At 37.4% G+C, this 72,089-nt stretch overlaps 1 protein-coding gene, 1 long non-coding RNA gene and 2 pseudogenes across 3 annotated transcripts in view; 3 read left to right on the forward strand and 1 right to left on the reverse strand.

Annotated features, from left to right (window-relative positions):
* The first annotated feature begins 22,623 nt into the window (after nt 1–22,623).
* On the forward strand, nt 22,624–39,230 carry LOC116557555. Its single transcript, XR_004271573.1, has 3 exons — nt 22,624–22,636; nt 34,528–34,538; nt 39,131–39,230. It is a non-coding gene; the product is annotated as an uncharacterized LOC116557555 (long non-coding RNA).
* A 4,005-nt stretch (nt 39,231–43,235) lies between these two features.
* Nucleotides 43,236–47,534, reverse strand: LOC116557556 (annotated as a pseudogene).
* Nucleotides 47,535–54,817: 7,283 nt separating this feature from the next.
* Nucleotides 54,818–72,089, forward strand: part of AGR3 (anterior gradient 3, protein disulphide isomerase family member) — a 23,720-nt gene continuing 6,448 nt past the window's right edge. Inside the window, exons 1-4 of one of the 2 annotated variants that reach the window (XM_032287053.1) lie at nt 54,818–54,924; nt 57,955–58,090; nt 62,402–62,465; nt 63,602–63,649. In XM_032287053.1, coding sequence (XP_032142944.1) covers nt 57,982–58,090; nt 62,402–62,465; nt 63,602–63,649 — 221 coding nt within the window. In that variant the 5' untranslated portion in view covers nt 54,818–54,924; nt 57,955–57,981. The remainder of the gene's footprint in view (nt 54,925–57,954; nt 58,091–62,401; nt 62,466–63,601; nt 63,650–72,089) is intronic. The other variant, XM_032287054.1, reaches the window with a different exon arrangement.
* LOC116557276 lies at nt 69,008–71,383 on the forward strand (annotated as a pseudogene).

The following is a 72,089-nucleotide window of genomic DNA, read 5'->3' on the forward strand; positions in this document are numbered from 1 at the left end:
CTCAGGCTGGGTGCAGTGGCTCACACTTGTAATCCCAGCACTTTGGGAGAGTGAGGCAGGAGGATTGCCTGAGCCTAAGAGTTCAAAACCAGCCTGGGCAATATAGAGAAGCCCTGTCTCTACCAAAAAAAAATTTTTTTTAATTAGCTGGGCGTGGTGGCATGCACTTGTGGTCCCAGTCACTTGGGAGGCTAAGGTGGGAAGATCACTTGAACCCAGGAGATTAAGGCTGCAATGAGCCATGATTACACTACTACACTCCAGTCTGGGAGACACAGGGGAAGAAGAAAAAATGTTCATTCAGCTCAGCCTGAAGATACCCTCTCACTAGTAAGAATGAAGCAGCTGCAAAAAAATACCAGGAGAAATGCAAAGCTCTCTTTAAAAGCAAACATGCCTAAACCACTCAAAGCACTCTGCACTGAATAGTACTCCTTAAATAAAATATAAAGTATATTCTTCGTATTATTGCAAGCATTTATAAACATAGCCAACTTATAAACCCAGAAATGCTGATCGTTTCTAGTGCTGAAAAGTAAACACAACTAAAAAACAAAACTAATGCATTTGCTATCTCAACCTATGCCTAAACATGTTAATACTGCTATTTAAATCTTAAGTATATATAACAAAGTGAATTTTAGAAAATGTTTTAATTTTATGCAAAAAATGTTTGCTTCTCTCATGTTACTGACTAGTTCTATATTTTATTTTATTTTATTTTGAGATGGAGTCTCGCTCTTGTTGCCCGGGCTGGAGTGCAATGGCACAATCTTGGCTCACTTCAACTTCCGCCTCCCAGTCAAGCGATTCTCCTGCCTCAGCCTCCCCAGTAGCTGGAATTACAGGCACTCACCACCACACCCAGCTAACTTTTGTATTTTTAGTAGAAACAGGGTTTCGCCATGTTGGCCAAGCTGGTCTCAAACTCCTGACCTCAGGTGATGCACCCACCTTGGCCTCCCAACGTGCTGAGATTACAGGCATGAGCCACTGCGCTGGGCCAACTAGCTCTTTAAAAAATAAAATTCTAAATCTTGTGCATGGTAAATATCAAGCATCTGGAAAATGCTGTCACAATCAGAAAGCAAAGATTATTAAAACTGAGATTTGAGATTCCTAGAGGAATCCAAGGGGTTTTCTTGAAGAATAAAAATCAACACCAAAAACTTTTCTTCTCCTTCAAGCATCGACTTCCATGAGGGATCAATTTTTGGAAGAAAATACTCAAATCAGGAAAGGAGAAGTAAATGCACCTTTAGGACTACAACAGTAGGCTTGGAATGAAGGTAAAAGAGAAGGTAAAAGCGAGAAAATCACTGGCAAGAGGTTTTCTATGCCATTTTCAGCATGTCTGACAACGAGAATCAAATAGGAACACCAGCCAGGTGCGGTGGCTCCCTCCTGTAATCCCAGCACTTTGGGAGGCCTAGGTGGCAGATCATCTGAGGCGGGGAATTCGAGACCAACCTGATCAACATGGCCTACTAAAAATACAAAAATTAGCCAGGCATAGTGGCTCACACCTGTAATCTCAACCACTCAGAAGGCTGAGGCATGAGAATTGCTTGAACATGGGAGGTGAAGGTTGCATTGAGCCGAGATCGTGCCACTGAACTCCAGCTTGGGTGACAGAGCAAGACTCTGTCTCAAAAAAACAAAAAAACAAAACAAAAAAAACAAACCAGTAACACCACGCTGCGAAAGAATATTCAGAAGAGAGGATAGAGTTCGGGAGAAAGATGTCAAGCTAGCCTGAAGAATCAAAATGCCATAAGCAACAAATACAGTAAAAGCATTAATTCTTCAAAGAATTTAAAGAGCAAGTTAAGAAAGTAATACTACAGGTATACCTTGTTTCATTGCATTTTGTTTTTCTGTGCTCTGCAGATACTATATTTTCTTATAAATTTAAGATCTGTGGCAACTCTCCACTGAACAAGTATATCAGTGCCATTTTTCCAACAGCGTGTGTTCACTTTGTGTCTCTGTGTTACATTTTAGTAATTCTCACAATATTTCAAATTTTATTGTTATTATTAACTGTGATGGTGACCTGTGATTGGTGATCTTCCATGTTACTATTGAATTGTTTTAGGACACCACAAACTATATCCATATAAGACATCAAACTTAATAAATGGTGCTTGTGTTCTGACTGTTCTACTGAACAGCCATTTCCCTGCCTTTTTCCCCTCCTTGGACCTCCCTATCCCCCAAGCCACCACAGTACTGAAATTAGGCCAATTAATAACAATGGCCTCTGAGTGTTCAAATGAAGGAAGAGTCCCACATCTCTCACTTTAAACCAAAAGTTAGAAATGATTAAGCTTAGTGAGGAAGGCATGTCAGAAGCCAAGACAGGCCGAAAGGTAGGCCTTTTGCATCAACCAGTTAGGCAGGTTGTGAATGCAAAGGGAAAGTTCTTCAAGGAGACTAAAAGTGCTACTTCAGCCAATCTACAAGTGATAACACAGTGTGTAGAAAATTTGAGTTGTGCGGATAGAAGATCAAACCAGCCACAATATTATCTTAAGCCAAAACCTAATCTAGAGCAAGGCCCTAACACCCTTCAATTCTGTGAGGGCGAAGAGAGATGAGGCAGCTGCAGAAGGAAGGTTTGAAGCTAGCAGATGCTAGTTCATGAGATTAAGGAAAGGAAAGGAGCCATTTCCAAAACATAAAAAAGCAAGGTCAAACAGCAAGTGCTGATGGAGAAGCTGCAGCAAGTTATCTATACCTAGCTAGGTTAACTGAAGGTGGCTACACCAAACAGCAGTTTTTCAGTGCAAACAAAACAGCCATCTACTGGAAAAAGATGTCATCTAGGACTTTCATAGCTACAGAGAAGAGAAGGCATGGGTTCAAACCTTCAAAAAACAGGTCAACTCTCTTATTAGGAGTGAAAGCAGCTGATGACTTGAAGTCAATACTCATTTGCCCTACTGAAAATCCTGGAGTCCTTAGGAATTACACGGAATCTACTCTGCCTGTGCCCTACAGATGGAAAAATAAAGCCTACATATGTTTACAACATGGTTTACTGAATATTTTAAATCCACTGTTGAGAGCTACCACTCAGAAAAAAAAAAAAAAAGATTCTTTTAAAAATATTACTGCTTATTGACAGTGCCTGTGATTATCCAAGAGCTCTAACGGAGATATACATGGAGGTTAATGTTGTTTTCATGTCTGCTAACACAACATCCAGTCTGTAGCCCATACATCAGCAAATCATTTTGATTTTCAAATTTTATTTAAGAAATACATTTTGTAAGCCTGTAGCTCAATAGATAGTGAGTTCTCTGAGGATCTGGTCAAAGTAAACTGAACACCTTCTGGAAAGGATTCAGCATGCTAGATGGCTTTGTAAAACAAACTGTCTGAGGTAGATCCCAATTAATTTAGAAGTTTATTTGGCTAAGGTTGAGGACATACCTGACAGAAGACACAAATCACAAATAAGATCTGTGGTTCACACTTTTTACAAAGAGGATTTTGAGGATTTCAACATTTAAAGGGGAAAGAGAAGGCAGGAGGGGAAGGGGAAAAGAAAAGGACAGGTATAAAGTGAGGTAAGAGGTCACATTCTCCTGAGGCTTTAATAAGCGTTTCCTGAATCCACATGTTACAAGTGAAAGGAGGAGGGAGAGGAACAGCCAATTAAGCCTTTGTCTCATGCAACCAGTAAGTCCACACTTTATGCAAGATACAAACAAACAGACTAGATGGAAGCCAAGCCATCAAATAAAAGGAAAAGGAGTTTTTTGGTGACTCTGCTTCTAAACTTAACTTTTCCTTCGGCATAGTGAGTATAGGGGTCCCAAGATTTTATTTTATTTTCATACCTTTAAGAACATTCATGCTTCAAAGGAGAAGGTCAAAATATCAGTATTAAAAGAGTTTGAAAGAAGTTGATTTCAGCTTTCATGGATGACCTTTGAGGGGTTCAAGATTTCAGTGGAGGAAGTCACTACAGATGTGGTAGAGAGAGGCCGGAGAACTAGAATTAGAAGTGGAGTCTGAAGATGTCACCGAACTGCTGCAATCTTATGATCAAATTTGAACATATAGAAGTTGCTTTCTTACAGATGAGCAAAGAAAATGGTTTCTTGAAATGGAATCTACCCCTGGTGAAGAGTAGATTCAGCTGAATGACAACACGGGCTTTAGAATGTTACATTAACCTCAGTCGATAAAGCAGCAGCAGGGTCGGAGAGGATTGACTCCAATTTTAAAAGAAGTTCTATTGTGAGTAGAATGCTATCACACAGCATCACATGCTACAGAGAAATCTTTCCCAAAAGGCAGAGTCAATCAGTATGGCAAACTACCATCTTAAGAAATCACTACAGCCACCCAAACCTTCAGCAACCACTGCCCTGATCTGTCAACAGCTATTAACATTGAGGCAAGACCCCTTCAGCAGCAAAAAGCTTATGACCTGAAGGCTCAGATGATCTTTAGCATTTTTTAGCAATGAAGTATAGGGTTTTTTAGACAGAATGTTATAGCATGATTAACAGACTACAGTATAGTATATACAATATGCACTGGGAAACCAAAACATTCATGTGAATGACTTTTTATAGTTCCTTATTGCACTGGACTGGACCGGAAGCTTCAATATCTCCAAGGTATGCCCATACATCTTTTATAAAAGAAGTTCTCGAACTTGTAAAGTCAGACCACAAGCTACAAATCCTAGACATTGGCAACCCTGTTTGAGAAAGGCAACCTGTGGTCAATAGAACCGGTGAACTGCTTCCCTTTCTGAACTATTCAGCACCTACTTCCTCTTTTGACTCTTCAGTTCCTTCAAAGTGTTCCACTTAACATGTTTAACTCTCTTTGTGTGGGTATCTAAACACCCCTCAATAGATCTGAAGGTTCTAGGGGGTAAAGAATTTGTCTTCTTTTTCTCCCATCAGTCTTTGCAGCATAAAAGGAAGTGGCATCTGTTTTGTGCTAGTCGTATACCTTAAAATGTTGATGGAGAAAAGTAAGTTTTATTTGCCAAGATATCTTTAAAATGAAAAGGAAAATGCTTGATGTTCAGCAGATGTCTTGTGACCAAACTTATTACTTACATCAAATCAATTTGAGAGATTTAAAAACTAAGGGGAAAAAAATAAGGAAAGATGGAGGTATGGGCATTGCACCAAGTCCTTGGCAATCATAATCTGATTGGATCCTGATATAAGTACCACATGCCAAGTATCGTCTCTCATTCCAAGTATGTAAGAAAGAAAGGGAATGCCTTCATATGTATACAGATTGGACCGAAAGGTTAAGCAACCAAATAAAATTTAAGTAACAGGATTTCAAAAATCAATGTAATCTTTTATAAAATTGATTTAACCATAAAATATTATATTTGCCATCAATAAAGAGTGATAATCACTAATGTGTTTATTGCTAAGATTTCCTGTGTCTATGATTTTTGGCAAAGTCTCAAAACACATTTTTTTTCCATATTTAAAAAATTCATTCCTTTAACAAACATTGACAGAGCCGTTTTTGCTGAGAACTATGATTCATGTTAAGAACATACACATAAGTTAGACAGGTACAATCCATGCTACTTTTTAGAAAGGGAAAATGATGATGATGTTGATGATGATGATGATAATTTCTCAATTATTTGCTCATGCCGCAGATATTCATTGAGTGTGTAATATCTGCCTCTACTGGACCCTTGAAATAGAGGGTCTTCCATGAAGCTTAAATTATAGTGGGAAAGAGATATCATCAATAAAGAAAGATAAATATATATTTAAAAAGTTTAAGTGCTGTGGAGATAGATTAAGCAGGACAATGGGACAGGGAATGAATTACTAGGGGGGCTGGCCTGAGTTTATGAAGCATGGTCAGGGAAGCCCTCCCTAAAGGAAGGAAAAGAGAGAAAGGTGCAATTAGCAAGGGAGGAATGTTCCACCACCCAGAGGCAGTGATTAAAATCGCACTAATAATAGTTAATAGGTACTGATATTTTGTTATATACCTGGGCAGGTTCTACACACTGCTTGTTTTCATATATTAATTCTTTAAGACAACCCTATCAGGTAAATAGTAAGCTCACTTTCTAGATGTGGAAACTAAGTTTTAGGGAAGTCACATTATTATGCAGGGTCCCTAATTCATATTTAGAGTCACAATTTGAATGTAAGCAGATAAAATTCTCCTTAAAAATAAGTAAATAACATCAAATGACAAACTTTAATGAGTGGATAAATACTGCAAATAAAACAAGTAAAGATCCAGAAATAATGAGGGAACCACCTAAGATAACGTCAACAGGAAAGACTTCCACGAGAAGACCACATTTCACCTGAAAACCGAAGAATAAAGAGGACAGTTCAGAGACAGACCTGGGCAAGGCATACCATGAAGAGTGAGGAGTGTGTGTTCACATCCTGCAGCCAGAAGAAGCCAGGCAGATTGCAGGAGCTTGAGGAAATCAGAATCCTGGAGCCCAGAAAATGAGAGAAGCATCCTAAGGGATGAGGGGAGAGAAACGAGCAAGAGACATGTTATGTCAGCCTAATGGAGTTTAGACTTTATCATAAACCACTGTGAAGCCATTTTTAAGGCTGTTACCTGGTTTTCCTTTTAAAGAATATCACTTTTGCTTCTATGTGGTAAAGAAATTTGATTTTCCTGGATAGTTGATAGAAAATGTGTTATTGGGACATTTTTATGGTTCCCTTTTTTATTTAACTAACAACATAAAGAGACACACGATACAGGAAACAGCCCTCAAGGTATGTAAAGGCCATATATAATATATAAATCTTGGTGTCCAATATTTACTTATAAATAAAAAGTTTCAGAAAAGCTTCCCTGCTGTGCTCATTTCATTTTGTTAAATAGACGTTATGCAAGAGGTGTATTTGACTTGTGTTCCCTAGGGTTTCTGGATCCTTGCTGTCATAAATTTACTGAGTGAGGAAGGGAATATGTTCCTTTTCCCTTGGGAACTTCATTCTATAATGTTATCATTTATCTAACAACTGAAGGTGATTAGAATGCTAGTTATGGTTTGCTTGGACTTGACATGTTCCAATGCCTTTTAGCCACACATTGGATGTGTGATTCTCTGTTTCTGAGAAGCTGTTGACAGAAGACTATTCTGGATCTGTGCAAACAAACCCCACCTCTGTCTGTTTCCACAGGAATGTTCGATGTTTTATAGCACACTGTAGTTTTGCATTTAGGACCAAATCTGGAACGGAACCGCTTTCTGTTCAGTAAAGCAGAACTAAAATGTCACAGCTGTAAAGATCTGTAACCTTTGGAAGAGAGCTGCCCTGTCACGAGCACCACCAAGTGGCCTGCACAGCTCCTACAAGTCTCCCAAGATTTGCAAGGTTCTAATCCAAAAATTCAACCAGCTGTTTATACAGAGTACCCGTTTTTAAGCATACTTTTCAATGACTCAGAGAATCCGTTTGTTAGACTTCCACAAAATTTAACCAAAAATTAAGAACTGCTGCCATGTGAAATTCCAAATGTGGAACCTAAAAAGTACTGTTGGATGCACTACACTATATTATCACAAGTGCATAAGTTGATAGAGGGAACTAAAAATCAGCCAAAAACTTGAGGCCATTTCTGCCTCCATGGGTGCAGGCTGGCCCCAACTCACACAGCTGTAGAAATAAATTTCTCTCTGTTCCTGAGATGCAACCCAACTTTACTGAGCAGCTGTAACCTAGAAACAGGAAGGAGATGAATTGCCACTATCCTTAGTTCCACATGAAAACATCTCTCATCTTGTGTGTATACAAACATAAGGCTGAAAGATTTTTCACACTGACAACTCACCTGATTTTTTTTTAACTATACAAAAACTAGGTTATGTATGAGACTAGAAAATATGGCCTCTTCCCTTGAGATGAGACTCAAAGGACAGTGCTATCACATCAGCAGTCCTTCCCTGGTTACAAATGCAAAATGTGTGCTGTGGGGAAGAGGAGAGGGCTTCTGGGTGGCCTCTGGCAAAAGAATGAGCGGAAAGTGATACGTCAGAGAATGGCCTTCCAGAGCCTCCATCCACAGCCCCGTCCATCCAAGTCGTGGCTTGTTCCCATTGTAACAAACAAAGAGCAAATTACAATTGGTCAAGATTTGTTAAATATTTTAGGAATTTTAACTTATTTTAGGTCAAAGAATGTTGTCTGGAAATCATTTCTATAAGTAATAAACAAAGGATTAAGATTTCATGAGGCAATTAGTAACAAATGCCATTAGAATAGAAGAAAGCCTGCCGTAATCCACTTGCAAGGTATTTAAGAGTCAGAAGTATTACTATGATTTTCAAATATGCACTTGAAAAGCCTTAAAATTTTTTTAAAAGAAAAATATATATACATAGTCTATTTAAACAGATTTCTAAATGGACAGTGATTAAAAGTTGCATAAGCCCTCAGGTAGAGAACTAGGGACCCAACAAGTGCCCAGTTTGCCTGAGGACACACAGAGCAAGGAAGTAGTCAAGTCCTGTGATGCCACCTTTGCATTCATATGGTATTTTGCAGTTTACAAAATGCTTTCAGCTCCTTTTGTCCTTTTCATCTGAACCTCACAAAAATGCTATAATGTAGAGTGCACACCATCCCTTTCAAATTAAAGAGACTGTGATTATTCTCTCAGAAAAAGTAAAGATTTGGTAGTGGCTGAGGGTTAGAACCAGGCCAGGGTTACCTCACTCTGCAATAATTTGCATTGACTTTATAGTTTTCAAAACACTGTAGTGTTTTATTTATTTCTCCCATATGGGTAAAGCAAACATCATTCCTAATTAACAAGTAAGGAAGTTGGCAATACAGGGAGAATGCAATTTGCCCAAGTTCCAGAAAAGCTGGAGCTAGGAGTAGAACCATATCTCCTGAATTCTAACCCGCTTTCTTCCTACTATTCTCTACTGCCACCTTCAAGATCCTAAGCCATCTACTGTAAGATCAAAGCTAAAGTCAGACTTTAGGCGGGGCATGGTGGCTTATGCCTATAATGCCAGCACTTTGGGAAGCCAAGGCAGGTAGATCACCTGAGGCCAAGAGTTCCAGACCAGCCTGGCCAACACGGTGAAACCCCACCTCTATTAAAACTACAAAAAATTAGCTGGGCGTGGTGGCGGGCACCTATAATGCCAGCTACTCAGGAGGATGAAGCAGGAGAATCACTTGAACCCAGGAGACAGAGGTTACAGCGAGCAGAGATTGCGCCATTGCATTCCAGCCTGGGCAACAAGAGCAAAACTCCATGTCAAAAAAAAACAAAAAAATTAGCAAGTCATGGTGGCATGCAACTATACTTCCAGTTACTCAGGAGGCTGAGGCAGAAGAATCACTTGAACCCAAGAGGCAGAGGTTGCAGTGAGCTTAGATCATGCCACTGCACTCCAGTCTGGGTGACAGAATAAGACTCCATCTTTAAAAAAAAAAAAAAAAAAAAGTCAGACTTTAAACAAAAAATGTCTGTAAAGATTAGTTAGAAAGCAATAAGAAAGAGAGAGGTGGGGATTTCTAAAACTGTGTCTGTGAATTTAGACAATTATCACAAACCGTTTTAGTCACAAACACTGAACTAATTTATCAGAAGATTTTATATCTTCTAGCCAAATGATTTAAGAGAGATAAAAATTTAGAACTACTTCTTCCCAACTGGTCAATGTTCAGTTCTGAAGGGGAGATTCGTACTTTCATAGAAGGCAAAGTGTGATGGGTAATCTCAGGCAGCTCTGGACAGTGGAAAGAACCTTCAGTGTGAAGCAAACTGCTGAGATCCATGATCACAAAGCTCCTGTAGAAACGCATGTCAGAAAACCTGGTTCCACCTCAGCTCTGCTACCTGAGAGTCAATCAATTGTACATCATCATTATATTGTAAAATGATATACATGATCATAACAGTGACCTCCTTTGTGCCAAGCAAACAACTTGCTTACATTCTGTCGATCGTTCTTCACACAACCCCATAACGTAGGCATTATACTCCTTCCCATTTGACTAAACCAATTCCCAGAGAAGTTGTTATACTCAGTGCCTCCATGGTCTGATTCTAAAGGTCATTCCTTTAACCTGCCTTATTGGAGACTAATTTTTTTTTTTTGGTAAAGTAATAAACTAGTGTTCTGGTTTTACATATTTGTCTTTCATGAGTTTTGTTTGTGCATCTGTCCCCTCAAGTCCAGCTTCAAGAATAATGCCATATTTCTGACATTTCAGAGGGAAGACTAAATCCCACAGCACAGTGACAGTGAAACTTACGCTAAGTGGCCAGGAAGCCGGTCACTGCAGACATTCCTCTAGGCCTGCTTCCAGTACAGATGTTGGCAACTATCATGACACTGTCATGACCTCTTATCAATTTTCATGGTTGGGAAGATGAGGTGGGGTTCAAGCTCACTGTCAGGCTGGGTGTTCAAACCATGTTTATCACACAAAGACTGAACAAGTGAAGAAAGTCAGTGCTTTGAACTTATACTCTGACTGAATATCTTCGTGATCTCAGAAAAGATAGTAGCAAAAACAGAAACTGAAAGACTTCTTCACCAGAAGTGGAAATTTGAACTGAAATGTGAGACAGACCCCTAATACCAAACTGTATACTGTGAAAAAATAGCTAAGACAGCTTTGAGCTGAAGTGAGGGATGGGCTGAGAGTTTCTAAAAGGGTGATCTGTGCTGATTAGGGAGAAATAGATAACAGCCAAAAAAAGGATTTTAAAATGCTGATTTTACAACAAGGCATGCTCAAACTGTCTGCAGGCTGAGGCCACCAGGCCTCATTTGCTTTCATGACAGAGATTAGGAACCCAACCAAGTCCCCAACCACTTCTTTTATTAAAGCAGCTAAAAAGGAGATTTCTACGTGTACAGGTTTGGGGCTAGGTAGGGGGAGGTGTGACGAGAAGAAATGTGACCAATCACAAAAGAAAGTAAGAGGTGTGTGTGTGTGTGTGTGTGTGTCTGTGTGTGTGTCTGTGTGTGTGTGTGTTTAAAAAATAACAATAATAATAATAAAGCATTTCCATTGGGTTAGAAGTCCTATAATTCCTGGGAATGGGAATGGGGTCATACACAAGCAGAAATAAAAATTAATGCTTCACTAGAGAAACACTAGTGTTTCATGTAAAAGACATTTCCTGCTTACTCCCTAGGCAAATATTTCAAACAAACAGAAAAAAAAAGATGTGTTTTAATCTCCCTTGTAGAGGCAACACCCCACCCCATTTCTCTAAGACAGCTTGGCTCTAGAAAAGGTCTAACCAGTCTAACACCTTGGGCCACTGTACAGTGTGACCCCATCTCTTCATGGCCTGGGGACTTGGCCTATCTGTTGAAGACAGAAAACCATGTGGGAAATGAATTGCTTAAGAAATGAACTCTCTATATTGAAGGTAATTTCTAAGACTAAATATCGCATAGCTCTTTCAGAAAGAGAGGGCCTTCTACTTGTTTGCTGCTCCGGAGGAATACCTCCTGCAGCAGATTTGTTAAATATTAACAAATCCGCAAGCTGTAAAGAACCCCTGGAGTGGCCTAATTGCTTTTAGAACTGCTTACTTCCTGTGAGCAATCCACTTCATTAATTTTGCCAAGCAATACTTATTCTGCGTTCGACCTGTCATGGCTCATTTCCAAAAGGCAACAACACTGTTTGCAAACCACAGTGTGGTAAATAAAATGCTAAAAGAAACAGCAGAAACTTTCAATGACATTCACTTTTGTGAATTGTTCAACTTAGTGCTTTAAAGACAAACCCCTTGACCTAAGCTATTTAGCTTTTTGTCTGTTTGCTTTTTACTATGACCCTATGGCAGACCAAATAATAACTCCCTGAAAGATGTCCACATCCTAATCCTGAGAACTAGATGCGGCCTTACATGGCAATAGGGATTTTGCTGATGTGGATAAGTGAAGGATCTGGTGATAGGGAGACCGTCATGGATTACCCAGATGGGGCCCTGTAATCTCAAGGGTGTTTATAAAAGGAACACAGGAAGGTCAGGCAGAGGGGAAGGCAATGTGACAATGGAGGCAGAGACTGCGGTGATGAAAACACAATCCGGGGAACACAGCAGCCTCTAGAAGCTGGAAGGGCCAGAAACAGATGCTGCTGCCCTGGAGCCTCCAGAAGAAACCAGACCCCCCACCACCCTACAAGAGTCATTTCAAGCTTCTCACCTCCAGAACCTTGAGACAAGGCATTTGTATTGTTCTAGCCACTAAGTATGGGGCAAACACTTGTTGCAGCAGCTACTTTCTTGTAAATTTAGTAAGCTTGGAATATCACGGTAGACATCCCACGAAACACCCTCAACATCTGCCTTGCTTTCCACTGCTGTTTGAGCACAGTGGTGAGTCCGTTCCTCATGGATAAGCTGTCGATCGGCCTGGCTACATCTGATTGGACCGCCTATAGCTACACACACAGGAGGCCTATCACTGTAAAGAAACCTGGTGCAAAAAGTCCACCCTGGAAGACACTCCGGGAAGGAAAGTGACAAACCAAAGGAATCAGATTCTCTTGAGTGCAGAGACTTTTGAGTGCAAGACATTGACAAGACAACAAAACTATAAGGAGATGAACAGGAAGTACAAAAAAGACAGGAAGGGGAGATGGAAAAACATGCTAAGGGCCCAATAGGACAGAGTTGGGAGAAGAGGGAGTAAGGGACACCAATTTCTGGAGACCAGGCCGCCGTACTTCTCCATGGCGCTAGTGCCATGACGATACTGCCTGTCACAAACCTGCACAGGGGCCCTCAAATGACTGTTGAACGTTTGAACAATAGAAAAGTGCATTCCAGTTCTTCAGGAGACACCACTGCATCACTGCTCAGATTGACTCTTATGCTTCCATATTTCCCCATGCAGCCTTACAATAACCACTCCCCACCTAAGATGACCAGAGTGGGGTTGTTTTGTTTTGCTGTTTTGTTTGGCTTTGCTTTGTTTTTGAGATGGAGTCTTGCTCTGTTGCCCAGGCTCGAATGTAGTGGCACAATCTTGGCTCACTGCAACCTCCACCTACTGGGTTCAAGTGATTCTCTTGCTTCAGCCTCCTGAGTAGCTGCGACTACAGGCGCCGGCCACCACGCCTGGCTATTTTTTTTATTTTTAGTAGAGACAAGGTTTCACGACGTTGGCCAGGTTGGTCTCAAACTCCTGACCTCAGGTAATCCAACAGCCTCAGCCTCTAAAAGTGATGGGATTACAGGCATGAGCCACTGTGCCCAGCCGTAGGTTTTGTTTTTTACAACTCTATTTTATTTTTGAGACAGAAGTTGTGCTCTGTCACCCAGGCTTGAATGCAGTGGCGTGATCTCAGCTCACTGCAACCTCAGCCTCCCGGGTTCAAGCTATTCTCTTGCCTCAGTGTCCCAATCAGTTGGGACTACAGATGTGTGCCACCATGCCCAGCTAATTTTTTTGTATTTTTAGTAGAGTTGGGATTTCACCATGTTGGCCAGGCTGGTCTCAAACTCCTGGCATCAAGTGATCCACCCGCCTCAGCCTCCCAAAGTGCTGGGATTACAGGTGTGAGCCACCATGTGCAGCCTGTTTTTATAACTTTAAAGGGCATAATCACAATTCTGTCCTCTCTAGTCTTATCCTTTTAGTGCTGTTTTAAGAAATCATTGAGGGCAAAACACTTGAATAGACATTTCTCCAATGATCTACAAATGGCCAACGAGCTCATGCAAAGATGCTCAAGGTCACTGGGAAAAGCAAATCAAAACTACATAGAGAGACCACTTTATGCCCATGTGGATGGTTATCCTCAAAAGAGCTTTGGGGAAAATGTAACAATATTGGAACCCTCATACATTGCTGCTGGGAATGCAAAATAGTGCAGCCACCGCAGAAAACAGTTTGGTGGTTCCTTAGTAAGTTAAACATAGAATTACCACATGACCTAGTAATTTCTCACTCCTGCATATACACCCCCCAAATTAATTAACAGGTGTTCAAACAAAAGCTTGTACGCGGAAGTTCACAGTGGCGCTATTTACAACAGCCAAAAGATGGAAACAACTAAAACAGCTGTAGGTGGATGAACAGATAAACAAATTTTAGCATATATATATATATATATATATATATAAAATGGAATATTATTTTCCCATAAAAAGCAAGAATACATGCTACAACATGAATGAACCTAGAAAGCATTATTCTTTGTGAAAGAAAACACAAAAGGCTACATAATACATGATTCTATTTGTATGAAAAATCCATAATAGGCAAATTCACCAAGACATAACGCAGATTAGTAGCTTCCAGGGGTTGAGGCGGAAATGAGGAATAAATGCTTAATGAGTGCAGGGTTTCTTTCAGGAGTGATGAAAATGTTCTGGAACTAGAGAGGGGATCGTTGTACAACATGTTGATGTACTAAATTCTACTGAATTGAACATTTTTTAATGGTTAAAATGGTGAATTTTATGTTATGTAAATTGTACCACAATAAAAAAGATCATGAGAAATGTATTTCATGTGAGATGATCCTTTATTTGCCACATGACTGACAGACAATTTGTTATACAACCATACAACCATTTCAACTTATGGTTAGATACCGAAATGCTGCTTTTGCCCCAAGTGGCTTTAGGGCTTGAGTTACTCATTTGTTAGCAAGGGTACAATCTAGTGTATATAACACACAGATACCTGTCTGTGATCTCTCAGTGTCATACCCAAAAGTTCTTTCAGGTGGGACTAAAACTTATAGATTGTTTTGTAAAATGGAATAACAAGCCAACAAATGTTGTGTCCTAATTAATCTGATCCTAGACTAAGCGAGAAAAACTATGCAAAATTTAGGGTTATGTGGGTCTTTTATTTCAAAATTTTCATGTGATATCAAGATAGCTTAAAGTAAAGAAACTAATCCCTTGGTAATTAGGGTTAGTCACTAAGTAGATTAAGAAGTTAATGATTACACCATTAGGGAATCATTTCTTTAAAGACAGTGACTGATACTTCAAAAGAATGTTATAGGTGTATGTCACCTAGCTCTTCAATAAAGTTAAATTTCTCAATTAGAAAAAAAAAAAGGGGGGGGGGGAAGGCCAAGCGTGGTGGCTCATGCCTGTAATCCCAGCACTTTTAGGAGGCTGAAGCAGGTGGATCACCTGAGGTTGGGAGTCCAAGACCAGCCTGACCAACATAGAGAAACCTTGTCTCTACTAAAAATACAAAATTAGTCGGGTGTGGGGGGTGCATGACTGTAATCCCAGCTACTCAGGAGGCTGAGGCAGGAGAATCACTTGAACCTGGGAGGCAGAGGTTGTGATGAGCCGAGATCGCACCATTGCACTTCAGCCTGGGCAAAAAGAGAAAAACTCCTCATCAAAAAAAAAAAAAAAAAAAAAAAAAAAATGGCAGACTGGTTCACTTTGCTGAAAAAAGTAGACAGTAACACATAATTGTATTTCTTGCTTCTCAAAATATCCCAGAAGTGTTTTTATTTTCAACAGCAGATGGCGCTGCTGCCAACATAACTGAAATTTAAAAGCTGCCTGGCCATTTTCAAGCCCTTTATCATATAGGAAATATGGAATAATTCATTTTTTGAATCCATTCCATACTTGAAATACATTTTACTATTCTTGGCATTAGTTGGATAGGTTTAAAGTTCTGAACGCCTAAGAAATTTAATTCAATTAACTCATGGATACAGTTTTTAAAATATTAGCTTTATTATTAATAAACATGGATATGGTATTTTCTATGGCTATGGTATTTTCTAAGGGTAGACATTTTACTGCACCTTCACATCAACTTTCTCCTCAATCTTGACAAATTTAAGGAATATTATTTTCATTTTAAAAAGGATAAAACAGACTTAGGTAAGTTATCTTCTCTGCCCAGCACACACATCTCTGAAAGTAGAACCAGAATCCAGTATGAGACTTGGCTCCCTCCAAGTCCCACGTCCTCAACCATGTGACCCCACATCACACAGTGCCATAGTGCTCTAGGATTCCCAGCATTTTGGAGAGACATTCAAAGACAGATTTACTAGATGAATAGTGAGGTAGATAACCTGAAACCACTGAACATGCAGGTGGTCCTCATTCAAGCCATTTACACAGCTGATTCCTAAGCCCCAGTTGTATTCAGAATTCATTCAAAGCTTAAAACAAGTTTGGCCTTATTTCTGTTGGGGAAAAGTTAAGAGTGAAAGGTGATATTCCATTGAGTCAAACTATCTAGGACAAAGACTTTGCACGCCATTCAGAATGAAAGGCAACCTGAAACAAAGAAATCATGCAAACTCCATTTACTGTGTAAAACAAAAGGAAGCTAAACTCATGAGACAGTCTCTCCAGCAGCAAAGAAGGAAGAAATAAATAGGTTATTTTCATACTTGAAATTTGACCTTTCCGTGATCAGACAGTCGTTTGCTGTTATGACACTACTCTGAGAAAACAGTTTGATATATAATGCAAAAGTTGAAGAAAAAGGAAGTAGGGCACAGTTTAGACATTCTCAGTCTTTCTGATAGACACATCCTAGGTAAGGATCTGTAAAGCTTATCTGTTTTTAACAAATTGAATCCTATATGAGAGTTTTTTTCTTCTCTCTAAAAAACCTTGTTAGCCATCTCACAAGTGAAGATAAACTGAGGACCAGTCAGAACCCAGCACTCCCTTTTCTCATTCAGTCATTTGATGCCATCAGCATCAGTAGAAGAAGGAACACTTCAACCACATGACCGTGTTTTAATAAATTCAATTAGGTTTTATTCCCAGGTACCTAGCATCAACCCTCATGGGCTGGCCTAGACCATGTTGTTTCTCTGGCGTAGTACAAAAACCAGAGTCCCTTCACTGGAAGCCACATGTGAACATTAGCCCTTGTCATTTTACCTTTTCTATAGAAAATCAGGACAGACCCAAGATGAGAGAAAGCTCTTCCAGGCATCCCCAGGACCGAGAGGTCTTCCTAAACTAAGCTCCTAAGCATGGCAGATCCCACAAGTCACATGGGAGAAAGCATGAGGACAAAAGAAACCCCAAGAGGCCCCAACACACAAAAGCAGCTCTTCCAATGTATTCATTCTACACACTGCCCACCCCACTCCTAGCACCAGGGCCTGTCAGTTTTCTTCCCTTTGATACTACTTCTGGTGTGTTGACTAAGCATAACTCATGTTGTATGCAAAACACAACTTTATTTTTTGCCACCTATCACCCTTTAAAGTATATCCAGCAGGAATAATCCTTCCTTGCCCCTGGATAAACAGCATGTCCCATGCTTTTTCTGCTCATTCTAGGTAACACAGTTCTATGCACGTTGGAAGTTGCCAACAGACTAATTTCAAAAAATGAAACTAGCAGTCCAAAATATGAATCAAAACTCCTACTTTGATTAAATAGCAAAACCTTCTCCCTTTTCTTGGCTTGGGCTGACTTCAGGCTAAACATACTATAGGAGAAAGGGGCACAGATGGATTATTTTATATTTCTCCCACTTGTACTGTTCTCCCTCCTGTCTCCTTCCTTGTTTCCTAGCTGGTTTCCTCTTCCTCCCGAGTGGAGTGAAGAGCTGGGTACAGGATGAGAAAGAGTCATGTATGGAAATCACATGAGAAATATCTTACCTGAAATGGTACCAAAGACAGCTTGCAACTCTCTGGGTCTGGCAGAAGTAAGGATGACTCACTCTTGTAGAAATACCTTTGTGGGCCCATCAGAGAGGAGCATTACTGGGAATTTCTCTCCTAAAGTTTCCTTGACTTGGGCAGATGCTTCTCCATGCTGGGTGATCACTTGCAACTCCCTCCGTCACCCTTAAGCATTAGGCCTTTTTTCTCAAGTTGCTGTTTCCCTATAGGCAGCTCCCTTTGAATACAAAGGTCCCTGCCGGAGGAGGACAGGTCCTTGGGTGGCCTTTTTCAACCCAGCTCTCTCCTCTCCAACTTGTAGTTCTCAGAATAACTGCAGAATTTGTGCAGAATGCATTACCACAAGAAAAAAGAAACAGACTACAATAGACAGAGCTATGTCCCTTCTAGAACAGGATATGCTGCAACACTTGAGCCCAAGGAGCAAGGGACACCCAAGGTGCAAAATACAGGATGATGTGCTGTGGGGGTCCCTTGGCTGTAGTGCAACGTGGGACACACAAAGACAAGACTCTGTCAACACTGGACAGCTTTCCTGAGCCCTGGGGAACCAGCTCACCATGGATCCCAGACTATGTTTTTGCTGCCTATCAGTGAATAATAAATTTGCTTTGCCTGACTTGTGAAAATACCGTCTCACACTGTACTCATGCAAAGAGTAGAAAACCTTTGCATCTGCTAGTACCTTCCACGTCTAGACCACAAGAAACAATCATGCATTCCCCGTCACCTACAATAAACCCTGGGGTAAACAACTCTCCTGACTTCACAATCAGCACTGGCAGCCCAGGTAAATACTTTCTATTCATGAAGATACTAGGGTTCTGGTATTGTGGAACAGGTTCTGGACCATTTTGTACCTGCAGGGTAGGGTGTGTGTTACATTACACATTTTGTGACAAAGCTTTAACTAGTTCTATAATTCCCCATATTAAGTAGTTAGGCTTCCGGAAAATTGCTGAACTAACATAATGAAGACTGACGCCACTGTGATTTGCAGACCCTTATGATTTTTATTTACTTCATGACACATACAAGCATCTTGGGAATAATAGAGGCAGCATCTTAATTTCAGGCCAAATAATATTCATCCAAGTTTACAAACGTCAAATACTTTATAAAACTTTTCACAGATCTTCTTCCTTAATAATGTAACCCCCAATAATCAGAATCTTAAAATAGGGACTTTGAGAATTGTTATACCTCAGAAATATCTTCTGGTGATCATGGAATGCTTAAAATGCTAACATAACTAGCTCAAGCCAATGAATACTTGAAAGTAGCCAAGTAAGCCTAAGCACACCAGATCTCTTGATGATTGACCCAGTGCTCCAAGCCCGAGGGCTCCCCATTGACATCTAACACCAGCAGAGGCTGTGATCAGGGAGCAATGTCTGCATGGGTATGAACTAGAGGAGTGATTGCATGCACGTAGCATATTTACCATCACAGATCTAGATGCAGTGTATTGAGCCACATATACACAATGGCAGGGAATCTGCCATCCCAAAATATTAGGAAGAGGAAATAGAAGAGAAAAAGAAAGACTGTATATTTTTGCTTGTTGCCAGTTTTACAAGAAACCTTAGCTTTCCAGAGTCTTTCATCTATCAACTTAAAGGAGCTTGGAATCGAGAAATCTACTAGCAAGAGATAAACAGAATAAAATCTGTAATTTGTAACAACATGGATGAAAATGAAGGACACTGTGTAAAGCAAAATAAGCCAGGCAAGGAAAGGCAAACAACATCATATGGTTTCATTCATATGGAGAGCTAAAAGAACTGATCTCATGGAAGCAGAGAGGAGAATGATGGTTACCAGAGTCTGGGAAGGGAGCTAGGGAGGCGGAGGATAAAGAGGGGCTCGTTAATAGGTACAGAAATGCGGTTAAAGAGAACGAATAAGATCCAGTGTTCTGTAGCATAGTAGGGTAGCTAACAGTAACATTGTGTATTTCACAATAACTAGAAGAGTGAAACTGGCATGTTCCTAAAACAATGAAATGATAAATGTTTGAGCTGATGGATATCCCAATTACTCTGATTTGATCATTAAACATTGTAACACATGAACCCCCATAAATACATGCAACTCTTATATATCCATAAAAATTCTTTAAAATCTTTTTAAATAAATAAATCTTTTAAAAATAAATAAACAAAAGAGGGGAAGGCAGAGTAAGATGGCTGAATCAACTAACGACACAGAAAAAACACCCTAAGAACCAAAAATCAGGTGAGCACTCACTGTACCTGGTTTTAACTTCATATTGCTGAAACAGGCACGAAAGAGGCAGAAGAAACAAACTTGACTCTCAGACGCCACCCCTTCCTCTCCCTCAGTAGCAGCAGCAGCAGCAGTGTGGTGCGGAGAGCATCTCTGGGTGCTGGGGGAGGAGAGCACAGCAATTGTGAGGACTCAGTGCTGTCCTGTCACAGCAGAAAGAAAACATGGACCAAACAGCTGACACCCACAGAGGGAGCATTTCAACCGGTCCTAGCCAGAGGGGAATTGCTCACCCCAGCGGTCCAAACTTGAGTGCTGGCAAACCTCACCACTGAGGGCCAAAGTATGCTCAGTGTTTAAGTCAACTTGAAAGGCAATCTAGGCCATAAGGACTGCAACTTTCAGGAAAGTCCTAGGCTGAACTAGGCTCAGAGACAATAGACTGTGTGAGCATGCAACATACTGAGACACCAGCTGGGTCAGCCAAGGAAGTGCTGGCATCGCCCGCCCCTAAACCCGGACTGCACAGCTTGCAGCTCCAAAAGAGACCCCTTCCTTCCCCTTGAAGAAAGGAGAAGAAAGACTAGATGACTTTGTCTTGCATCTTAGATACCAACTCAGCCACAACAGGGTAGGATACCGGTCAAAGTTGTGAGGCTCCCTTCCTGGGGGCCTCGTACCCTAGGCCAGAAGGGAACCCGTTGCCTTGAAGGAAAGGACATAGTGCTGTCAGCATTCATTATCTGCTAACTGAAGAGCCCTTGGGCCCTGAATAACCGGCAGCAATATCCAGTTAGTACATTAAGAGCCATGGGTGAGCCACTGCGACTTGCTGGCTTTCGGTGAGGCTCTGCACACTACCAGGTGTGGTGACTATAGGGCAAAACTCCTCCCACGGGAGAAAAGCAGAGGGAAAAGTAAAGGGGACTTTGTCTTGCACCTTAGGTACCAACATCACCACAAGGGGGAAGAGCACCAAGTGGGATCTTGGGGTCCCCAACTCCAGGACTTGACTCTTCCATGGCATTTTTGGACATGCCCTGGGCCAGAAGGGAGCCCACTGCCCTGCAGGGCGAGTCCGAGGCCAGGCAGCATTCACCACAAGCTGACTTAAGAGCCTTGGGCCTTAAGGATGTTGGGAAAAGCAGCAAAGGAGAAAGGACTTTACAGAGTGCCTACATAAACTGGTTTGGAGTAACATATAAACAAGGAACAACAAACTGTGCAAGGCCACGGGAGGCCTCTGAGGAGGAAGTCCCCTCCATGCCTCGTGTTCCAGTGCAGGGTAACCTCTGCCCTGTTACGACAAACATTGTACTCAAGGAGGTAAAACTCCTTTGTAGCACTATGACGTAGTCAGACTTGTAGGCTCCTTGTCAGGCCCACATTCCACCAGCTGCACATAGATAATAGGCTAAAGCTTGTTTTGTGAAACTCCCAAACTACCACTGTTATCAATCCTTAGAATGACACACCAGTTCCAGCTCAGTGATTCACTCCACCATCACGCCACCCCTACCCTATAGATCAAAGTATTGTAATCAATAAATAGTGTGGATAATCAGAGCTTGGGGCCTTCACTGTCTCCTCTAGTAATGAGTAATGGCCCCCTGGTCCCACTTTCTTAATCTTTTTCTCATTCCTTTGTTGCCCCTGAACTCGGGGGTACCCACGGGTGATGTAGGGCTGGTTCCCTACAAAGGGAACAGTGGTGGTAATCTGGCAGTACTCCTCACGGCCTAGGGTGGTGGTCCTTTGGGCTGAGGCTCCTGTGCCTTTGGAAAGGGAAGGGAACAGTGGGAAGGACCCTGTCTTGTGGTTTAAGTGCCAGCTCACCCACAGTACAATAAACCACCAGTCAAATCTAAGGTTTTTGCCTCTAGTCCCTGACTCCTGGCACTTCTGGACCCACCCAGAGTCTGAGAGACCTGGCCGCCCTAAAGGGAAGAACACAGGCCTGGCTGACTTTGCCATCTGCTGACTGTAGAGCCCCAGGGCCTTGAACAACCCTCGACAGTAGACAGGGAGTGGTTAGAGCAGGTCTTGGGTAAGATCCAGCTCTGTGCTGGCTTCAGGTCTGACCCAGCACAGTCATAGCGGTGGTCACACAGGGGTGCTTGTGTCACTCTACCCCCAGCTTTAGATGGCTCAGAACAGAGAGAGAAAAACTCTGTATGTTTAGGAAAAAGTAAGGGAAGAGAACAAGAGTTCCTGCCTGGTAATCCAGAGAATTTTCCTAATTTTTGTCTAAGACCATTAAGGCTGTACCACTACAAGTATGCAAGAACCACAGTGTTACTGGGCTTGCAGTACCCCCTTTGATGTTTCCAAGCACAAACAACTTAGACCATAACAACCAAGTCCTTAATATCTGGAAAGCCTTCTCTGGAAGGATGGCTACAAATAAGCCCAGACAGTGAAGACTGAAATAAATACCTAATTCTTCAATGCCCAGACACTGAAGAACATCTACTGGCATCAACATTATTCAGGAAAATACGACCTCACCAAATGAACTAACTAAGATACCAGGAACTAACCTTGGAGAAACAGACATATGTGAACTTTCAGACAGAGAATCCAAAGTAACTGTGTTGAGGAAATTCAAATAAATTCAAGGTAACACAGAGAAGAAATTCAGACTTCTATCAGATAAATTTAACAAAGAGAATGAAATCATTAAAAAGAATCAAGCAGAAAATCTGGAGCTGAAAAATGCAATTCACATATGGAAAAAGGCATCAGAGTCCTTTAATACAGAATGGGTTAAGCAGAAGAAAGCATTAATAAGCTTGAAGATAGACTATTTGAAAATAGCCAGAGGAGACAAAAGAAAAATGAAAAAATAACAAAAACAAAAACAGAAAACATGCCTACAGGATTTAGAAAATACCTTCAAAAGAGTAAATCTAAGAGTTTTTGGCCTTAAAGAGAAGGTAGAGAAAAAGACAGGGGTAGAAAGTTTATTCAAAGAAATAAGAACAGAGAACTTCCCAAACCTAGAAAAAGATATCAATATCCAAATACAAGGTTATAGAACACCAAGCGGATTTAACCCAAAGAAGACTACCTCTATGCATTTAATAATCAAACTCCCAAAGGACAAGGATAAAGAAAGGATCTTAAAAGCAGCAGGACTGGCAGCAGATTTTTCAATGGAAACCTTACTTACTTACTAAAGACTCTTAGGAGAGAGTAGCATGACATATTTAAAGTGTTGAAGGACAAAAACCTTTTACCCTAGAATAGTTATCCAGTAAAAATAACCCTTCAAACATAAAGGAGAAATATTTTCCCAGAGAAACAAAGGGCTAAGGGATTTCATCATTACCAGACCCGTCCTACAAGAAATGCTAAAGAAAGTACTTCAATCAGTAAGAGAAGGACACTGATGGGCAATAACAACCTGAAGGTACAAAGCTTGCTGGTAATAATAAGTGCACAGAAGAACACAGAATATTAGAACATTGTAACTGTGGTATGTAAACTACTCTTTCTACGACTCCTAAGTAGAAACACTGAACAATAAACCAATCAAAAATAATAACTGCAGCAACTTTTCAAGATATAGTACAATAAGATATAAATAGAAACAACAAAATGTTAAAAAGTGGGGGGGATAAGTAAAGGTTAGTTTTTATAGTTTTCCTGGCTTGTTTTTTATGCAAGCAGTATTAAGTTGTTATCAGGTTAAAACAATGGATTATAAGATATATTTGCAAGCCTCATGATAACCTCAAACCAAAAAAACATACAATGGATACACAAAAAATAAAAAGCAAGAAACTAAATCATATCACCAGAGAAAATCATTTTCACTAGAGGAAGACAGGAAAGAAAGAAGGAAGAGAAAAACACAAAACAACCAGAAAACATGTAACAAAATAACTGTAGAAAAGTCCTTACCTATCAATGATAACATCAAATGCAAATGGGCTAAACTCTGTAATCAAAAGACACAGACTGGCTGAATGAATGAAAAAACAAGACCCATTGATCTGTTGCCTACAAGAAAAACACTTCACCTATAAAGACACATATAGACTGAAAATAAAAAGACAGAAAAAAATACTCCATGCTACAGAAAAGCAAAAAAGAGGAGTTGCTATGTTTATATTTGAGAAAAAGATTTTGAAACAAACCATTAAGAGACAAAAAGTCACTATATAATAATAAATGGGTCAATTCAGCAAGAGAATATAACAATTTTAAATACATATGCACCCAGCTCTGGAGCACCCAGATATATAACGGAAGTATTATTAGAACAAAAGAGAAAGATAGACCTCAATACAATAACAGCTAGACACTTCAACACCTCACTTTCAACGTTGAACAGAACTTCTAGACAGAAAATCAACAAAGAAATATCAGTCTTAATCTGCACTACAGACCAAATGGATCTCAGATATTTATAGAACATTTCATCCAAGAGGTACAGAATACATTCTTTTTCTCGACATATGGATCATTCTCAAGGTTAGACCACATGTTAGCTCACAAAATAGGTCTTAAAACGTTTGAAAAGTTGAAATACTATCAAGTATCTTCTCTGACCACAATGAAATAAAACTAGAAATTAATAACAACAGGAATTTTAGAAACTATACACATACATGGAAATTACACATTATGTTCCTGAATGACCAATGGGTCAATAAAGAAATTAAGAAAGAAATTGAAAATTTTCTTGAAACAAATGACAATGGAAACCAAACATAGCAAAACCTATGGGATAAAACAAAAACTAGTACTAAGAGGAATGTTCATAGCAGTACATCAAAAAAAGAGGAAAAACTTCAAATAATCTAACAATGTAACTTAAAGAGCTAGAAAAGCAAGAGCAAACCCAAACCCAATATTAGAACAAAAGTAATAATAAAGATCAGAGCAGAAATAAATGAAATTTAAAACAAGGCAAAAGATCAATGAAACAAAAAAGTTGGTTTTTTGAAAAGTTAAACAAATTGACAAACTTTTAGCCAGACTAAGAAAAAAAGAGAGAAGATCTAAATAAATCAAATCAGAAATAACAAAGAAAACATTACAATTGATATTGAGGAAATTCAAAGGATCATTGGTGGTTACTATGAGCAACCAATTGTCAAAGACAAACATTTTATGTTATCATTTATATGTGGGATCTAAAAATTACAACAACTGAACTCATAAACATAGAGAACTGTTTATCTTTACTTTTTCTGCCATGAAGACATGGATAAATTTATCATAGTTTGACAGATTATAGTTAGTATGTTCAAGATCCGCAGATTTAAGAAGTTCCTCATAAAGATTAAAACTCTGACATCAGAAGCAGCCTCTACTGTTAATGCTGCAACTTAGAAGTATTATAACTGGTAGGTATAGGTAGTAAAATCTGGACTAATGAAAATAGTGATTCTGAAATGTAGAGGAGAAGGATGAGTACCAGGGGCTGGGAAGGGTAGTCAGGGGTTTGCAGGGTGGGGAAAGTGGACATTAATGGGGACAAAAAAAAGTAGAAAGAATCAATAAGACCTACTATTTGATAGCACAACAGGGTGACTATAATCAATAACAACTGTACATTTTTTAGTAACTTAAAGAGTGTAATTAGGTTGTTTGCAACTCAATGGCTAAATGTTTGACAGGATGGATACTCCGTTCTTCATGATGTGCTTATTTCACATTGCATACCTGTATCAAAACCTCTTATGTATCCCATAAATATATACACCTAAAACACACCCACAAAAACAAACAAAAAAAAAACAAATAAATAAATAGTTGAATTAAAAAAAAAAGAGAGATAAATGGTACCATGCTGTTCTTGCATTCACCTTATCTGAGAGAACAATTTCATGGCCAGGTAAAATTTGGCATCTGAAATAAACTGTTTTTCTTTTCAAGCCAGAATTTGCAGCACAACAGAGTGATTACAGTAGACAATAATTTATTGTACATTTAAAAATAAAAGAGTATAATTGGATTGTTTGTAACAATAAGGAAAGGATAAATGCTAAAGAAGGATACCCCATTTACCCAGATGATTATTACACATTGCCTGTATCAAAATATCTCATGTCCCCCATAATTATATACACCTACTATGCACACACACATATTTTTTTTAAAAAAGGAATTTGCATTGGTGACAACACTAATCTGAAATTCCATTTATTTCCAACAGTGGCTGACCCCTAATCTGAATTCTTGAAATGATAACTGGGAGCAAGACTTCATTGCTGTCCACTGAAGACCCCTGACCAAAAATAAAAGGCTTGGATATCTCATGTCAATCACTCAAATCGCCACCACTTAGTCATTTTTTCCTCTCTTTGGATGTAACATACACACATTTCCAGAAATTAGAGAATATCTAAGAAATAAATCAGAGTTAAATTAATAGTCTATGGAGAAATGAGAGAAATTAGGAATTTATTCCTTCTTTGATTGCCTCTTTGGTCCTAGATGTTGGCAGATGGATATATGATTGTAGTCACATAAGGAAAACTAAAGCTGAAACAGAAACAGAATAACCCAGGTGATCAATTTCTGTATAATCCACCACCCATGGCACCATCAATCCAAAACGTTACATACTAAAGTGCTGCCTATTTTGAGATGAGACTTCTTGTCCCCCAAAATAATTAGCTAGTACCAGTTTTCTACTAGCAAAAGGCACAGACAAAGATATTCTCCATTGTCAAACTTGTCTTTCCACATGGAAATTTAACCTAAATTTTCAGAATCACTGTTTTCACCAGTCCAGATTTTACCAACTATATCTAGCAGTTACAATACTTGCAAGTTGTAGTATTAACAGCAGAGGAAGCTTCTGGTGTCAGTTTTACTCTTTATGTGGAACTTTACTTCCTAAATATGTGGATCTTGAACATACTAACCACAATCTTTCAAACTATGCTAAAATTTACCCATGTCTTCATGGTAAAAAAAAAAGTTAAGATAAACACAGTTCAGGAATGCTAAAGCTTCAGCCAACCCAGCACTAGTTTATGAAGATTTAAAAACTGGACACTCAAGACAATGCCTGTTTTCAGAACTATAAGCCATTGAAGTCAAAATCTTACGTAAAACAGCCAGCTCTGGGGAGGCACTGAATTGCTTTGGTAAAGACTTTTCTAAGTGTTTTTTTTTTTAATTCCTTGATATTTATTACCAAATTATATTTTTTTAATTCACTGGTTTTTCTATGTTTTTATTTATTTTTCCCCTAGGTTATTGGGGTACAGGTGGTATTAAGTTACATGTGCAAGTTCTTTACTGGTGATTTGTGAGATTTTGGTGCAACCATCACCTGAGCAATATACGCTGCATCCTATTTGTAGTCTTTAATCCCTTGCCCCTTCCCACCCACTCCCAACAGGTCCCCAGAGTCCATCATTCTTATTCCTTTGCATCCTCATAGCTTTGCATCCTTAGCTCCCATATATCAGTGAGAACATATGATGCTTGGTTTCCATTTCTGAGTTCCTTCACTTAGAATAATAGTCTCCGATTTCATCCAGGTTGCTGCAAATGCCATTAATTCATTCCTTCTTGTGGCTGAGTAGTATCCCATCATGTATATATGCCACAGTTTCTTTACTTACTAGTTGATTGACGGGCATTTAGGTTGGTTCCACAGTTTTGCAATTGTAAACTGTGTTGCTAGAAACATGCTTATGCAAGTATTATTTTCATATAACGACTTCTTTTCCTCTGGGTAGATACCCAGTAAGTGGGATTGCTGGATCAAATGGTAGTTCTACTTTTAGTTCTTTAAGGAATCTCAAAACTGTTTTTCATAGTGGCTGTACTAGTTTACATGAATTTTACTCTGCAAGGAATAAAATAAGCAAAGTGTTGTATTGGACCGAGTGTAGAAAGTTATCACCAAGACAAAAGTATGCCAGATTGCAGGGTCATTTATTATGCCGGCGACCACAGAGGACTCACGTCTCTCCAACCTGTGGCGCCAAAAGGAGGGTGCTATGATTTTTTATACCCGAAAAACCACCTTGGGAGTGGGGGTGAGGGGCGGAGATGGGGATGAAAAGGTTTCGGACATTTCAAGGGCTAGGGGACTCTGTGATTCACCTCCTGGGTGGAGACAAGGGTGGGGGTCTCCGGACATTCCAAGGGCTAGGGGACTTTAGTCATTCTGTTTGTTACCTCAGTGGTTTACAGAAGTCAAGATATACATTTGTTTACACATCGTCTGGGTGGTGATAGAAGTCACAGATTTTAGCAGTTACTGATAAAAAAAGGTAAGCAGTTTTACATAGTTTTGAAGAACAAACTAGCAGTTCTATTTACAGAGGCCAAGGACAGTAGTTATTGTGAGGAGAATGGGGCAGCCACTTTAATTTATTTAAAAAACAGTTTTGCATTTTATAAAATAGTGTTGCTCAGGTTCTGGCTCTAGGCCAGCACAATATCACAAAAGAGAGTTTTAAACACCACAAAGAAAGCGATCAGAATTCAGGGAGGCCAGGAGTGTTTAATTTGCACAGCAGAGGCCGGGCGCGGTGGCTCAAGCCTGTAATCCCAGCACTTTGGGAGGCCGAGGCGGGTGGATCACGAGGTCAAGAGATCGAGACCATCCTGGTCAACATGGTGAAACCCCGTCTCTACTAAAAATACAAAAAATTAGCTGGGCATGGTGGTGCGTGCCTATAATCCCAGCTACTCAGGAGGTTGAGGCAGGAGAATTGCCTGAACCCGGGAGGCGGAGGTTGCGGTGAGCCGAGATCGCGCCATTGCACTCCAGCCTGGGTAACATGAGTGAAACTCCGTCTCAAAAAAAAAAAAAAAAAAAAAAAAAAAAAAATTTGCACAGCAGAACTCTGTAAAAGAAGGTAAAATGTAATAGCAAAAGGGTAACTCAGCTTAGTTTTATTCTCACAATTGCAACCAGCCAGGCCAAAGAGATTTAGTAAATACATGATAAAATAGTATTTTGTATTTTGTAAATAGTATTTTTTCTAAACTTCCAATCAGCTTGAGAAAATTATTTATACACAAAAAAAGACCCAGAACAATATTAGTAACCTTGACCTGAAGAACCATTGGAGGAGAGATCATGCCAATAATGCTTGACCAAAAATGAAAAATAAATGAGTCTCTTTATGTACCAGAGACCTTATTAACTAAAAAATTTTTAAGATATTCTTTCCTTATATCTAAGAAAATAACTATATATGTACATCTATGCAGAAATTTATCATAAAATAGCTGTCAGCACAATTCTTAATAAGTACTTGAAAATTTTAAACTCCAAAATATAAGGAATTACTATAGAGAACAAAAAAAAAAAAAATGTGGTGGGAAATACATGTAAGATGGGTCTGCCATAGATAGCAAGTAACTAAGTAACCTGTGAAACATGTTAGCATAGAATAAATGAAATAAGCAAGTAGCACATATGGTATTTTTACATGGATTTAAAAGGATGAGGGGAAAAAAACCCAAGAGCTTTATTTAGGAATAAGGAAGAATAGAAGGATCAGGTAAACATCAACTATGCATAAGGCACAGACCTTCGCTTCTTTCCATACAGGAGTAACTGTTACAAGATTGGAAAACAGGCCGGGCGCGGTGGCTCAAGCCTGTAATCCCAGCACTTTGGGAGGCCGAGGCGGGTGGATCACGAGGTCAAGAGATCGAGACCATCCTGGTCAACATGGTGAAACCCCGTCTCTACTAAAAATACAAAAAATTAGCTGGGCATGGTGGCACGTGCCTGTAATCCCAGCTACTCAGGAGGCTGAGGCAGGAGAATTGCCTGAACCCAGGAGGCGGAGGTTGCGGTGAGCCGAGATCGCGCCGTTGCACTCCAGCCTGGGTAACAAGAGCGAAACTCCGTCTCAAAAAAAAAAAAAAAAAAAGGAAAACAAGCAAGTAGACAAATACTAAAACAACTGTTTTTCATGAATTACACAATAGGCAGTATAGGAGGTGATTCCTGAGAGGAAAAACAATGAAGTGAGGTCTACAATCACCCCAGCTTTTTGCCTGGAGGTAATTTCTGGATGATAGCAGAAGGAAGGGTAATATTCACAGAGCTGAGAGAAAAAAGGTGCAAGTTCAGGGAGACCATGAGGGTTATAAATCGTGGGCCAAAGGACAGGTTACATATAAAAGGGTTACAGAAAGAACTACAGAAATATGCATAGGGTTTGCCTTAAGTATTTGGCTCAATGCCAATTTACAAACACATAAAGTGACATTCCAGGAGGCCAGAGAACTACTGTTGGAAAAGAACAAATATCAGGAATCCCTAAGCTAAACAATTAAATGAGTTCACACAGGGCTGGGAATTGCTTGTGTTTCTACCAGCCAGAGTGAAGAAACCTCATTGAGCATATGAATATTCAAAGAAATCCCTTGGGCCACACCTTAATAGTGAGACTAAACTGCCCTAGATTAAAAGCTACACCAGGACTAGCTTCAAAAAGCTTAAAAACATGCCCTGTAATAATCAAGACTTCCATGAAAAGATCCTACACACTTTAAATAAATTTTTTAATCACTCAAAAACATAAAAATTTAAATATTTGTCATCCAACCAAAAATTACCAAACATGTAAGGAAGCAAAAAATTTAACCACTATGCAGGAAAAAAAAAATCAATCAATATAAACAGATCCAAGAAAGATTGTGATGAAAGAATTTACAAAGAAAAACTTTAAACAAGATTTTATAAATATTAATAGGATTTTTTTTTTTCAGACAGAGTTTTGCTGTTGTTGCCCAGACTGGAGTGCAATGGCACGATCTCGGCTCACTGCAACCTCCGCCTCCTGGGTTCAAGCAATTCTCCTGCCTCAGCCTCCCGAGTATCTGGGACTACAGGCACTCACCATCGTGCCCAGCTAATTTTTGTATTTTTAGTAGAGAAAAGGTTTCACCTTGTTGACCAGGATGGTCTCGATCTCTTGACCTCATGATCCACCTGCCTCGGCCTCCCAAAGTGCTGGGATTATAGGTGTGAGCCATCGCACCCAGCCAGGATATTTTTAAGAATATAAAGAAAAACATAAATCTAGTAAAGAAGAAAATAGAATATATTAAAATAATCAAAGGAAACTGTTGGAGATCAAAAATAACATATCTGAAATAAGAATTTCCTGGGGCATGATTAACAGCACACCAGACACTACAGGAAAAATGTTTTATGACAATACGTAACAACAGAAACGATGCATAATGGAGTATAGAGAAAAGCACACTGAAAAATGACACACAGGTTCAGTGACTGCTAAAGAATGCCAAATTTATATATATATATATATATATATATATATATATATATGTTATATAAATATATTCACAAAGTGATAGAAGAGGCACAGGAGAGTGAAAATACAGTTGAAGAAATAATGGTTGAAAATTTTTCCAAATTTGCTAAATTTTAAATTCATATATACAAGAAATTCAATTTATCCCACGCAGGAAGAACTCAAAGCCAGTCACAGCAAGTCAAATTTCTGAAAAACATTGATAAAGAAAAACATTCTAAAAACCAGACAGAAATAAAGGATTCAATATTTTAAAAAGAATAAATCTCAGTATTGTCATAAATTTTGTGTCAGAAACAATTCAACATAAAAAACAATGTAATGATATCCTACAGTGCTGAAAGAAAGAAATGTCTATCTAGAATTCTAAATCCACCTTTTAAAAAACAGTCTTTAAAAACCCAAAGGCAAAATAAAGACATTTTTCGAAAAGTGAGAGTGAAAGAATTTATAAGCCACAAACATGCACTCAAGCAAGTAGTTAAGGGCATTCTTCTGGCAAAAGGAAAATGATCACAATGAAAACTTGGTTCTACTTAAAGAAGCTAATAAAGCTTAAAATAGTAAGTATGTAGGAAAACATTTTTTAAAATCTCTTTTCTCTAAATAGTAATTGACAGTATAAAGCAAAAATAATACAACATATTATGGAGTTTAAACATATAGAAACACATCTATTCCAATAACTGATAGATCAAGTAGGCAAAATATACATAGACAAGGACATGGACAATATGAACACTATCAACCACCCTAATGTAATTAATACCTTACCCAAGAATGACAAAACATATATTTTTGTTATATACCTGTGATATACATGTGTGTGTATGTTTATATATTTATATATATACACACCAAAAAAAGAATTAATCTAAGTATTATCATAAATTTTTTGTCAGAAACAATTCAGCACATCAAAGTGAAATTAAAAATCAATAATAGAAATATGCTTGAAAAATGCTCAAAATTTGAAATTAACATGTATTACCAACCAATGTGTAAAAGAGGAAAAAAAAAAGGATGAGAAATTTAGAAAATCTTTTGAACTGAATGAAAATTATTTTAAAAGGTCAAAATTTGGGGGATGCAGCTAAAATAGTATGTAAAGGGAAATCTGTGAATTAAATGTTTTTATCAGAAAAGAAGATGTGAAATCAGTGGCCTAAACTCCTACCTTAAGAAATCAGAAAATGAAGAGCAAATTAAATAGAAAGGAATCAGAAATAAGGAAATAATAAAGTGTAAACCAGTAAAATATATAACAGAAAATAGAGAAAAATCGATGAAACCAAAGACTGGTTCAATAAAAGATTAATGAAATTTATAAACTACAACATAGACTTATCTAGAAATAAAGAGAGAAACAAATTGCCAATTTTAGAGAAAAAGGGACATTATGACACAGATTTTAAGCATAAGAAAATAATTTTATAAAAAACTATATTCCAACAAATTTGAATATATATATGACATGTCAACTTTGTTAAAATATTCAAATTACAGTACCTGACACAAGAAGAAAGCAAACATCTGCATAGCATTATATCAATTTAACAAAATTGAATTCCATGGTCAAAAGTTTTCCATTCCACTTCTGCGCATATGAAGTAGAGGTACTTTTTCCTACTATTCCGACTAGGTGCAGATAGACAGGGCATTATATATAAAATTAGCCAAGATGACTCTGAAAGATGGCGAGAAGAAAACAGACAAGTTAGAGACCTCAGGTCCTGAAAGACTGTGTTCGTGAGTTTTTGCAATTTTTGTTTTATCCCCTTACATCCCAAACTTAGTGTTAAAGAAGCCAGCAAGCCAAAAACACCAGCAGGAGCTGATCAACAAGAAATTTCAACAAAAGCCAGCTCATCTAACCAAAGAGAAGGAAAGGGACAACCTAGAAATACAGAACATTTTAAGACAATATCTACTCTACCCCTCCTAAATACCACTGGAGAAAAACCCCTACAAATTCACCCTTACTAACACAAGTCAAGTTAAGAATCTAGACTCCTATCATTCCCAGGCTGGAAAAAAAATCACCTCAACTTACCTGTCAGAGTGATGTCAAAGAAGACCAAGGAGAAACCTGGATTTTTGTATTTATAAGGTCACAATGAGGGCTACTCTCACAGTGTCTGTGAAGACCACAAAGGGAGCTAGATGGCGCAAACCCACTAGATCAAAACAAAGTACTCTTATCATTTATCTCTGGGTTAGGGTCAGAAACATAGCAGAAAGTCGAGACATTCATCCTCACTCAGTGTTAATGAAGTCATCTCCCCTGTGGCCTCAGTGGAGACTGCATGGGGAAAAGTAGCTAAGTCCTACTCTTCTCAGCCAGAGTGGTATTAGCAAGGTATAGTGGGGAGTCAGTACTCCTGCCCTAGGTGTCAACTGAGGCCATTTACAAAAACTGGAATTTCATCTACCCCTAAAAATAAGTGGGCATTATTTCCTAATTCCCCGCCTCTTTAAGAGTGGAGTCAGAGGAGGACGGCTAAAACAGAAAATGTATTAAGATAGTCTCATAACGTAACACCAAAAATGCTCAGGTTTCAGTGAATAATCATGCATCACACTACGACCCAGAAAAATATCAACCTGCATGAAAAAAGACAATCAATAGATGACAGAAATATTACAATTATCTGACAAGGATTTTTAAACAGTGATAATAAAAATCCTTTAATGAGCAATTACAAACATGAATAAAACAATTTTTTAAAAAGACAAAAAAGAGAAAGTCTCAGATAAATAGAAGCTATTAAAAATCAAAAGGAAATTTTAGAGCTGAAAAATACAATAACAAAAATTAAAACAGATCGGCTCAACAGCAGAATGGAGAAAACAGAAGAAAGAATCACTAACTTTGAAGATGAAACAAAGAAATGACCCACTCAAAGCAACAAAAAGAAAATTGACTGGCAAAAAATAAACAGAGCCTCAGGGACCCGTGATATCATACCAAAGTTCTAACATTCATGTCATTGGAATTCCAGAGGAGAAACAAGTTGAGGCTGGAAGAATATTAAAACAAATAACAGCTAATAAATTTTCAAAAATGTAAACAACGGAAATTCACAAATTCAAGATATGAGTAAACCTCAAAGAGAAAAAAACTCAGAGAACTCCTCCTCAAGACACATCATAATAAAAAATTCTAAATAACCAAATACAAAGAAAAAAATCTTGAGAGAGAAAAATTATATATTACCTAGAGGGGAAAAATATATTATAATTAATTTGTGACAATTCAAATGACAGCAAATCAATCATCAGACACTATAGTGAACAATATTTTTCCAGAGTAGACAGAAAAAAGTTACTAATACAAAATTCTGTCCAGTGAAAATATCCTTTAAAAATTATAGGTGAAGGCTGGGTGCAGTGGCTCACACCTGCAATCCCACCATTTTGGGAGGCTGAGGTGGGCAGATTGCCTGAGATCAGGAGTTTGAGATCTGTCTGGCCAACATGGTAAAACCCTATCTCCACTAAAAATGCAAAAATTATCTGGGCGTGGTGGCATGTGCCTCTAATCCCAGCTACTCAGGAGGCTGAGGCAGGGGAATTGTTGGAACCAGGGAGGTGGAGGTTGCAGTGAGCCAAGATCATGCCACTGCATTCTAGCCTGGGTGACAGAGTGAGACTCTGTCTCAAAATAAATAAATAAATAAAATTAGAGGGAAAATCAAAATCAGATAAAGAGAAATTGTTGCCAGCACATCTACCCTAAAATAATGGCCAAAGGAAGTCCTTCAAATATAATGGAAATAATAAAGAATAGAACCTGAGAACATCAGGAAGGAAGAACAACAGAAAGAGTAAGAATATGAGTAAATACAACAGACTTAACTTCTTTTCTTGAGTTTTCTAAATTATGTTCCAAGGTTGAAGCAAACTTAGAACACTGAAGTAGTTCTTAATTTATATAGAGTGAATTTTTAAGATAATTATAAGAAGACTAGGGTTAAAAGCCGTAAGTGGGGATTAATGGTTGTCATGGCTTAGAGTCAAAAGAGGGAAGAGGATAGGAGTGAGTATGAAAGGACAGTATGAGGGAGATTTTTGTGATGATGGAATAGCTCTATGTATTAATAGCATAAAAACTGCACAGAACTGTATATGCACTTTGTAGCAATGCCAGTTTTCTGGCATTGTTATTGTATTGTAGTGAGTTAAGATATAATCAATGAGGAAAACTGCTGAAGGTGACACAGAACCTCTCTGGACTATCTTTGCAACTCGTTGTGAATATATATTTATTTCAAAATAAAAGGTTTTTTTTAATTTCAAACTTTCCACAAATAAAACTCTAGGCCCAATTGTCTTTATGGTGAATTCTACCACATATTTAAAATAAAGAAATGGAACTATGTTTGGACAACAAACAAGGTGGAAGCAAGATGGCTGATTAGAAAGCTAGGGTTCACAGCACTGACAGAGAGGAAGGAAAAAGGGATGAATGAATTCGGTACTTCCAACTGAAGTATCCAGGTTCTCCCATTAGGGCTGAATAGGCAAGCAAGTGGACCCATAGAGAACAAGGAGCAGCAGGGGGAATCAATGGCCTATCCCGGAGTGGCATAAAACCTGGATGGAACTGCCCCCCGTCCAGGGAACATGGTGAGTGATTGTGCAACCCTGCCCAGGAAACCACATTTCCCCCATGGATCTTTGCAACCTGTGGATCAGGAGATCCCCGTGTGAGCCCAGGCCACCAGGGCGTTGGGTCCAATACACACAGCTGTATGGAGTCTTGACAGAGCAGCCATTCAGGCATGCAGAGACCTAGGAGTTTTTATATACTCTGTCTCCCAGATCCCTGACAAGGTAGAAAATCCATCAGACAGAAAATACCACCACCACCAACTACAAAAAAAACCCATAAAACTGCCATTCAAAGGTCAGCAACCTCAAAGATTGAAGGTAGATAAGACCATAAAGATGAGAAATAATCAAGGAAAAAAATGCTAGAAACTCAAAGAGCCAGAATGCCTCTTCTTTAAATGACCAGAACACTTCTCCAGCAGGGACACAGAAATGGACTGAGGCTGAGATGGCTTAATCGAAACAAAGAGGCTTCAGAAGATGGGTAACAACAAACTTCACTGAGCTAAAAGAGTATGTTGTAACCCAATGCAAAGAAGCTAAGAATCATGATAAAACACTACAGGAGCGTATAGCCAGAAAAGCCAATGTAGAGAGGAACATAACTAACCTGAGGGAGCTGAAAAACACAACACGAGAACTTCACAATGCAATCACAAGTATCAATAGCAGAATAGAAAAGAAAAGAATCTCAGAGCTTGAGGACTATCTTTCTGAAATAAGACAGGCAGACAAGGATAGAGAAAAAAGAATGAAAAGGAACGAACAAAACCTCTGAGAATTATGGGATTATGTAAAGAGACTGAACCTATGATAGATTGGGGTACCTGAAACAGGCAAGGAGAATGGAAGCAAGTTGGAACACATACCTCAGGATATCATCCAGGAGAACTTCCCCAACCTGGCAAGACAGGCCAACATCCAAATTCAGGAAATGCAGGAAACCCCAGTAAGATACTCTTTGAGAAGATCAACACCAAGACACATAATTATTTGATTCTCCCAGGTTGAAATGAAAGAAAGAACATTAAGGGCAGTCAGAGAGAAAGGCCAGGTCACCTACAAAAGGAAACCCATCAGACTAACAGTGGATCTCTCAGTGGAAACCCTACAAGCCAGAGAAGTTAGGGAACCAATATTCAGCATTCTTAAAGAAAACAACTTCCAACCCAGAATTTTAATCCAGCCAAATTAAGCTTCATAAGCAAAGGAGAAATAAGATCTTTTTCAGACAAGCAAATGCTGAGGGAATTCATTACCACCAGGCCTCCCCTGCAAGAGGTCCTGAAGGTAGCACTAAATACAGAAAGGAAAAACTGTTAACCAGCCACCACAAAAACACACCAAAATACAGAGACCAGTGACGCTATGAAGCAATCACATAAACAAGTCTGCATAATAACCAGCTAGCATCATAACGGCAGGATCAAAGTCACACATAACAATACTAACCTTAAATATAAATGAGCTAAATGCCCCCAATTAAAAGACACAAAATAGCAAGCTGTATAAAGAGTCAAGACTCATCAGTATGCTGTCTTCAAGAGACCCATCTCATGGGCAAAGACACACGCAGGCTCAAAATATAGGGATGGAGGAAAATTTACAAAGCAAATGGAAGACAGAAAAAAGCAGGGGTTGCAATCCTAGTTTCTGAAAAAACAGACTTTAAACCAACAAAGATCAAAAAAAGGCAAAGAATGGCATTACTTAATGATAAAGTGCTCAATTCAACCAGAAGGTACTATCCTAATATACATGCACCCAGCACAGGAGCACCCAGATTCATAAAGCAACATCTTAGAAAACTACAAAGAGACCTAGACTTCCACACAACAATAGTGGGAGACGTTAACTAACACCCCACTGACAATATTAGACAGATCACCAAGACAAAATTAACAAAAATATTCACAACCTAAATTCAGCTCTGGATCAAGTGGACTTCATAGATATCTACAGAAACCTCCACCCAAAAAACAACAGACTATACATTCTTCTCACTGCTGCATGGCATTTACTCTAAAATTGATCACATAAGCAGAAGTAAAACATGCCTCAGCAAATGTAAAAAACTGAAATCATAATAAACAGTCTCTCAGACCATAGCATAATCAAATTAGAATTCAAGATTACGAAATCCATTCAAAACCACACATTTACATGGAAATCGAACAACCTACTCCTGAATGACTCTTGGGTAAATAATAAAATTAAAGCAAACATCAAGAAGTTATTTGAAACTAATGAGAAAAAAGAGACAAATTTACCAGGATCTCTGGTAAGCAATCAAAGCAGTGTTAAAAGGAAGATTTATAGCACTAAATGTCCACATCAGAAAGCTAGAAAGATCTCAAGTTAATAACCTAACATTTCAACTGAAAGAATTAGAGAATCAAGACCAAACAAACCCTAAAGCTAGCAGAAGACAAAAAGTAACCAAGATCAGAGCTGGACTGAAGGAGAAAGAAACAGGAAAAACCCTTCAAACAAAAAATCAATGAATACAGAAGCTGGTTTTTTGAAAAATAATAATAATAATAATAAAATAGATACACTGCTAACCAGACTAATAAAGGAGCAAAGAGAAAAGAATAAACACAATCAGAAATGATAAGGGGAATATCACCACTGACCCCACAGAAATGCAAACAACCATCAGAGAATACTATAAACACCTCAGGGCACACAAACTAGAATATCTAGAAGAAATGTATAAATTTCTGGACACACACACCTTCTGAAGACTGAACAGGAAGAAATAGAATCCCTGAATAGATCAATAACACGTTCTGAAATTGAGGCAGTGATAACCTACCACCCGAAAAAAGCCCAGGACCAGACAGACTGACAGTGGAATTCTATCAGAGGTACAAAGAAGAGCTGGTACCATTTCTACTGAAACCATTCCAAAAAATCAAAGAGAAGGGACTCCTTCCTAACTCATCCTATGAGGCCAACATCATCCTGATGCCAAAACCTGGCAGAAGTACAACAAAAACAAAAACTTCAGGCCAATATCTTTGATGAACATTGATACAGAAATTGTCAATAAAATACTGGCAAACTGAATCAGCAGTATATCAAAAAGCTTATCAACAATGATCAAGTTGGCCTCATCCCTGGGATGCAAGGTTCGTTCAACATACGCAAATCAATAAATGTGATTTATCACATAAAAAGAACTAAAGACCAAAACCATACAATTATTTCAATAGATGCAGAAAGGCCTTCAATAAAATTCAGCATCCTTTTTGTTTAAAACTCTCAATAAACTAGATATTGAAGGAACATAACTCAAAATAATAAAAACCATATATGACAAGCTCATAGCCAATATTGTATTGAATGGGCATTGGCTAGAAGCACTCCCCTTGAAAACTGACATAAGACAGGGATACCCTCTCTTATCACTCCTATTCAACATAGTATTGAAAGTTCTGTCCAGGGAAATCAGGCAAGAGAAAAAGATAAAGTGTTTTCAAATAGGAAGTAAGGAAGTCAAATTATCTTTGTTTGTATATGACATGATCCTATATCTAGAAAACTGTGTCATCTCAGCCCAAAGCTTCTAAAGCTGATAAGCAGCTTTTTAAACCACAGGATATAAAAATCAATGTCCAAAAATCACTAGCATTTCTACACACCAACAACAGGCAAGCAGAGAGCCAAATTATGAATAAACTCCCATGCACAACTGTTACAAAAAGAATAAAATACCTATAAATACAGCCAACAAGGAAAGTGAAGGACCTCTTCAATGACAACTACAAACCACTGCTCAAAGAAATCAGAGGACACAAACAAATGGGAAACATTTCATGCTCATGGATAGAAAGAATCAATAGCATTAAAATGGCCATACTGCCCAAAGAAACTTATAGATTCAGTGATATTCCCACTAAATTGCCACTGACATTCTTCACAGAATTAGAAAACACTATTTTAAAATTCATATGGAATCAAAAAAGAGCCCAAATAGCCAAGTCAATCCTAAGCAAGAAGAACAAAGCTGGGGGCATCATGCTACCTGACTTCAAACTATATTATAAGACTATAGTATAGTTAGTACCCAAAACAATATGGTACTGGTACAAGAACAGACACATAAACCAATGGAAAAGAAAAAAGAAATCAGAAATGAGACTACGCACACCTACAAACATCTGATCTTCTGCAAACCTGACAAAAACAAGCAATGGGGAAAGGACTCCCTATTTAATAAATGGTGCTGGGAGAACTGGCTAGCCATATGCAAAAAATTGGAATTGAACTTCTTCCTTACACCATATACAAAAATTAATTCAAGATAGATTGAGGACTTAAATATAAAACTCAAAACTATAAAAACCCTAGAAGAGGCTGGGCGCAGTGGCTCACACCTGTAATCCCAACACTTTGGGAGGCCGAGGCAGGCAGATCCCATAAGGTTAGGAGTTTGAGACCAGCCTGACCAACATAGAGAAACCCCATCTCTACTTAAAATACAAAATTAGTCAGGTGTGGTAGTGCATGCCTGTAATTCCAGCTACTTGGGAGTCTAAGGCAGGAGAATCACTTGAACCCAAGAGGCAGAGGTTGCGGTCAGCTGAGGTCACACCATTGCACTCCAGGCTGGGCAACAAGAACAAAACTCCATCTCACAAAAGAAATTAAAAAAATTTTAAAAAAAAAAAAAAAAAACACTAAAAAGCGAATAAAGAACATGAAAAAACACATTTCAAAAGAAGACGTACATGCAGCCAACAATCTTATGAAAAAAGCTCAGTGACACTGATCATTAGAGAAATGCAAATCAAAACCACAATGAGATACCATCTCATGCCAGTCAGACTGGCTATTATGAAAAAGTCAAAAAGTAAGAGATGCTGGTGAGTTTGTGGAGAAAAAGGAATGCATAAACACTGTTGGTTCAAGTGTAAATTAGTTCAACCATTGTCAAAGACAGTGTGGCAATTCCTCAAGACCTAAAGATAGAAATATAATGACTCAGCAGTCCCATCACTGCACATATACCCAAAGGAATATAAATCATTCTAAGGACATATGCACATGTATGTTCACTGCAGCACTATTCACAATAGCAAAGAGTTGGAATCAACCTTGCCCATAATGTGATACATATATAAATAAAGAAATGTGATACATATATGCCGTGAAATACTATGCAGCCATTAAAAAGAATGAGACTAGGTCCTTTGCAGGGCCATAGATGGAGCTGGAGGCCATTATCTTTAGCAAACTAATACAGGAACAGAAAACCAAATACCACATGTTCTTACTTATAAGTGAGAGCTAAATGATAAGAACACATGGGCACATAGAAGGGAACAACATACACTGCAGTCTATTGGAGGGTGGAGTATGGGAGAAGAGAGAGGATCAGAAAAAATAACTAATGTGTACTAGGTTTACTACCTGGGTGATGAAATAATCAGTACAACAAATCTTCATAATGCAAGTTTACCTATATAATAAACCTTCACATGTAACCCTGAACTTAAAAGTTAAAGAAAAAGAAGAAATAGAAAAAAAGCAATATGTGAGTGGATAAACAAATTGAAATCTGTCTATATAGTAGAATAACACTCGGCAATAACAAGGAATGAACAACCAATACATGAAATAACATGGACGAATCTCAAAAATGTGGTTAGTACAAGAAGCTAAACACAAAAGACTGCATTGTATATAATTTCATTTAGAAAAGATGAAATTAATCTATACAGACAGAAAGAAGAGTAGTGGTTGTTGAGGGTTTAGGTTGCGCCATTGACTTCAAAGTGGCACAAGGAAATTTTGGGAACTGTTGAAAATATTCTATGTCTTAATTGTGCTAGTGGTTACATGAGTATGTAATTTCTTCAATAGTCTTAGAAATGTAATTTTAAATGGATGCATTTTATTCAAATTAAATATCACTAAAGATGTAAAAGTCTATACGTGTGTGTGTGTGTGTGTGTGTGTGTGTGTTTTTCTAAATTCAAATCACACCACCTTAACACTTATTCTGGCTCCTCATGTTTTCTGCCCGATACAGACAAAAGTCATTGCTATTTAAAAATAGCAACTGGCCATTTTCGCCCTGTGGTCTCTCAGACACACCAAGTTGACTTTGTGCACCCTCTTTCTGCTGAGCCTCCTTTCCCACTTTCAACTCAGTCATCATAAGCCTACCATTAACAGGGAATACTGATGAAGTGGAAAGGGGCAGGATATATGGGTCTTATGCAGCTCTAGATTTAAGACTGATACTGGGGATAGGAGTGGGGTTCTCTGTACTGGTGACAAAGTTCATTTTAAAGTGTCTTGATTTTTTTTTTCCTTTGCTCCACATGAGAATTGATGTACCAGTTTGCAATATATGTAAACTGTCTCATGTAGATTGGTTGAAGAGGAAAGACTGGATTGCAAGGGCCATCCAATTTAGTTCATATTTATTGTAGTCTTGCCTTCTCATTTGCATCCCATCCAAGTTATGTTACTCTTTGCCCCTTGCTTCTCACTGTGTTTTGACTCAATAAACCATGTAGTTTGGGGTCTTAATTTGATCAATGAGACCTTGGATCCTGACTTCTGAAACAGTAGCGTACTTAGAAGCTATCACAGAAACATGGTGATTTCTCATCTTGACAAGACTCCAACCTAATTATATTGTAAAATCCAAAGATGTACAATGGAATCAACCTTAAGAACTGGAATTTTAAGACATTAGAACAAAAACAAAGACATATAACAATGAAATAATGAGAAAACCCCTAGGTAAAAGTATGCAAACAATGAGAAACGGTGAAATTAAAAGAAAATAATTTCACATAACAATAGAAAAATACAGTTCATTGTGACATCAATATGTGTCTGGTGTCGATGAGACAAGGTTCCTAATCATGGTGGTAACCAGTGATGGTTATAGTGCCAAATATTAACAATACGTTCATATTTTAAGTGGTATAATCCATTCATACTTTTGTCAGTGAACTCTTAGCATAATTGTGAAAAACGCTTGGCACAGGCACATTGATACATAAGTAGTAATCCTCTTTCCTTCAATTATAAAAACTTGGCAGTTTTAATGCATGCAAAGATTAATATCACTCAGATAATTTAGCTGTAAGTTTGGATCTGAATCACCAAGAAAATCATACAAGTATTCAGAAGAACAGCTTAAATAATTATAGCAAATTCAAAATATTACCAAAATCATTGGTCTGAAATAAGTTATAGGTCCATTTCTTCTCAATGAGATAATGAACAGAAAACAAAAATATCAATCAGGTATCAAATAAGAGCTAGATCACTACTGTGGGCTCAGTAATCCAAGCACTGCACATCATGCAAAAACACCTTGAACATGAAAACTGCCTGCTCGTAGGCTCTTGCAATCCAGCCTTTCCTCTTCAACCAATCTACATGAGACAATTTACATATATTGCAAACTGGTACTTCAATTCTCATGTGGAGCAAAGGGAAAAAAAATCAAGACACATTAAAACGAACTTTGTCACCATTACAGAGAACCCCACTCCTATCCTCAGTATCGGTCTACTTCCTGGGATCCCCAAGGTAATGTAGTTATGTTAGACACGAATCTGCCTTTCTGAATCTTCAGAGCTGTATCAGCCTTTTGATGATCATCAAATTAAGGCCTTCATTACACTTGGGGAAAAAAAGATGTAGAAATGTATAGATCAAGCTTCTCTCTGCCCATTTCATATTATTTGCCTCCATGTGGACCCTTCCCATCACTAAAGCAGTGTAAAAATTAGTAGCCCACATCAATATCAAGAGGGTAATGAGAATGAACTTTGATACTTGTACTGGGAATCTAAACCACCAGAGATCTTGTGGGCTCTTGATAAGCCAGGTTATGTATACACAGGCTGATATTCGACCAATGGATACCAGTACAGCCATCCCAGTTATTAATATGTGAAAGTACTTCCATCATGAGTTGATAAATAGGGACTGCAGCAGTTGTTTCCGTCAAATTCTCCCTTCACCCATTTGGAGCACCCTTATTTTTCCCCTGGAAGCCTGAGCCATCACTAGATTTAATTCACCGGAAACCATGCCGCATCAGTTGTTAAATATTCTGAATCAATTCCAATAGTGTGTGCCAATTCACACACATAAAAAGATATATTTAATATAACATCCCTTGAGAGGATGGACTTTTTAGTTTACCCAGTTGTCTAGCAATAAATAGAAACCTTAGTTGGGTCCCTTGCCCTCCAACTGCTTGTAGATATTTTGCTTAAGTAAAAAAATGTGAATGTACCCGATAACTCTATTCCTAACAACAAATACTAGATCCTGGGGTTCTTCACATCTTTAAGCAAAGAAACTTTGGAAACACCTGATAAAGTATATAATTGAAGAATATTTGAAAGACAGGTGAAGCTTTAAGCATTAAGCTCATTAGAAGAATTAAACTTCATGATCTGGTCCAGTAAAATTCTCATTTATAACCTGGTAGGAATATTCTGCACTGAAAATCCTTGGGGGCCTCTGTCAGTTCTATTATCTCTTAGGAAAAGAAATACCAAAATGTGCAAAATGGTGAGGAGTTGTTCCTAGTCAATGTCTTAGGAAAATGAATGCAGTTGCAATACATTTTTTAAAATTTCCCCATGGCAAGTTGTATATGCTAATCATGTCACAAGTTCTTATCCAGGTACTTTGCGCTACAATTTAAACACGTCTCTTTCCTCCACCATGCTCAAGTTTCACTTCACTGCTCAGGTGCCTGCTCCGCTTTCCTTTGATTGCAGTGACATCTAATGTCAGATTCAGAGAGTAGCTCAGCTCAGCTCCTGTCGAGCTTCCAAACTGACGCTTCAGCTTATAAACCCACCTCCTTAGTGGACAGACAGTTCACTAGGATAATTTGTGGGGCCAAGAAAAACATGAACAAAACTGAATTAAACTTGTTTAAAATTGTAATGGAATTAGTACCTGAACCATGAATGTTCAAAACTGGCTCCTTCTCATCTTGAGAGAAGTTTACCCTCTAAAAACTCATGTTTTGGGAAAATACCTAATACATCAGTCCATCTTATTGTTAAAAGAGTTTTCTCATTAGTTCCTGGGCTTAGCGGGCTCACTTGAATAATAGTTATATAATATATAAGAGAAGCTAATATTTATCAGAAATTCATCAGCTATCATTTTTTAAATACTCCTTTATTTTTTCTTCCAAGAGAGCAACTTGACCTTTGTATTTGTTGTCTTATCGCCAGTAACTACCAAAGAACATGCTCCAGGGAAGGCCCGCTTGTCTGGGAAGGTACTGCCTCCTTTCTGTCGCTTTTCTTGTTCTCTCACATTTCATCATTACAACACCTCTGTAAGAGAAGCATTTTCATCAAGTCTATTGACATCAGTAATTTGTCTGTGGTCATGGTGGCTACTGAGCAGGACTGGAACCCAGACATCCTAGCCCCAGAATAGAAGGACCACTGGAGTCTGGATGCTCAGGGCAAATGGCCCCATGATCACTTCTCACATGACTAACAAGTCATGACAATTGTTAGGCAATGATGACAACGTTAGAGCAAACATCACAAAAGGTGGGCTTGAAATCAGTGGTCACACTGTAAGTTAAAGCATCGAAAGAAAATTTACTCTTCAAACCCATTCTCTCTTTCCAATCAGCACTGGAGAATCAGTTCCCTGGCATGGTCCCCTATAGGCCCACTTCTCCAGATGTTAGAACCCATCTCCTCTCCCTTTCTAGGACCCCTACTCTTAACTACTATGCATACTGCCTTCCATAGTGGAAAGAACACAAACTATGGGTTCAAACGATCTAAAGTATAAGACCAGGCTCTGCCACTTACTGCGAGTTTGAACAAGTCACTCAACCTATGTTAGGTTCAATTTAAAGTGGAGTAAAATATACAAGATGCTAAACTGAGCCCACATTTTTCTATTTTGAATATAGTAAGGAAACAATTATACCCTCTTGGAAATGACAGAAGGATGTACTTAGTCAAACTAAAAATTCAAGAAATCTCTCAAGACAGCACAGACAAGACCAGAGTGCTAGGACTGACATGCCAATAATCTAATATATATAAGACAGCCTGCAGGGTGTATGTGAAGGAACACCACCCACCTCCAACAGGTTTGCAGCAGAGCCTGAAAATAAAGGTAAGTCATGTGATGATATGTGGGAGAAATTTTTCATTCTGCTGGCATTTCCAGGAAGTGCAATAAAACCTGGAGTCTTCATGCAGTGGGGAGCTACAAATGTACCCAGAGTGTAAACCTGGCAAAGATGCTGGCTTAGGGAATGAGGTCACTGTGGAGGTTTAATAGCTGGTTGCACCCCTTACAGAAGCATCTTACCATACATATATAAGAACAAGATCTGTGGTCATAAACAAAACAGACTGAAGCTAGAAAAGAGGTTTCAAACTGAAAAGTGTCATTGCTAACTTTTTTACTGTAATGAGAACAATAAAGAATAAACTGACTACTACAAGGATCAAATCAGTTAAAAAACCAATGAGAAACTCAGGGTCTGTGGAGGCAGGCTAAAGAGATGCAAATTATAAAGGACACATAGATAATGATATCAGATTTTCAATACAGATGGTCTCTGATTTACTATGATTTGACTTACAATTTTTCTGCATTATAATGGTGCAAAAGCAGTATGCGTTTAGTAGAAATATTGAATTTTGATCTTTTTCCAGGTTAGTGATATGTAGTAGCAGGCTGCCTTGTGGTGCTGGGCAGAGGCAGTGAGCCCCAGCCTCCCAGTCAGCCATGCGCTCTGGAGAGTAAACCAATACTCCACAGTGCAGTGTGTTGCCAGATGATTTTGCTCAGCTGAAGGCTAATGTAAGTGTTCTGAGCACACGTAACGTAGGCTAGGCTAAGCTACAGTGTTCAGTAGTTTAGGTATATTAAATGCATTTTCAATTTGCAATATTTTCAACTTATAATGGGCTTATCAGGATGTAACTCCACCATTAGTCAAGGAACATCTCAAATCTGGAAAACAAGTTTTCCAGAAATAAAGAGTTGATCATAATGAAAAATCAATTACCAGCTAGATGATAAGGAAAAACACTTCCAGAAACTGAACACAGACTTCGGTGTTTATAATCAAACACTATATAATCAATTTACTGAGTCTTAGGCAAAATTAAGAAGTAGCAATTTATATTTTACAATATCTTGATGAAATCTTTTAACCAAAATCACTTCTACTTTAGTCTTCAAAGGAACTCTTTTCTTCTGTTTCCAAGATAATCGTGATTAACTTACAAAAATGGGTATACATCTCCAAAACATTTCCCTTAATAGGAAACTTAGCTTTATAGGATCAAAACATTAAAAGGCAAAAATATATATTTTCACTACAAGACAAAACAGACTCCAGCGTAAATCAAGGAAATGCATTCATACCTCAGGTCCCTCTCCTCCATGAACCAACATTATTATATTATTTGCATTTAGTGAAATCTGGTCTAATTTAGTATTCTTTCTTCTGGTAGGATTTCAAACTCAGTGATATCCTCCAGTACCATATTGACAGTTATCAAATCCTAGAAGAGTATCAATAATTTCTTTATCACTCTTCATCACAATGAGAATTTTTATTCTTAACATTTTTCTATAAGCTCCAGTGACAGCCGGTGCAAGGAGCTGGTACTTGTGTTAGCTGCCATGCCTGTGATGGAAATGGCCTTGATTAACATTTTTTTTATTTGAGACAGAGTCTCGCTCTATCACCCAGACTGGAGTGCAGTAGTATGATCTCAGCTCACTGCAACCTCCACCTCCCAGGTTCTAGTGATCCTCCTGCCGAGCCTCCCGAGTAGCTAGGATTACAGGAGCATGCCACCGCACCCAGCTAATTTGTATTTTTAGTAGAGACAGGGTTTCACCATGGTGGCCAGGCTGGTCTTGAACCTGTTCACCTCAGGTGATCTGCCCGTCTTGGCCTCCCAAAGTTCTGGGATTACAGGTGTGAGCCACCATGCCTGACCTTGATTAACATTTTGAAGAATAAGCAAATAATTCTACAAGCTTCTGGATAGGAAAAAAATAGGTCACACCATAAAGACAGATGGTCCTCAAACCATTCTTCTATACAAGTAGAAGATGGTATACACTAAATAGGCAGAAACCTAAATAGCTATATCTAAAATGTACTGAACTATGCATAATCCAAAATCCAAGCAAGCTCTCATTCCCATGAGATGAACAAAAAGGCATTTTAGACTTACAAAGATTAATATCACCAATGTGCCCTCCTTCTAAAATTATACACACAAAAAAATGTTAGCCAGCCTATTAGTTAAGCAAAATAAATACCGAAAAAGAAATGACATAAAAGAAATGTCAATCAGAAATGAAGCTGAAACTAAATGTCGAAAAGGTTAAATATTTAATTATGAAATAAGCAAATGCTAAATAATGTTATCAGTTAGGATGCTGCCTGATGGCTAAAAGTAACAAAAACTCAGCTGGCTGAAACAATAGGAAGAAAAATTTTTTCTTAGAAAAAGCCCTCAGATATGACAGTTTCAGGCTGGAGGCTGGTTAAAATGGTAATTCTGATATTTAAATACACGCATGTGTGAGTGTGCGTGCGCACGCGCACGCACGCGCGCACACACACACACACACACACACACACACACACAGATAGAGTCTCTCCATCTTTCTCTCAGGCTCTTTAAGGCACATCAACATTGCTCTTCCTAATCATCTTCATGAAACCAAGGTGGCTGTCAGAATTCCATACATTGCAACCAGATATGACTATATCCAATGGAAAAGAGAGCCATTTTCTTTATGTTTATTGATTTTTATTAATGAGAAGAAACTTTCCTTACATTTTCCCTATTTCATCAGCAAGAATTATATCACATATTTATGTGTAAACCAGTAGTGATTTAGGAAGGAGACCACCATGATTGGGTAAAAATAGACCAGGGGCTCAGCCTCATCATTAATGACATTTTGGGATGCATAATTCTTTGTTGGAGGGAGCAGTTCTATACATTGTGTAAAATCTTCCTTGCTCTCTACCCAGTAGATTCCTACAGCACCCTCCCTGATTGTAACAGTAAAAAATGTCTCCAGATATTGCCAAATGTCCCCTGGTTAAGAGCCACTGGAACACACTAATCAATCCAGCCCCTGAGGCTGGCTATGGGGTCCACCTTAAATATAGAGTAGCACAGTAGAAAGGAAAAAGTTGAACCAAATCAGTATGTTTCAGAAAAGAGAGCTATATGAAAGAAAAATAGTCTTAAGTAAACAACTGGCCATATTTGTATGGTAATTCTTTAAAAACAGTATATAGCAATGGTAAAAATATGAACTTAAAATTCTGTACCGATTGATTAAGAGGGGCCTAGTGCAGTGCTCACAGCTGTCCTCTCAGTACTTTGGCAGGCTGAGGCAGGTGGACTGCTCGGGCCAAAGAGTTCAAGACCAGCCTGGGCAACTTAGTGAGACTCTGCCTCTACAAAAAACACAAAAATTAGCTGGGTATGAGTGGCATTTGCTTGTAGTCCCAGCTATTCTGGAGGCTGTGGGGGGAGGATCACTTGAGCCCAGAAGGTAGAAGCTCCAGTGAACTGTGATCATGCCATTGCTCTCCAAGGTGGGAAACAGAGTGAGACCCTGTCTCAAAAAAAAAAAAATCAATCAACACAGAAATGAATGAAAAGTTTTAGCCTGACTGAGGACTCTTAGTATATAGTTTAATCATCAAGCACAGAAAATGTCAATTTGTACTTATAAAAATATACAATTTAGTTGACTTTTAGAAATATGTTTTTGAAAACTAATTTTCATTATGGATTTGTACATATAATATTTAGCCCTTAAGAATAAGATCAACTGGAGAAGCTATATCCTCTTTCAGGGAACACTCTTCTAACAATTTTTGAAGCTATCAAAATACCATGATTCCCTGGGGAAAGATTTATAGTTTTCCTAGAAACATACTTTATTCTATTGCTTTGTGCTTTTACATCTGCAGGTTATGAATATATTTTTTCACATTAAAGCATAACTATTAAAACTCTGATCATATTATAACACCTTAATTTCATCTTAAAAAAAGAATCTTTATCCTCTAATCTCATGGTAAGACCATACCCATTTTCTCCAGCCCATTGAATGCAGCCAAATGTCCCACACATCACTCAAGAGCCCTACCACACTTTTCTCCCAATACGTACTCCCTTATTTTCTTGGATCTGTTACTCTCTGTCTCTGCTTTCTTCTTCCCATTATCTGTAGCTATTCTTGATCTATTTGAGAACTATTTGGGGATCTCATTTCACACTTGATATGGCTGCCTCCCAGCTCTGCACACTCCATTTTAACTTTATCCGTGTCTTCTAAAACAGCCCCTCTCTGAACTGGGCTGAGGAAACTGACCAGTTTAGGTTCCTTATCTCCACTGTGGGATAAAAAATGATATGCCTGTTTAATCGCATTTTTATGGGGAAAAGTACAAAGCTTACCACCGCAAGCTACAGGTAAGAGCCTGATTGAAGGACTTGAATCTCTAATCCAAAAGCTACATGCACAATTCTACTTAATCTTAGTTAGCTCACAGGGTAAATACCAAGGCATAAATCTCATTTATATCTATATTGTAAAATACCATAAGTTTATCAAGTATTTAGATATACTACCCTGAAAGTTCAGAGACTTTATACTTAATGGAAATAAAGTATTATTGTTTTGCAATGGGAAGTACAACTATTTTTGACAGAGCAAGAACTTGTAGGTAACAGACATTGATTATTATAGGCTTCTAAAAAACAACATGCATTTAAATGTTTGGTATAAAATTACACTGCTCAATAACAGATTTAAGAGTCCAAAGAGTCACTTTTTTCCAAACACAACGTTTTTAAAAATAACTATTTGCCTCTACAGGATTTAGAAAATAGTGATACATAAATGCTCTCTGCAAGATATTCTTCTCTTTCATTTAGTGAATAGTTTCACAAATACCTGTCCTAATATGGTACAATCTTCAATATTATTATGTAAAAAATTGTTTCAGAAGTATTGATAGAATGGCACCATTTGTGTTAATATACAAATATAAATAGGTAGATATAGAGAGAGATAAACAGATGATTGATAGATGATAAATGGATAGAGACAAGACATGCTTTAACAGGAAGTATTTCTAAAAAAAGCCTCAGAACGTAATGATTATTGACTTAAGAAGACCCATAGACTGGGAAAGAGAAATACCTACTTTCCACTGTCAGTCTTTTGAAATATATATATATTTTCTTAGTAAGAGACTGATAAACTGAAATACAAACAGATGGACACACACACACACACACACACACACACACACACACACAAAGTGAATAGATAATCCCTACCCTAAATTTAACTTATAACTTATGTGACCAATTAAATTTGTAAAAATATAGGACAATGCTCTCAAAAGAATCAACCCCAAGAGCAAAATAGCTTGATTTATTATTAAAAGAGTAGAATTAGACACACTTATATTCTGTTACTGAATAGAATGAAATAGAGAGGACCTACAATTTTGTAGCTTGGAAATTTAATGAAATATTTAAATTAATTATAAGAAGGGGTGACTTATTTTACTTGTTTCATCTTGTAAAATTTTCTGTTGAAGAAGGTACTCTAAGCAGAGGCTAAAAGACAATATTTGAGATAATATTTTGACAAGATTAAAATTAGAATTAAAACTGTCCTCTAGTGAACTGAACTTTCTCAAATTACCAGGTAACCCATCAGCTATGAAAAGAGTATTTTCTTAATTAAAAATAGGATGTAATATGATCTACAGGAAGAATCAATTGAAGCTGTTGACAATTGCAAATCTATTAACCATAAGGATGACTTTTAAGATTACTGCAGGCAATTTTATAAAAAAATAAATATAAGGTCATATTGAAAACGAATGAAGACGGTTAATGCCAGAACAATACCAGCCACCTGGTATCAGACAGGTACGGTTAAAAAAATGATTAACATAAAGATATACAAAGGATAATTTATATAATTTTGCCACCGTGTACATTAATATATTTTAAATAATTTTACTTCTAAGAATAATCTTTCACAGAACCATTTGTGATCTATTATACAGTAAAACCAATTTTGGGTGACAAATACATATTTCAAAATAGTATTTTAAGATAATATAATTCCAATGACTTTATTACCTCCTTTTACTTTCGAAATTGTCCTGGGTCAGAGGACATATTACATTATCACCCTAGTGGGAGAGATCCAAAGACACTGATCAGCTCAGACATTACAGGATCTAGTTTCACTTCCCCACAGGTTCTTGACTTCCTCTTTCTCACTCTTATCTTATAATTTATGTAAATGAATACTATGTGAGAAGCTTAACAGAGATGCAGAATATTTTGAGATTTTTCCATAACCACTCTCAGTCAACAAGAAGTTGAAAGCTTTCCCAGCCTTTTTGCTAACAGGAAAGTTTAAGGATCACTGCCCAGCTATTTCTTTGCTTTGCAAAGGCTGGTTGGATTTAAAATTAAAATTGTAAGTCAAGTTTCCTAACCTTCAGAAAGAAGGATTCCGCTTGAAGAGCATGTTCCAGGGAAGGTTCCCTTTGAGACTCCTATGTAAGGAAGAAAGCACAGCTAGACAAGTACACAAATCAGCAGTACAGTGAAAGAATATACAACCTAGCTACTTGAGGTTTCTTTCAGGACCATGTAAAGTTTAATTAGGAAAACAGTAAAATTTTCTGTATCAAATGAAAAAATCCATATACCCATCTTTACAGAACAAAATCCAACATTCCTGCTTTTAAGAGACTTAGCTTAAGAATAATGGCGGCCAGGTGCCATCACTCACACCTGTAATCCCAGCACTTTGGGAGCGCGAGGCGGGTGGATCATCTGAGGTCAGGAGCTCAAGACCAACCTGGCCAAAACAGTGAAACCCGATCTCGACTAAAAACACAAAAAAATTAGCTGGGCGTGGTTGGCACGTGCCTGTAATCACAGCTACTCGGGAGGCTGAGGCAGAAGAATTGCTTAAACCGGGAGGTGGAGGCTGCAGTGAGCTGAAATCAGGCCATTGCACTCCACTCCAACCTGGGCAACAAGAGCAATATTCCCCCCCACCAAAAAAAAGGCTACCTTCTCAACGTGGTCAACTCAGCCAAATCCAGCACACTATAAAAGTTAAAATACTAGAGCACACCCCCTTAATATCAGGAGCAAGGTATTCATCACTCCCATTCTTGCACAGTATGTTTGTTAATAAATTTGGAGCAATTAGACCCTCCGCCGCAAAAAAAGAAGAAACAAAAAAAGAGCCAGAGAAGGGAGAGACGGAGGGAGAGAGGGAGGGAGGGAGGGAGGGAGGAAGGAAGGAAGGAAGGAAGGGAGGGAGGGAGGGAGGGAGGGAGGGAGGGAGGGAGGGAGGGAAGGAATTTATAAACAATAAATTTTGTTGAACCTGATTAAGGTTCAACAAAAATTTTCTGTAAACATTTACAATAGTTAGTAAATATTTTAGGTTTTGCAGATGATACAGTCCCTGTCACAAGCACGGCTGACTTGTAAACAACATGGGTTTGAATTGTGTGGGTTCACTTAGGGGGGTATTTTTTTTTTAAATAAATACACTTCTCCATATGGGCAAGTTCTGCAGCTACAATCAAAAGTGGATCAAAAATACTGTGTTCACTGGATTCCAAACCTGCATATGAGGAGGACCAAGTTTTCATATCTGTGGGTTACACCAGGCCAGATATGGGACTTGAGTGTGCACAGATTTTGGTGTCTACTGTCCTGGACTGTACTGGACTTTGATGCTGCAGTGCAAAAGTAACCACAGACACAAATAAGCAAATGCACATGGCTCCACGCCATCACCGAATCTCTACTTGTGGACACTGAAATTGAATTTCATATAACTTTCATGTATCACAAAATATGATTCTTTTGATTTTTTTTCCCAATCATTTAAAAATCGTTCCTATTTCCTGGGCTGTACAAAAACAGGTAGAGCAAATTTGATGACACCCTCCCCTAGGTTATTTTAACAGTAATTACATAATTACTCTTTTTTTTTTTTTTTTTTTTTTTTTTTTTGAGACGGAGTTTCACTCTTGTTACCCAGGCTGGAGTGCAATGGCGCGATCTCGGCTCACCGCAACCTCCACCTCCCGGGTTCAGGCAATTCTCCTGCCCCAGCCTCCTGAGTCGCTGGGATTACAGGCACGCACCACCATGCCCAGCTAATTTTTTGTAGTTTTAGTAGAGACGGGGTTTCACCATGTTGACCAGGATGGTCTCGATCTCTTGACCTCGTGATCCACCCGCCTCGGCCTCCCACAGTGCTGGGATTACAGGTTTGAGCCACCGCGCCCGGCCATAATTACTCTTAATTAATTGGAGAATAACTATTAGATAAATATAGACATATCTAATTGTCCATCTCTAATTTTTCACACAGTAACGTTTTATAGAAAAATTGTAAAGAATAATCAAATTAAGAAAGTGTTCAATTCTAAAATAGAATTTTTATTTCCTTCTCCCAAAAAAAGGACCCAATCTCTTTAGCTATTAATTATATCCCTGTAAACATAGTAACCCTCAGGAATTTCTATTTGCTTTATATCTAATCTTCAAGCCTCACGGCACTCTCATCAAGAACAATGGCGTGCACACAGTTCTTAAATTCATTCCAGTTTCTTTCTTCCTTTTTTCTTTTTTTTTTTTTTTTTTTTTTTTTTTTTTTTTTGTGTGCTGAACTTCAGCCAAACATTAAATTACCTTGGGAAATAAAAGGTAAAAAAGAAAGAAGCACAAAGGTGGTATTTGGCCTCACTTTATGAGGACATTCAATCTTAATTTAGAAAAAGAGAGAAGAGCATTTTTAGTGTGAGGAGAGAAGCATGGGAACTGGAAAGAAGTAGAGAGCTTTTCAGACACACCTGTTTTTGTAAGTTTGTTTTCAGGTAACTATGCTTCCGTTTCTATGCAGGTGAGGTTGTAGGTCAGGGGTGTGTGTGTGTGTGTGTGTGTGTGTGTGTGTGTGTGTGTGTGTGTGTGTGTCTATAAATCCACACCCATTTTTAACCAGAAACGTCCAGAATACATTTCTAACAAGAGCACTGGCCAAGACAGGTAAGCAAGCAAAGTTCCCAGATTATTTTAATCTGTGGTCAAGCTTTGCTATATTTAAATAATCACCTTTTGCTATTTAAAAGTAAAGCTTTCAGTAAAGGGTGGGGTAAGTGAAATGAATTTGTATTTTTCTTCTTTTACTGAACTCAATTGCCTTTGCTGGTTTCATAATTTTATCTCTATTTATATTAATGCTATTAGATTAAATTGACATCAACCACAAAAACAATCCTTTAAAAATTATTCTACAAGTAAAAATAGCTCTTGTTTATATTCTTTAAAGTATTGTTTTATTTTAAAATACAGGAAGTTATAATATCAATTACTTATGTTAAATTGCTTCTGAAAAATAAAATACTAGTGTCAGAAAATGCTAACTGATGAATGTTTATACAATTTTTGACATATGGCCTCCCAAATGCATTTTAAGCTGCTGTAGGGCTGTAACCACGCCGTATTCATCTGTATTCCCCCAAGTAGCTTAACCTTGCAACCGATACTAAAGGACCCTCAGCAATTTACACTATATTTTACCAAGGAAAGCATTATTTATTCAAAATCTACAATGTACAAGTTGTATTGCTTTGTCACATAATATATTTAATATCTTTTTTATAATTTGTCAGTGTAAAACCAGAAAACCAAGATTTTTATTTTTTAATTAGAAAGTATTTTACAAGAATACATAAATACTTGAAATTTGAAAAAGAAAAATGGTTCCCACTTAACTCGAAACTTGGCAGCTTTAAAACAGCAAAAAATGATGAAGTGCTTTTTCTTTTTTAAAATGCAGATTGCACCTGCTTGCCTCTGTACCTAACATAGAAATTTTTTCTAATGCTTCCTCCAGATTGACTTTTCTTAACTCTTCTTTATATCCAAGATCCCTGGAAGAATTTTAATGAAGTTTAGGACCCTCTTACCATGGAAAATGAAGAGACATAGAAGATTTTGCACACAATTTCTGGGGATTTTGAGCCTTCTGTAGCTCATCCACAGGCCTCCAGAAGCCTGCTGGATCCAGGTTCAGATCCTGTCCTAGATGGCTGCCTCAGTTCCTTCACTGCAACTCCCAAGTTAACTGAGGCTGCCTACCCTGGGTTGGGCTTTGTGTTCCAGAGTCAACTGTCCCCATCCTCTACTAAAACTCACCCTTTTTTTGTTTCAGTCTTTAAATTACAAGATGACTGAGTCCTTAAGGTACAGCATGACATTCTGAAATGTTTTATGGTTTAATAAGTTGTAGGAGCTTAAAGGAAATCGTTATCAGGCACCACAGTAATTGTTTAACAGGGTTTTTTAATGCAGGGTGTGGGGAGGGGTCACAAGCAGGCAGGCCAGGCGCAATCATTTGAGGTCAAGAGTTCGAGATCAGCCTGGCCAACATGGTGAAACCTGGACTCTACTAAAAATACAAAAATTATCCAGGTGTGTTAGTGGGCGCCTGAAGACCCAGCTACTTGGGAGGATGAAGCAGAAGACTTGCTTAAACCCAGGAGGCAGAGGTTGCAGCGAGCGGGGAATCTCACCATTGCACTCCAGCCTGGGCAACAATAGTGAAACTCCATCAAAAAAAAAAAAGAAAAGGAAAAAAAAAGAATGAGAGAGAGAGAGAGAGGAAGGGAGGGAGGGAGAGAGGGGAGAGAGGGAGGGAGGGAGGGAGGGTTTACTTGGGATTAGGGAGGGAAATAAAGTAAGGTTAACCTGGAGTGGTCACTCTTTTCAGTCCACAGAGGGGCTGTAATATATACACCACTGGGAAAGGGAAATATTAGAACGGGAGGAATGAGGAAATGTCTGGAGAAACCTAGAATCTATAAACTTCTTTACCACCTAATTGTTCTCTCCCATGACTACAGTTGCTATTTTAAAATGACTAGGGTATTAAAATTGCCAAATGTTTTGCCAATGCCAAAACATTGTGTCTTATATATCTTCCCATTTTCCACAATGCCTACTACAATAAACTATAGCAACATCTTTGTTTGAAAAGAATCACTAAAGAATCATTCACTAGCCATTTTAGCTAAGGAATTTCACTGTTTTGGTGAGGAATTCACTACTAAATAATATAAGTCAATCGGAAAGATATCTTAAAGGAACCTTAAATAAATGTGAAGAATACCTGTACATTTATTTTATATTTTGAGGTAAATTTTCAAAACTGCATGTGCCAACCATTTTCAAATGAGTTTTATATGCTAATGCTGTAACTAAACATCTCACAAGTATTGAAGACTTCCTGTAATATATTTATCAGGTGGTTTGCGACCAGATCAGACCCAACTTTGGACTTTAGTTTTTATCTTAACAGCACATTGAGTTAAGAACCAGTTTGAATTCTAGCTAACCAAGAGAGAATATAATCATGGCACATCTACTCTTCTCTGTACATATGTCTAATTTATAGCAATATGACAGCACTTGATTTTTATAAAGAGCTGTGTTATAAATGACAGGCAAAATTCTGAGTAATTGCTGAAGCATGAGAAAGGTAAAATCCATAAAGGAACTGAAGGACAAGAATCCTCCACATTCTATTTTTCCTCTGATTTCTATTTTAAGCAATATTTGTTCATGTCTAATCTTTTATTGGTATAGATTTAAAATGTTTTGACCTATTAGATACAGGAGAATCAAAAGGAAAGACTATGTCTGCATGCTAAAATTCACTCTATAGTTTACAGGCCATTAGAAAACATAACCTAATTTGTGCTTCATCTTGGTGGTGTGAACACTACATAGCAATTCAGAAGCAGGCTTTGTGTGCCCTGATCTCTCTCTCTTTTAATTATACAACACTATGCCCAGGATGCTCAGAACATGACTTCTCACCAACTGAGCATCTATCGAGTTAAATATTTTTAAAATAAAAAATGAATTAAAGTTCTATGTGTTTGGTTATACCATGTCAAACCAAAAACGCAGATCAGTCAGACATCACAGGATTGGTCCAACTCTTAGCAAATATCTTCTAATGATAGCTTGAAGTAACTCACTAGATTCTGAGAATTCCTTTCTGTCATCTAGCTCCTTCTGAGAGATTCTCTAGAAGACATGATGCTACACTCAGCTTCAGCTCTCTGCCTATTACTCGTCACAGTTTCTTCCAACCTTGCCATTGCAATAAGAAAGGAAAAGAGGCCTCCTCAGACACTCTCAAGAGGTGCTGTAAACTTATTTTATTTTCTAAACTCAGTCGCTTAAATTGCTTTTTAAAATATCTACTGTCTTCACTCGTAGTCAAATTATGAAGCAAATTAAACTAACTGAATGATTTTTGTTGTGTATGACTTCAAAATAGATTTTTACAAACAGAATGGATCAGTTTATTTTAGGCAATGGATCAAATCAACCAGCAAACAATAAAATAAATTTGCATTATCTTTAACTGAAATAATAGAGAATTGGCTTGCTGTCTCTTAGAATACCAAGTAACCAAAGTCCTAGAAAATAATGATTGATTGCTATGTCATATTAGTGTCCTAATAGCAATTTAAGATTTTTCAAAATTTGCTCAAATTCTCAGTTCTCTATTTCCCAGTCCTCCAAAATAAAAAATAATTTGGAATGATTTTATATAAGCCTACCCAGAAAATTATAGTGTACCCCAAACCCTGAGAATTTGGGGTAACCAAGTCTCGCTATATTGACTCTGGAAGACAGATGCAGTGGTTTTAGACATAATCAAGGATTGCCATTGGCTACATGTTTAGAAAACATTTCTTTTAGTACTTACTGTTTTACTTTGTCCTAAGAAACAAATATACATTCAACTTTAAAAAAACATTTTATAAAAGAAAAAATTCTCAAAGTTGGTTTCTATATTTCCAAGTAACAGAAGTAGGAACAGAATTATTTGTCTCCCCATAGCTATTCAAAATTAGCAGTATTACCACAGAGCACTGAGCACTTGTTTGCTACATTCCACATTACCACTGCAAATAGTGGTCAAGTGCTTTGTAGTAATACTGCTAGTTTTGAATAACCATGTAGGAATATATATATATATCAGAGGTAGGAACAGAGTAATTATATTATAGTATATATAGAGTAAATATAGTATATATTTATATATAATTATATCTAATAATATCTTATGTAATAAATTATATTAAAATATATAATTATAAATATATATATTATATATAATTTCAAATTCTAAAACATTGACTTGTTTCCCAAGTACATTTCATTTCTTAAGAGATGTATTGAGTGCCAACCAAGTGCTCATCAATGTTTACCTAAGCTAATTAATTCTACTTCAGTTTAACAAATATACAAACTATATATACAGAAAGTCAATATATTTTTGCAAAAGAAATGAATTAGAAAGTTGAAATATTTTCCTAAACATAATCCTGTTTCTCTGTATAGCATAATAGTTGTAAAACAATGAGTTCAGTAGCCTTAAAGTGCCAGAGACTCAGCTAGTAATTGCCCTTAAACACTGTTCAGGTCTGCATTAAGCAGCATTGCTATAACTATACAAGGCATCAATATTCTGTGTGTTCACTTCTAAATAGTTATTTAAAACTCCTTCCAAATTTTATGAAAAATGTATTACATTTGTATGCCCTATTTTAAACAACTTAGAAGTTCTGTTTTTTTAAATGATAAGGAACTAATTTAATGCAGAAGATGACCAATGACTGTTAATGAGAATTGGTTTATATTTGGCAAAGTCTTTTACCATCTATTGCTACTTGTGAAACAAGTGAGAGAATAAGGCTCAGAACGAATGAAGATTAAAGGGAGGGGTGAGTGGGAGGAGGTGGGATACAGTATATGAAACTCCTCACAGCACAGAGCAGCATATGAAGCCCCTTAGAACACAGGGCAACATCAGTGAAGTAGAAAAGGTAGTAAGGAGAAAAAGAAGATTAATTAGAAAAAGATAGAAGAAGGTTCAGGGAGAAAAAAATACACATACAATGATACGAAAAATCTCAACTTCCTTTGAATCAGAATTGCTGAGTACCTAGTCCAGTGCCTCGCAGATAGTAAATACTTAAATACATGTTAGATAAATGAAGGAAATATCAAAAGACAAGAAAACATAGCCAGAGATAGAGATAGAATTAGAGTAATAAGCAGAAGCCATAAAGAGCATTTAAACTGTGTACCAGCTTTGACCTATTGTGATTATGAGACACAGTATATGACAAATTATTATAATGCAATATGTATTCCCTATAGGGCTATGGATACTTTTTTTTAGAACAGGGATTATATTGCTTTATGTGTATATTCCCATTGCTTTGTGGAGTAAGATATACAACAGATGTTCCTTTACTGTTTGTGGAACCAAATTGAACAGGAGCAGAGAATACAAAGTTTTCCTATTGCTAATGTTCCAGTATTAAATGATATTTGCAACAGAACAGGGAAAATTAAGCAGAGGCCTCGTCTCACTTGCTGTTTTAGAATAACTTTTACTTAACGCAAAATGTGCTATATACATACAGCATGTGTTCAAGCAAAGTTGGAGAGAGGCTCTTTCAGAATTATTACAGAGAGCAAGAGTTCCTGTTAAGATGTGGCATTAAACTAACAAGAGATGTTTTCCAATGTTAAGATTTTAAATCAGGAAAAAAAAAAAAACCAAAAACATTGCTAGTGAGAATGTAAAATGATACAGCTACTTTAGAAAATAAGCTAGCAGCTCCTCAAAAAGCTAAACATAGAGTTACTGTTTGATCAGCAGTTCTACTCCTAGGTATATACCCAAGACAAATGAAAACATCTACCGCTCAAAACCGTGTCTATGTATGTTCACAGCAGCATTACTTGTAAAGGCCGAAAAGTAGAAACAACCCAAATATCTATTAACTGATGAGCAGATAAATAAAATGTGGTATATCCAGACAACAAAATAATATTTGAACCATAAAAAATGAATTAAATAATAGTACATGTTACTATATGGATGAACCTTAAAAAGGTCATGCTGAATGAAAAAACTTTAGTCACAAAAGGCTACATATTGCATGATTCCATTTATATGAAATGTCCAGAATAAGCAAATCTATAGAGACAAACAGTAGATTAGGGGTTTCTTAGGGCTATGGCAGTTGAAGAAAATGGGGGGGAGGTGATAGCTACATGGTATAGGGTTTCTTTCTGAAGAGATGAAAATGTTCTAAAACTGATTGTGGTGATGGTTATACACTTTGTGGATATACTTTTAAAAAGTATACTGTTTTTTGTTTTTGAGATAGAGTCTCACTCTGTCACCCAGGCTGGAATACAAGTGGCATGATCTCGGCTCACTGCAACCTCCGCCTTCTGGGTTTAAGCGATTCTTCTGCCTCAGCCACTTGAGTAGCTGGGACTACCGGCACACACCACCATACATAGCTAATTTTTGTATTTTTAGTAGAGACAGGGTTTCACCATGCTGGCCAGGCTGGTCTCGAACCCCTGACATTAAATAATCTGTCTGCCTCAGCCTCCCAAAGTGCTGGGATTACAGGCATGAGCCACCATGCCTGGCTAAAAGTTTACATTTTCAATAGGAAGTTGTATTGGTATATGAATTTATTTCAATAAGACTGTCACCAGAAAACAAACATGCAAAACAAACAAATAAGCAGAAATCATGGAATCATATTTATCTTGCTTTCTAATTATCCATGATATTAAAGCCAGAAACTGTGGTCTGACAACATTTGAAACATGTAAGAAAATCTGGGCCCAAACTGACCTTCAAATAATTCTAATTTTCACATTAATTCAGTCTTTCTCATTCATAGACTGAGACATTTCCTGAAAATACTCAGTAATGTTTTTTGAGGTTCTGTGTATTCTTCTCCTTGATGATCTTATTCTTTAATTTCTAATGTACATTCCCAACTACTCATACCGTTTCTTTAAGGCTAATGGGTTCTCTTAATAATCATTGCTTTCTGTTTTTTCTCTCCATTCTTTTGGGTGTTTCCAAAACACATGTGCTTTATTATATCTCTCCGCCATGAAATTCCCACACTAGAATTTTTTCCATGTCAGAATTCAAAGCAAATTCTCTTATTTCACAATGTATACTGACTTAGAAAAGGTCAGAATCTCCTGGGACTTAAAATACGAGGGCATTATACAAACCAAAGTATTCCTAATAATATTACAAAGTATGCAAAGATTAACCGTTAATTTCCAAACATTCTGAAAGTCAGAGCTTTTACATTACCCAAAGATCTCCTTTCAATCAGCTCTAGTCATAACAACATTTATTAAGCACTTACTGCATTCAAGGCCATGGGCCTCAAGGTTTGAAATACAGTAGCAAAACCTCAATGCTACAATCTAAAGGGAAACCACTTCCATATCTAGTGAAAATTGTGTGTCCTCTGCACCATATGTCAGCCAACAGCTTGATGGCTTAGTTACAATCTGTAGGTAGATATCTGCTTTTTAGATAACCATTTCAGAGCTCTTCTGTTGTTCTTGGTTACTGCATTGATTTCTCTCTTCTATTTAGGATGGGGAGATGACATCACTTGGGTACAAACTTATGAAGAAGGTCTCTTTTATGCTCAGAAAAGGTAACATGCCTCCTCAGCTCATATTTTCCTTTTATTTGTAGTAGAATCATAATAATTATACATATTTATGGGATATAGGGTGATATGCTGATACATGTACACAATGTATAATGATCAAATCAGGGTAATTAGCATATGCGTCACCTCAAAAATATCATTTCTTACTGATGGGAACACTCAAAAATCCTCTCTTCTAGCTTTTTTAAAATATACAATAAACTATTGTTAAGTATATGTACCTATAGTGCAATAGAATACTACTAGAACTTATTCCTCCTATCTAGTTGTATTTTTGTATCTATTCATCAACCACTCCTTAACCTTCCTCCTCCCAACCCTTCCCAGCTTCTAACAACCACAGTTCTACTTCTATGAACTCACCTTTTTTTTTTAGCTACCCTAAATGAGTGAGAATATGTGGTATTTATCTTTCTATTTCTGACTTATTTCACTTAACATGTCCTCTAGGCTCATTCACGCTGCTGTGAATGAGAGGATTTCATTATTTTTTACAGCTGGGTAGTATTCCACTGTGTATATGTAACACTTTTTCTTTATTTATCCATCCATTGATGAACATTTAGGTTGATCCTATATCTTGGCTATTGTGAATAGTGAGTCAATAAACATGGAGATACAGATATCTCTTTGATATACTGATTTTTTAAATAAACAGTAGTAGGAAAGCTGGATCATATAGTAGTTATATGTTTGGTTTTTTGAGACTCCTCTATATAGATTCCATAATGGCTGTACTAATTTACATTCCCATCAACAGTGTATAAGAATTCCCTTTTCTCTGCATCCTTACCAGCATTTATTTTGTTTTGTTTTGTTTTGTTTTGTTTTTGTCTTTTGGATAATGCCAGTTCTAACTGTGGTGAAATAATGTCTCATTGTGGTTTTGGTCTGCCTTTTTTGATGATTAGAGATGAGATTGAGATTGAGAAGTTCTTCATATACTTGGCCATTTGTGTGTCTTCTTTTGAGAAATGTCTATTCAGATGTTTTGCCCATTTTAAAATCATATCATTTGGGGATTTTGTTGTTATTGAGTTGTTTGAGTTGCTTGTATATTCTAAATATTAGGCCCTTGTCAAATGAATAGTTTGCAAATAATTTCTCCCATTCTACAGGTTGTCCCCTTACTCTTTTGTTTCCTTGGCTGTTCAGAAGCTTCTCAGGTGATATATTCCCATTTGTCTATTTTTGTTTTTCTTGCCTGCACTTTTGAAATCTTACCCATACAATTTTTGCTGGGAACAATGTCCTAAAGGGATTCCTTTATATTTTCTTCTAGGAGTTTTATACTTTAAGGTCTTACATTTAAGTCTTTAGTCCATTTTTAATTAATTTTTGTATATGGTGAGAGATAGGAGTCTAGTTTCATTCTTCTACATATAGATATCCAGGTTTTCCACACCATTTATTGAAAAGGGTGTCCTTTCCCCAATGGATGTTGTTGGTACCTTTGCAAAAAATCAGCTGACTTTAAATATGTGGATTTATTTGTGGATTCTCTATTCCATTGGTCTAGGTGTCTGTTTTTATACCAATACCACACTGTTTTGGTTACCACGGCTTTGTAGTATATTTTGAAGTCAGGCAGTATGATGCCTGTATTTTTGCTCTTTTCACTCAGTATTGCTTTGACTATTTGGAGTCTGTTGTGGTTCTATACAAATTTTAAGATTTTTTCTTTCTGTTTCTGTGAAAAATGTCATTGGTATTTTGATAGAGATTGCACTGAATCTGTAGATTGCTTTCAGTAGTATGGTCATTTTAGCAAAATTCATTCTTCCAATCCATGGCATGGGATGTCTTTCCATTTTTTGGTGTTCTCTTCAATTTCTTTCTTCAATGTTTTACCATTTTTATTGTAGAGATGTTTCACCTCCTTGGTTAATATATTCCCGTGTGTGTGTGTGTGTGTGTGTGTGTGTGTGTGTGTGTGTGTGTGAGAGAGACTTTCGTTTATTTGTTGTTTTTTTGAGCTGAAGTGTCACTCAGTCTCCTAGGCTGGAGTGCAGTGGCATAATCTCAGCTCACTGCAACCTCCACCTTTCAGGTTCCAGCAATTCTCCTGCCTCAGCTACCTAAGCAGATGGGATTACACACGCACGCCATCACACCCAACTAATTTTTTATTATTGGTAGAAACAGGGTTTTACCATGTTGGCCAGGCTGGTCTCGAACTCCTGATCTCAGGTGATCTGCCCACCTTGGCCTCCCAAAGTGCTGGGATTGTAGGCGTTGGTCACCATACCCAGCCTTTTTGTGGTTATTGTAAATGGCATTGCTTTCTTGTTTCTTTTTTTTTTTTTCCACTTAGTTTGTTATTGTTGTATAGAAATGCTACTGGTTTTATGTGTTGATTTTGTATCCTTTACTCCGTTAATTTTAACAGATCCTATAGATATCCCATAGAAGATTCAAAAACTGACATTTTAGTGTTTAAAAAGATGCCACAAGTATTTGCTCTGCTATTGCATGCCACTGTATGACTAGTAGCTGCTATTAGAAAGCATTTTATAAACCAAAGTTCTAAATACCTCTATATTCATGTATTTATTACTCAAGCAAGCTTTTCAGTATGTTGTAGAAACAAAGCAGTATTATTTTATAGGCATTATACAGGCTTAAACAGAAAACTGGTTTAGGGCAGCAGTTTTAAGACCTGTTTGAATATCAGAACAATTTGAGTAGCTTTTTTAAAAATCCAAATTTATAATTAATAAGTCAAGTATTCCTTGGATGTCCAGTGCTATGTGCCAGACACTGTTCTAGGCTCAATGACCAAGTATGACACAATTTTTATTCTTAAAAACCTATTAAGCATTTGGGAATGAAGCTGAAAAACATTACGAAAGCTCCCAAGAATTAATAAAATAGCTAAAAAACATTCTATTGCAATACTCATTAAAGATGAAGAAAGATTACAGATTAACTATTGTTTCCATATTAAACAAGCATTACAAAAGAAAGAAGTCTACAGAAGAATCTCACTTCCAAATATCAGTGTAACAAACCAACAACATATTAGTAAGGAGCACTAGTAGAACTTTAAATATTATACGCTGATAAACTGAGGTTTAGTCTGGGAATGTCAGGGTGGTTTAGGATTAAGAAATGTATTAATTAAAATAATTTAATCTTTATAAGGAAACAATCCATACAAGTATCTCTCATCTCCATAAAATTCTGAAAAGGCATTAAACAGAATGAAACATCCATATCTGAATTTTTGACACCCTGCATTTGAGACTATTAATTTATTTAAATTAATCCTAACAAAGAGACAGCATTCCAACAGCAGCAACAACAAAAAACCAACATTATGCTACTGGGAAAACAAATAGAAGTGTCCCATTAAAGTGTGGATAAGACAAGTATGTCTACAATCACAGCAATTTCTAACATTTTTCTGGAGGTACTAACTAATGCAATTAGTTGAGAAAAAGGTAGAAAACATAGAAAGGAAAAGTTAAAAACTATCTTTATTTTCAGATGATGATTTATATACGTGAAAAACTAAAAAGAATTTAAAATATTCAGAATAACAAAAATTCTGTTGAATTAGATGAGAATAAGTTAATATTTAAAAATTCATTGCATTTATATATAGAAAATCACATACCAAAAAACTTGTAAAATACCTCATTTACAATGACTAAAAAGAAAATACCCCAGAATAAACTTGACAGATGTGCAAAATCTCTAGGAACCTTAATACTCTAAAAATAAAAAATATTTGGCAGTGCATATTGTATTCTTGGAAAGAAAGACTGAACATCATAAAAATGCCCATTATCTCTATACTTTAAAAACTTTTTAAGATGATCACAACAAATCATGATAAAAAATTTTAAAAGGTAATTCTAAAATTGAAATGAAAAAACAGACATGAGTAGTTAGGATAGTTAGGAACATTCTTAAAACAGAGCAATGGAGATTAAGACTTAATCATGATTCAACACTGTATAAAGCTATAATAAACAGTATGTCACTAGTAAATAAATAAAATATGATAAAAGTATGTAAATAAATAATTAAAACTTTACAAATGGATTAGGATCTCCAAACAAAACACATAGAGGAACTCAATGTATTAAAAAACAGTTTCCCCTGGCCCTACATCCTGCCTCAGCCTCCCGAGTAGCCACCACACCAGCTAATATTTCTATTTTTGGTAGAGACAGGATTTCACCATATTGCCCAGGCTAGTCTCAAATTTATAAGCTCAAGGGATCCTCCTGCCTCGGGCTCCCAAAGTGCTGGGATTACAGGCATGAGCCACTGTACCAGGCCTCACTTCACCTTAAAGGATGTTTATCAACTGCAATTGAAAGGATCAAACAATACATTCTATATCAATAGAAACAAAACAAATAGGTAGCTACGCTTACATCAGATAAAATTGACTTTAAGTCAAAAAATGTAAAGAGACACAAAGAAGGTCATTAAATAATAAGAAAGGTATTAATTTACCAAGAAGATACAATTATAAATATATTTCCATCCAACATTACAGTACCTAAATACATAAAGCAGATATTAATAGATCTGAAAAGAGGAATACATTACAAAACAATAATAGTAAGGGACTTCAGTACTCTACTTTCAACAATGAACAGATCATCCAAAAAAGTCAACAAGGAAACATTGGACTTGAACTACACTTTAGACCAAATGGACCAACAAACATATACAAAGCATTTAATCAAACAGCAAGAGAAGATACATTCTCAATGGCATAGGGATTATTTTTTAGAACAGATCACATGATACACCACAAAATAAGTCTAACAAACTTAAGAAGACTGAAATTATATCAAGTATCTTTTCTGACCATCAAGAGATGAATTGATAAAATGTGGTATATGTACACAATAAAATACTATTTAGTTATTGAAAAGAAGAAAATCCTGAATAACTATACAAAGAGCCTATTTCCTTTGAGGCTCACAATCCACTTAAAATCAAAGCAGTATTTTAAAAAATCATTCTATATACCCAGACGTTGGTCTAGGCAATGAATTTTTGGATATGACCTCAAAAATACTGGAAACAAAAGCAAAAATAGGCAAGTGAGATTACATCAAACTAAAAAGCTTCTGTACAGCAAAGAAGACATTAACAAAATGAAGAAATAACCAACAGAATGGAAGAAAATATGTACAAGCCATGTATCCGAAAAGAGGCAAGTATTCAAAATATACGAGGAACTCAAACAACTCAACAAAACACAAATAAAATTTGTGTTTTAAAAATGGACATAGGGCCGGGCGCGGTGGCTCAAGCCTGTAATCCCAGCACTTTGGGAGGCCGAGGTGGGTGGATCACAAGGTCAAGAGATCGAGACCATCCTGGTCAACATGGTGAAACCCGGTCTCTACTAAAACTACAAAAAATTACCTGGGCATGGTGGCGCGTGTCTGTAGTCCCAGCTACTCAGGAGGTTGAGGCAGGAGAATTGCCTGAACCCAGGAGGGGGGGGTTGCGGTGAGCCGAGATTGCGCCATTGCACTCCAGCCTGGGTAACAAGAGCGAAACTCCGTCTCAAAAAAAAAAAAAAAAAAAAAAAAAAATGGACATAAGACCTGAATAGACATTATTTAAAAGAAGACATACAAAGGGGCAACAGGTAGATGAAAACAACACTTAACATCACTAATCATCAGGGAAATACCAATTAACACTACAATGAAATACCACCTCACTCCTTTTAGAAAGATTATTACCAAAAAGATAAATAATTTTAAATCAGGAATAGGGAACACAGGTTATGTAATAATTAGTGTCTGAGAGAAGTTGGTAGCCATCTGAGAAAAACATAAATTTTCATCCCAATCTCACATTTATGCAAAAATAAATTAGAAAGATATAATCATAAAAATTAAAAAATTAAGAACTAGAAGATTCTACTGCAAAATTTTATTTATTTAAATGCTTGGAATAGGGGAGAGCCAAGATCATAGTGAGGCAAGAAAGATACCTGGGGTTCAAAAATAAAGCCCCTAGTTTTTCTACTCTAGATGATCCCCCTGGCCTCACCATAGTCCGGTCTGTTAGACTTGAGTATAGCCAAAGAAAAGGAAGAGAGGAAAGAAAAAGCCTAAAAGAAATGACTAATATTTTCAATTATATGGAATTTTCTGCATAACCAAAAACTTACAGTGAACAAAGGAAAAATATTTTTATATATTTTTTTATTTTTTATTGTACTTTAGGTTCTGGGGTACATGTCCAGATCATGCAGGATTGTTGCACAAGTACATTCACGGCAAGGTGGTTTGCTGCCTCCATCCCCATCACCTGTATCTGACGTTTCTCCCCACATTATCCCTCCCCAACCTCTGCAGCACATGTTACAAGGGTGACTTTCTCTAATATGCAATGTGCTCCTGTATATTAATAAGATAAACAGAAAAAAATGAGCAAAGAATATGAAAGTTCACAGAATAGAAAAATAAGTAACTCAAATATGTAAGATTGACTATTTTTTTAAGAAAGAAAAACCACATTAATTTCCCTTTTTTCACCTATTGGATTAAAAAAATTTAATAACTAGCTTTAGTGAGAAAAGAGAAAATAATTACTGCTCATGCTACCAGAGAGAATATGAATTGGTATAGCTTCTATGGAGAGTATATATCAGAATTATAAATGCACACACTCTTTGCATGTATTTCCAGAAATTCTACTTCTGGAAATGTATTCAGAAACATATCCACCTATGTGCAAATCATTTAAAAAAAAAAAAAAACAGTATGATCTCTCATTTCAGGAATGTGGCATCTTCAGGGACAGTTACCTGCTTTTTAAAGGTGAATTATAGTTTAATATACTACAAGTCCTATACTATGGATGGGAACTATTATAGTTTATAATGTCACAAATTTTCTCAGACCAAAGGTATCTTCCACAAAGGTAACAGACTGGGTTGACCCATCATTCAATGATTTTCTAGGGTGTAGAGGCATGGCTACTATTACTGCCACCTCATTAGGTGTGAATAACTCAAGTCATAGAAGGAAAAATGTGCCTTCTACATTAGAAAGTAACAGATTGTGAGATAGAAAAAGAGGAAATCTATCTTCCTTAGAACAGATTTACAGTTTAGAAAATTCAAAAGAATATCTGTCTGAAAATGAACCATGCGTGGATAAATATAAACCAGAAACTCAGCATGAACATGCTGTGCATTTAATTAAAAAAAAAAAAAAAAGGAAGTTTTTGAAACCTAGTTAAAAGCTCAAGTCTTAGAAAGGTAGCCAAAACAGGATGGATCTATTTTATTAATAACAGCTCCTCCTGGATATGGAAAGACAATGACCATAAAAAAGCTATCAAAGGAGCATGGTATTCAACTACAAGAGTGAATTAATCCAGTTTTACCAGACTTCCAAAAAAGGTGATTTCAAAGAAAAGTTTAATACTGAATTAAGCTTCCATATGTTTCCCTATCAGTCTCAGACAGCAGTTTTCAAAGAGTTTCTACTAAGAGCAACAAAGTATAACAAGTTACAAATGCTTGGAGATGATCTCAGAACTGATAAGAAGATAATTCTGGTTGAAGATTTACCTAACCAGTTTTATTGGAATTCTCATGCTTTACGTGAAGCTCTAAGGAAGTATGTGAAGATTGGTTGATGTCCTCTTATATTTATAATCTCTGACAGTCTCAGTCGAGATAATAATCAAAGGTTATTGTTTCCCAAAGAAATTCAGGAGGAATATTGTATCTCAAATATTAGTTTCAACCCTGTGGCACCAACAATTACGATTAAATGTCTTAATCCAATAGTGATTATAGAAGCTAACAAGAATGAAGGAAAAATTACTGTCCCTGACAAAACTTCTCTAGAGTTGCTCTGTCAAGGATGTTCTGGTGACATCAGAAGCGCAATAAACAGCCTCCAGTTTTCTTCTTCAATTAGGAGAAAACAACGCATGGCCAAGTAATAGTCCAAATGAAGAAGAAAACCTGATAGGGTTTTTGAAAATGAAGAGGTCCAAGCTATTGGTGGCAAAGATGTTTCTCTGTTTCTCTTCAGAGCTTTGGGGGAAATTCTAATTTTAAAAGAGCCTCTTTATCAGAATTATACTTACGTCAGTTGCCTCTCATTTACCAAAATATTGCTTGTTGAACCTGAGATTGTAGTAGAAAACTCACACATGCCAGGAGAATTATCTAATTTATATCTTCACCTAAACTATGTAGATTTCTTTGTGGAAATTGATGATATTGTGAGAGCCAGTGAATTTCTAAGCTTTGCAGATATCTTCAGTGGTGACTGCAATACACGCTCTTCACTCAGGGAATACAGCACATCTATAGATACGAGAGGGTGATACATTCCAACAAAGTCTGAGGATACTCTCATTGCCAACGAGGAGGATCAAGTTTTTGACTCTTGCACAAACCCCAGTGGTTTCTAATAAATAAAAACTATTGGGAAAATTCCCTGGCAGCAAAAGCACTTTTTCCTGACTTCCATCTACCAGCTTTATGCCTCCAAACTCCGCTATTGCCGTACTGACTACTAATCATTCCATTGAGAAATCAAGCTCAGATTTCTTTTATCTAAGATACTGGAAGGCTCCCTCTGAAGTGACACTTTGGAAGATTGAAAATGGAAGCCCTGACTGACAAGGAGCATGGAATGATAGAACCTGACAGTGGAGATGAAGCCCAACTTAATGAAGGACATTAAGCCCAGCTTCATGCAGTGGTATCTCTGGGTGAATCTACTCAAGCCACCGAGCCGGAAACCTGGTCTCCTCCTTTGAGTCAGAATAGTGCTAGTGAACTGTCTGCCAGCCATTCTCAGCCCTTTTCAGCCCAAGGAGACGTGGAAGAAAACATAATAATCGCAGACTATGAGAGGGATAAATATATATACATATTCACATAGATTTCAGTTATATACCTGCAAACCTCTGGGAGAAAACATAAGAAAAAGTAATACAGCATACTTACAGAAGCCAGCAGTAGGGGGAAGAATTTTTATCTTTTGAAGTTTTTTGTGGTTAAACTCAAAATGACCCCCCAAAAATGTATTAAATAGGGAACTCCCACTTAGGTTGTTTGTACATTCTGCAATGTGCAAGAATGAAAGAATGTGAACGTAGCCAAATATTAATAGCTTTTTTGTAAAAACTTTTTTAAAAACTAAATTAAAAATCTTTTACTTTCCTGAAATCTCATAATAGGTGTTCACTGGAAACAAATACATTTTTCATAATACCCCTTTATCTCTGGATATAGAATTGATTATTTTTTATTTTTTAAAATTATTTACTTTAGGTGCTACTATATCTGGCATTTCTCCCCATGTTATCCCTCCCCATCCCCCCGCTGTCTTTCCCTACCCCCCTCAACTGCCCCCAGTGTGTGATGCTCCTCTCCCTGAGTCCACATGTTCTCATTGTTCAACACCCACCTATGAGTGAGAACATATGGTGTTTGCTTTTCTGTTCTTGTGTTAGTTTGCTGAGAATGATGGTTTCCAGAGTCATCCAAGTCCCTACAAAGAACTCAAACTCGTTTTTTATGGCTGCATAGTATTCCACAGTGTATATGTACCACATTTTCTTTGTCCAGTCTATCATTGATGGGCA

Source organism: Sapajus apella, unplaced genomic scaffold (assembly GCF_009761245.1).
Source record: "Sapajus apella isolate SASKATOON/1434 unplaced genomic scaffold, GSC_monkey_1.0 scaffold19, whole genome shotgun sequence".
Taxonomy (NCBI): domain Eukaryota; kingdom Metazoa; phylum Chordata; class Mammalia; order Primates; family Cebidae; genus Sapajus; species Sapajus apella.